We start from the raw sequence: 72089 nt of genomic DNA on the forward strand, positions 1-72089 counted from the left end.
ATGGGAATCAGTATGAGCAAGCACTCGAAGAAGAACCCCTAGATCCCTTTCTGCTGTACTCCTTCCTAGACAGTCTCTTCCCATTCTGTATGTGTGAAACTGATTGTTCCTTCCTAAGTGGAGCACTTTGCATTTGTCTTTATTAATCTTCATCCGGTTTACCTCAGACCATTTCTCCAATTTGTCCAGATCATTTTGAATTATGACCCTGTCCTCCAAAGCAGTTGCAATCCCTCCCACTTTGGTATCATCTGCAAACTTAATAAGCATACTTTCTATGCCTACATCTAAGTCGTTGATGAAGATATTGAACAGAGCCGGTCCCAAAACAGACCCCTGCGGAACCCCACTTGTTATACCTTTCCAGCAGGATTGGGAACCATTAACAACTACTCTCTGAATACAGTTATCCAGCCAGTTATGCACCCACCTTATAGTGGCCCCAGTACCCAGGCTAGCAACACGCGGACAGCTTCACAACGCCAGCAGCAGCTGTGCTCTCTCTACCTTTGTTACCTCAGGAGTGAGATATCACCTATAAATCACCACCACCTGTAGAAAACGGTGCCAGTATCCAATAGCATCGCCATAAACTCAGTTTCACGCAACCGAGCAATTCCCTCACCCCTAGCAGGCTATCCTCACCAGGGCTGTTGCTCTGAGTGGCGCTGTGCACAAGCACTCTGAAGAAGAGTCAGTAAGTCCGTCTTGTTTAAACCTTTAGGGAGCAAGGGAAGGGAGTTCTGAATTTTAACTTGCACTTTCAATGTGACTACAGTGAAACCTCAGCGTTATGGACAGCCTCCATTCCCAAGGTGCTCGTAACTCCAAAATGTTTGTAACGCTGAACAAAACGTTATGGTTGTTCTTTCAAAAGTTTACAGCTGAATATTGACTTAATACAGCTTTGAAACTTTACTATGTGGAAAAAAAAATGCTGCTTTCCATTTTGGGGGGGGGGAGTTTATGTACGCTTAAGTAGTTTATGTTTATCACAGTGCTGTATTGTATTTGCCATTTTTTGTGGTCTCTGCTGCTGCTGGATTGTGTACTTCCGGTTGCTTGGTCAGTTCATAACTCTGGTGTTCATAACTCTGAGGTTCTGATGTATATCAACCATGGTAACTGTCTGTGTTAGCTGAATCCGCTGCTGTTGCAGCACCCATAGAACACCTGAGTTACCTATTTGTTACTGTACAGCCTGACAACTAATAGGATCGGTGACTGTGTAATATTTATAGATGTACACCAAGCACCACACAATTCCCAACGGGCCCCAGAACAGCAGGACCAGGTAGAGCACAGTATTACTATGGCTCACTGTGATCTTTCAAAGCCTCCTGTACAGCTCTGGGGCCAGAAGCAGGGCCAGGGGCAGAGGCTGGGGACGGGAGAGGAGCCACAGCCGAGCTGCAGTGGGGGCCGGCAGCCGAGCCCAAAGGACCCATACCCCTGAGGTGAGAAGCCACTCCAAGAAACAAGCAACAGAGAGAAGGGAAGGGAGATAGCGGGGAGGGCCTGGGCTCGCCTCCCGGCCAGAAGCTCACACAGGCCAGATGGGACGTGGGCAAACTATGGCCCACGGGATCGTCCTGTCAATCCTCCTCCCCCCGCCCAGCTGTCTACCCTCTCTGGCCCCCTGGAGTATTCACATAGACTAATCAGAACTGAAGAAGAAATGCTATGTAAAAATAGTATTAAGAATCAGACACACTCAGAACAGCCAGGTTATTTTCTTCAGTAATTTACTATCTGTTCAAAGGTGCCATCTTGATAGCAGTGGGGACGAAGTCTTCCATTTACCCTAACATGTGCATAGCATTAGCTGCCCACGACTTTTAGGCCAAACATACCTGAGCTGTGTTCTGGAAGGACTCTCTCTAGCTATGAGTGACAGTTCAGCACCAAGACACTTCACAACAAGAGCTTGCTCTAAAGTAAAAAAGTATTTTAGGGTGCAGGGAGAAAGGAATAGCTTCAATAAGTTTAAAAGGTCACCATTTTTTAGTCAACCCAACTTGACTAAAAAATAAAATTCCCAAACTATAAAAACTTTCCATGTTTTACCAATTTAACTTAAAAAAATAACACACTCTGAAAACAACTTTGGTAAATCAGACCTCCGCCTTAAAGATTTGCAGTAAAACAAGTGTCTCATAGACTTTAAAGCCAAAAGGGACCATCATGATCATCTAGTCTGACCTCCAGTACATCACAGGTCACAAAATATCACCCATCCGCTCCTCCCATAAACCCATAACCTTTGGCTGAGTTACTGAATGAAGTCATGATTTAAAGACTTCTTGTTACAGAGCATCCATCATGTATTCTAGTTTGAATCAGCAGATGAACCAGGCCCCATGCTGCAGAGGAAGGAAAAAAAAAACCCAGGGGCTCTGCCAATCTGATACAGGGGAAAATTCCTTTCCAAGCCCAAATATAGTGATTGGTTAGGCCCTGAGCATGTGGACAAGACTTACCAGTTAGACCGGGGGTGGGCAAACTACGGCCCATGGGACCATCCTGTCCAATCCCTGCTCCCCCCCGCTGTCTCCCCTCCCCCGCAGCCACGTCCCTAGCGCTCCGGCCCGCTGCTCCTGTCGGGGAGCATTGCAGCAGCGTGACTGGCTGTGGCGAGCGGGGGGGCATGGGATTAGATAAGGGGCAGGGGGTCAGTCAGGGAACAGGGAGCAGGGGGAGTTGGATTGGGCGGAGATTCCAGGGAAAATGGGGGGCAGTTGGGGCAGGGGTGTGGATGTGGGTCAGGGCAGTCAGAGGACAGGGAGTGGTTGGATAGGGCGTGGGAGTCCCGGGGGGCTTGTCAGGGGCAGGAGTGTGGATAGGGGGCAGGGGAAAGGAAGTAGGGGTTAGATGGGGATGGAGTCCTGGGGGCAGTTAGGGTGGGGAGGTCACTAGAGGGGAGGTCGGGGACAAGGAGCGGGGTGGGGGTGGATGGGTCGGGGATTCTGAGGGCAGTAGACAGGGGTGGGATGTGGGAGGAGTGGATGGGGCAGGGGCCATGCTATTTGGGAGGCATAGCCTTCCCTACCCGACCCTCCATACAATTTTGAACCCCAATGTGGCCCTTGGGCCAAAAAGTTTGCCCACCCCTGAGCTAGACACCTGGGAAAGAATTCTCTCTAGTAACTCATAGCCCTCCCCATCTAGTGCTGTTGGAGATATTTGCTAATAGCCGTTGCGGAGGGGCCATATGCCATTGTAGGCAATCGCATCATCCCATCTCCTCCATGAATTCAGCAAGCTCAGTCTTGAAACAAATTAGGATTTTGTCCCCCACTACTCCCCTTGGGAAAGATGTTCCAAAACTTCACTCATCTGATGTAAAGCCCTATGTGGGACTATTTTTTTAAACCCACTCCCATCCTGCCCTGCAATATCTTCTCCCACCTACTCCTGCATTGTTTCTTTTATATTTATCCCACTCCCATTCGCAAACAAAGTAGATTCTGCAAATCCCACAAGAGGGACAGATTCCCTGGGCTACCAAAAAACCCAACAACCACCACCCACCACAGTTGGTTAATATGTTATATACATAAATAGAATTCAGACACAATTTTACCACCCAAAGAATAAAACAAATCTTGCTTTAACCATGTAAAAAAAACATTTTAACTCCTCTTATAACAGACATTAATCTCTTTCAGTCCCTACGGGATCCCAGTCCCACTGCAGGGCTCTACTATGATGGTTATAAACCTTCATCTAATTTCAAGCCTAAACTTATTGATGGCCAGTTTATACTCATTTGTTCTTGTGCCAATATTGCCCTTAACTTAAATAACAGCTCTTCTCCCAGGTGTTTATCCCTGTCATTTATTAATAGAGAGCAATCGGATCTCCTCGGCCTTCATTTGGTTCGGTTACACAAGCCAAGCTCCTTAAGTCTCTTCTTGTAAGGTAGCTTCTCCAGGCCTCTGGTCATCCTAGTAACTCTTCTCTGCACCTGTGCCACTTTGATTTCATCTTTCTTAAACATGGGAGACCAAAACCGCACACAGGATTCCAGATGTGGTCTCATCTGTGCCTTGTAGAACAGTACTAACACTTCCCTAACTCTACTGGAAATACCTCTCCTGATGCAGCGCAGAATTGCATTAGCCTTTTTTACAGCTGCATCATATTGACAGCACAGAGTCACCACTGTCTTTCTCCTCTTCTCTTGGTTCCAACTGATACGTCCCCAATTTTGAACAAAAATTCTAGCTGTTAGTCCCTAAGTGCATGACCTTACACTTTCTACTATTACATTTCACCCCATGTCTATTACTCCAATTTGCAAAGTCATCCAGATTTTCTTGTATGACATTCCAGTCCCCTCTGTATTGGCAATACATCCCAATTTTGTGTCATCCACAAATTTTACTAGCTCATTCCCACTTTTTGTGCCAAGGTCATTAACGAAAATGTTAAATAAGATTGGTTCCAAGAATGATTCCTGAGGAACTCAACTAGTAACCTCCTCCAGCCTGACAGTTCACCTTTCAATATGACCAGTTGTAGTCTCCCTTTTACCCGGTTCCTTACCCACTTTTCGATTCTTGTATTAATCCCCATCTTCTCATATTTAACTATAAGAACCTAAGAACAGCCGTACTGGGTCAGACTAAAGGTCCATCTAGCCCAGTATCCTGTCTACCGACAGTGACCAATGCCAGGTGCCCCAGAGGGAGTGAACCTAACAGGTAGTGATCAAGTGCTCTCTCTCCTGCCATCCATCTCCACCCTCTGACAAACAGAGACTAGGGACACCATTCCTTACCCATCCTAGCTAATAGCCATTAATGGACTTAACCTCCATGAATTCATCCAGTTCTCTTTTAAACGCTGTTATAGTCCTAGCCTTCACAACCTCCACAGGTAAGGAGTTCCACAAGTTGACAGTGCACTGGGTGAAGAACTTCCTTTTATTTGTTTTAAACTTGCTGCCTATTAATTTCATTTGGTGACCCCTAGTTCTTGTATTATGGGAATAAGTAAATAATTTTTCCTTGTCTACTTTCTCAACATCACTCATGATTTTATATACCTCTATCATATCCTCCCTTAGTCTCCTCGTTTCCAAGCTGAAAAGTCCTAGCCTCTTTAATCTCTCCTCATATGGGACTGTATCAGGGTGGACCCCTGCTCTGGCCCTGAAGGGGTTAAAAACAGCCCTGGGAAGGGGCCAAGGCTCAAGAAAACAGCCTTTAGGCTGTGCTGATTGGGGAAGTGGCTGCAGCTGGGGGCCACGCCCCAAACTGAGCAACAGGGCCTTATAAGAAGGCCAGGGAAGCCAGAAGCCAAGACAGTCTCTCTCTGCCTTCAGAGAGAGAAGGGCCTGGCTGCAGGGAGCTAGAGATTGGATACCTGAGTGAAGCAGGGCTGGGGAAAGGCTGAGGAGCTGGGAACTCCAGCCTGGAAAGCCCCGGGCTGCGGCCTAGCAGAGGGCTAACAGGTACTAGGGGTTGCAGAGGGCAGCCCAGAGGTAGGCCAAGGCAGCAGGTCCAAACCCAACCTTGCCAGTGATGAGTAGGCTGATACTGCAGTCTGCCCCAGGACGTGGGGCTAGACAATGACTGACAGTAGCCATCTACTGAGGCAAGGTGGGGATAGAGGGTGGGGGTTCCCTGAGGAGGGGAGACCCAGAGAGAAAGGGGTTACTGCTCGGGGGCAGCACCCCATGTAAAGGGCACCGGGTCCAGGGAGGGACATGGGGGCCAAAGGACAGGCGGATCACCAGCCTGCAGAGGGCGCTCCAGCGCTGGAATAGAGCTAATTCCCGGAGTCACCAGCAGGAGGCGCCGCGGGGGTGAGTGCGGCCCGTTCACAGGACCCATTCCAAACCCCTAATCCTTTTAGTTGCCCTTCTCTGAACCTTTTCTAGTACCAGTATATCTTTTGTGAGGTGAGGAGACCACATCTGTACGCAGTAGTCAAGAAGTGGGCGTACCATCGATTTATATAAGGGCAATAATATATTCTCAGTCTGATTCTCTATCTCCTTTTCTATGATTCCTAACATCCTGTTTGCTTTTTTTAACCACCTCTGCACACTGCGTGGACATCTTCAGAGAACTATCCACGATGACTCCAAGATCTTTTTCCAGAGAAACTAATCATTTCTCCTGTGGAACTGGATCAAATGCCTTACTGAAATCCAGGTAGATTACGTCTAACGCATTTCCTTTGTCTAGAAAATCAGTTATCTTCTCAGCGATCTACTTTTTGTAAAAACATGTATTTTATCCTAATTGCCTTTTTTACCTCTATGTCCTTAACTACTTTCAAAATTTGTTCTAAGACCTTGCATACAACTGAGGCCAAACTAACGGGCCTGTACTTTCCCAGATCACGTTTTTTTTCCCCCTTTCTAAAAGAGAAGTATTAAATTTGCAATTCTCCAGTCATAAGGTACAGCCCCTGAGTTCACGGTGCCATTTGAAACACCTGAGGATATGATGAGCCAGATCATCAGGTGCTGTAAGCTGACTTCAGAGTGACGCTGATTTATACCAGCTGAGGATTTAACCTTTTGAGGTTGAGTTAAAAAAAAACCCTCTTTTCCCCCCCCCCAAATACAACAAAACAAGATTTGTAATGGAGATAGCTAGCTAATATTATTTTGCTGTATTTAAAACAAACTGTGGAAATAAATGTCCAGATAAGAGAGAATTGTTTGCCAAAGTAATGATAAATCTCAACTTTCTTAAGGTAATGGTTGGCCATGCTCTGCTTTCCCAATATTGACAAAGCAAGTAAGGCTCAACCAATACACCCATTCCTTTGTGAACTATTAAATTATACATATTGCTAATCAATAGTCATTTAATTGGCACAGGAGCATTCAATTTAAAAGTTGTCTATAATGCACACTGAACATAAAAAAATTAGCAATGACTTGTCAGCTGAAGCCTCATTTAAAAGCTATTGCCAACCTTTCTGTCTTAAGTTAGCCATCTTGCTACATTTGCAGCTCAAAGGCTAATACGGTGGTGTCCCAATTATCACAGAAGTATTGCTATAGAAGAATTCATTCTTCTAAAACATAGGAACAAGTTACTTTTTTGCATGAATGACCTGAATTACTTCATCGAGCTCCGATGCATTCACACAGGAACCCTCAGATACAAACGTCTGCTTCTGAATCACAATGGTGGCTCTTTGAGAAGTTTCATGTGGCTGCTCCAGGGTTTGAAGACAGTATTATTAAATATACAACAACCACCAGAAAAATTGTCAAGACTGTCTTCCATTTCATAACATTAATAGCCGAATCACATTCCTCTCGTGACAAGAGCACTGTGGGTTTTGTAGAAAATGATAGCCGTGGTTTGGAGTTCTGAGTGGCAGATTTGGGATCCAGCAAGTCAGGTGAATAAAACAGAAAAGAATGTTAACCTCCACAGTGTTGGATAGAGGTGTATTTAGCTGTACATCCTTCTTGCCAGAAGGTTACAGAGATCCTACTAATTCAAAATAGAGTTCATAGATAGTTGTGTTATAAATGCATTTCACTTGTAATATAACATGGTGTACTACAGAATGACTGGTTTCAGTTACTGCTAGGACTATTAACATGCTATTTATATGTACACACATGCATGCACACACTTGCATTGTTTACTAATTATATATCTCCTCTATAAATACTCTGCAAGTGTAGTTCTAACATGCAATGTTTTCCCTATTCTTGTGTTCCTTTAAATCAGTATAAAAAGGTATTTTTCTGTAGAGCGTCCTCACATCTTGAACAATCTTAGGCATTGCTAATATGCTTCTCAGACTACATTTTAGTTCAGCATTAAAAAAGTATCAGGAAAACAGGACTCTTTCCTTAAATCTTACATACCCTCAACTCTGCATTCAGACACTCAGAATATTTGCAGTTCACTTTCAAATTCCCCACACAGGTAACTATAAAAATGATTCATTCTTAATCCTAACAGTTTGAAAGTGTTGGCTAAACCCTTTTAGGAAATACCAGGAACACATGCGCATGCGTGTTGGAAAAGTCAATCATTTTGTTATAGGATATTTGATTTTTTTACTGCTACAAGAAACCCGCTGGGACAGTAATGAGCACCTGCGTGTGTTATCAAGTAGCCCCATAACGCATGTGATTACAAGTAACTACACTAGTAATTATATAAGAATAATCCACATCAAGTACACTTCAAGGTCCCCTGAGGGAAGATAACAACAATACAATATGTAAAATTATTAATGTATTTTGAATGGCTGCAACACCACTTTCAACTGTTGTGGGGAAGGCCTACTTCTAAATGTAGATTCAAACAAGTCTCTTGCCCAGCTCTCTGGAAGCTGGACATGCCCCGAGAATGGAGGGAGTGTCATTTTCCACAGGGATAGGATCTTCTCTCGAGTACCGGCTGGAGGTTAACCTACAGGGTTAGAGAGTTCACATTTGAAAAGAATCATGCAATACAGGTCAGAAGAAAGGCAGACCTAGGAAATTAATACACTAGACCTGAACTCGGGGGCATGGGTTAGAGGATGAAAAGGCAGCCCCCAAATGAAAAAGCTCGGCTCGTGTCTCGGTGCACAGCTGTGATATAGTTACTGTTCAGCTACTAGAAAACTAGAATGTGGTTCTAACTGACCGGGATCACCAGACCAACGTGCAAATACCCTTCGAGTGTAGTGGGCATGGAACACACTATGAGGCTAGTGATGTGCCCCTGGACAAAAAAAATCGGTGTGTGTGGCTAAGTTTGGGAAGGACACCTGATTTAATAACTGCTCCTTCCAGCTGCGCTCTCTCCTCGGGATGACGTGATTTGTGATGGGGGGGGCTATCACATTTTCCTTTCAGTCAGAGCTCCCCTTGCCAGTCGGAATTTTTCCTATTATATTATCACAACCTTCTGTCTCCAAACCCAAAACTGGGAGCACCTCAAGCTACACCAAGCCTCATGCTGTAGACTAGGAAACTGCTCCTCTTTCTGCCTGGCTTCGACACTTGCAGACAGACACACGCATCCTAGCACCATGAAGGGCAGACCTGCCCCCCCCCCCCAGTTGTCCTGCTACACTCCCCCTGCAGCCCACTGAATGCAGCTAGCAAAGGAGAACAGGATGGCTGCGAGGCGTGCTAAACTGATCCACCCAGTGGATGCTCCAGCCAGAATGAGCCCTGGCCCCTTTCCTCTACCCCTCTCCCCAGCAGCCAGCTCGCAAAGATGCCCTGGGTTTAAAGCGCTTGCAAAAGGCATCCTTGCAGAGCGGGGTTTGGCTGGAGAAATGGTCCGGGTGGGAGCCCGGAGCCCAGCCTCACCCTCCTGGACAGGGGGAGCTACACCCACCTTAGACAAAGGAGAAGTGATAGAAACAAAAGCCAGGCGGGTGTTTACTGGCACAATGGCGTCTGTCTGAATGCTGCATGCTCCCTTGCTTTCCCAATGCCTCCTCGCAGGAGGGACCCAGGGCTGCTCAGTCCCCCTCTTTGCCCCCTTCTTTCCTGCGCCTCTGTCCCGGATTTTGCAGGCTCGGGATGGGGTTCTGTGGTCCAAAACACTCACTATTCCCTCCCTTCTTGCTGCCTGTATAATTTGCCTTATACACAGGGACACAAATACAGAGAAGTGTTTTTCCAATTTTAAAAACTTTATTGTAATCCGGTATATAAATAAAAGGTTAGCTTTTTGTTCAAAGCCATTTTTAACAACAACTATTTACAGATAATGTCATTTTTCTGATAAAGAACTGAACTATGCACTTTTTTGCACTCGTATTCTTCTTCCTCATCAGTGAGGATTTCATGATTTGTTCCTTCTGGAATGCAGGGCATATGTACCCACCTCTTGCAAGAATCACACTGGACCTTTGATAAGTAACAATTGAGAAAATGAAATCAGAGAAGTTGTAACGTTACAAATACTTTCCATTCGCTCATGCTATTCCATCCACGTCAGCATTACCTAAGATATGCCTATCACAGGGGTGGGCAAACTTTTTGGCCTGAAGGCCACATCGGGGTTCCGAAACTGTATGGAGGGCTGCGTTGGGGAGGCACAGCCTTCCCTAACAGCCTGGGCCCTGTCCCCATCTGCCCCTTTCCGCCCCCTGACTGCCCCCCTCAGAACTCTGACCCATCCAACCTCCCCTGCTCCATGGCCTCTGCGCACCTCCTCCCCGGACTCCCCCCCCCCCCCACCCGGCCGGGAACCCGACCTCTGATCTTACCCCCCACACCCCCGCGCCCTTTCCTGACTCCTATCCACATCCCGCCCCGACATGCCCGCCCAACCTGGGACTCCCACACCTATTCAACCACCCACTGCTGCTCCCTGTCTGCCCACCGGGACCCTCTGCCACTTATTCAACCCCCCCGCTCCACATCCCCTTTCCATACCACACAGAGCACCAGGACTGGCAGCAGCACTGAATGGCTGGAGCCAGCCATCCCACCGTGCAATCCCGCTGCCTAGAGTGCTGGCGGCACGGCGAGTTGAGGCTGCGGGAGAGGAGGGACAGAACGGGAGGGGCCTCCACGGCCAGGAGCTCAAGGGCCGGGCAGGACGGCCCGCAGTTTGCTCACCTCTGGCCTATCACCATGATGGAATGTTTACTGTTGTGGAATTTTTACAAGAATCCTGATTCTTAAGCAGCTTATGGCATATGTTTCTGATACAATCCTATGTTTCTTACCATCGTGCAATCCTCACTTTCCTTTTCACAACTGACAAGGTTGCAGTATATGCAGTAGTCCTCCACGCTTTCTGAAAAAAAAAAAATCAATATAGCGCAATGAAATGCTGATCATGTCACGACCAACACTCTAAATGCAAATCCCGAGTTAGTAATTACTGGCGCTATTTTAATCCAGTCACTGGTTGCAACATTTTTTTCTTTTTTGTGAGTCTTATTTTTTCAAAGTTTTACTTTACTGCACCTGAATATAAAAATATCCAATTTTATTTAACTGGTCTATCAATAGCAACCATTCACCCCAATCTAATTTTTTGGTACTTGAAGATATTATTGATGAATAGCCACAATTACAGAACCAGACCCGTGAGTTACCCCACTTTAGGGGTATTAAGATAACGGTCTGTTCCGTAACATAATTCCACTTTTTCGGTTACCTTCACATGTGCCTAATGAGTCTATAGTACATGGGAGAAAGTTATTACCTGACTCTTTCACTAGAACAATTGCTACTTGTCTTCTAAACTCAGCATTATCAATTCAATAGAAACATCACAAGAGGCTGTCTTTCTGCATAAATACGTTTCTGCAAACTAATAACACTTCTATTTAGAAAAATATCACAATTCTCAGAGGTGAAAGTGGGCTGAGCCAGCATGCTGGTAAGAACTGGCCACCGGTTCCGGCCCGTACACGGACGACGTTACAGTGCTGCTGTGGCAGTGCTTTATGCTTTCAGGTCCCTGTCCCCGTTACCTCTCCTCACATCTGTGGCCCTGCCATAGGGTCTGACAGCGCTGCTGGATGATACCGGCAGGGCCACCAACAGTGGGGGAGGAAAAGGGGCAGTTGCCTGAGGTCAGTGATTCAAAAGGGCCTGGGGCTCCTTCCCACCACAACAGCAGCTGTCAGGAAGGGCTGGCTGAGGGAATCTGGCCCCCCAGCCCACATCTTCCACCCAAGACCCATCCCTTCTGAGGGCCCAGAGCATACCCCACACGCCATGGCAAGGACGCTGGTGCAGTGGACACCAGTAATCTTCCACATTTACTTTCACCCCTGATAATTTCACATACATAAATGATAATGGCAATTTTGTATTCAAAACCTTTAAGATAAGTGGTCTGCAGTTGTGGCCATCACTTTTTGTTTATTATGCTGAAGAATTTTATTCTTCCAATCAGATGGGGAGTTGCTCGTTAATCGTTTGATGAAGTATCTGAAACTTTGAGAGAGTACATTAGTGGACTGTATAAATGAGCTTTTCTTTCCCTTTTTTTTTAAAAATAAAAAAACAGTTTCTGTACAGAGATAGAAATCCTTTCTATCGCTATTTACTTAATGATTGCCATGACTTATTGCGCATTAGATATCTATCTATCAGTGGTCCCCAACGCGGTGCCCGCGGGCACGGGGGCATCTAAATGCGCCCGCATTCTGGCTGGTGGTCGAGCATCTGCCAAAATGCCTCCAAATTTCGGTGGCGACGCCTCTGGATGACATCGCTTGTTGGCGGCAAGCAGCGTCATCAAGAGGCGTCGCCCGCCGAAATTCAAAGGCATTTTGGCGGATGCTCGAGCACCATCACGGTCCTTCATTTGGCACTCGCCAGACGAAAAGGTTGGGGACCACTGGTATATATATTAACATACTTACACACACACACACGCTTTCATATTACTGTCACACTCTTATACAATGTATCACCTGCTTTGCTGTGCCCCATGTTGATAACACCTTCACACTCATGCAACATGCTACCGTTTCGGGTCCACATTCTGTGAAGTAGTTACACAAATCCACTCAAAGTACATTAGTAAGCACATGCTGTTTCAATTTTTCTTTGTAGCTAACAGGAAGATTTTAGTCTCATTGTGTAAATATTTTCACATTAACAGTTCATATACACTGTAAAAGTAAGTATCTTAAAAATCACCTCAATTCCTTAGACATGTTCTTTCATATCTCATCTCATCACACAAGGGGTCAATTGTTAATAATTATTTTGTTTGCATCAATGCTATCTGTAAGTTTAAATATACATTACAAGTTATATTGGCAAAGTGATAAATTCTGCTATTTTATAATGACTTCTCAAAAAAACAATCCATTAACATATTCTCATTTGTGATGTCTAACACACAGGAGAAAAGCATATTGTGGATTCATTGATCAAATCATTACAAACTGCATTCTTTCAAGTAACATTAACAACAGAATTTCACAGTATCATTTTATTTTTAAAAGCTCAGTTCTTGGAATGTCAAGAGTTATATTTACATTCCACTTTCCTTTGCATGCACTGAACTCACTGAAAACCCGCAATATGGGAAATGAGACCACTGCTACCCAGCTGTGTTACAAATCTCTTATATAATACCACATTTAGTGACCATAATCCTGAAGTACAATAGAAAACATCTTACATAAGAACCCAATGATCTGGTGTGTGATAAGGAAGCAAATAATATATCATATTGAAGAAATCCACTCTGTATTCATTTAAAAAAAAAAAAGAAAAAGAAAAGAGAACAATTACAGTTTCCAGTGAAGCAAACTATGAAATGTAGCTTATACGGTATTTCCCAATTTCATTACATGGCTTACTACTACAGTACTCATTCCACATCAAACATAGCATTGTATTTGCTGTTTCGCACTGTGTTTCACTGACTGAAAGAAAATGTGCTTTGCTCATGCTGTGTATGAAAGCTTGTTAGCATTTACTTTCATTTGTGCTGTTCTGCCTGAGAGAATGGCCCTAGAAACTACTGCTGAGATGGGTTGTACCTGCTGACAGTCAACCAAGTTATTAATGCATTAATCATTCTGGCACATAAAGAATAGAATGACAGGTTTCAGAGTGGTGTGCCAAGTTGACTGTAATTTAAGGCTTCCTGTGCCAGTAATACATTTTAACATTTGTAGAAGGTCTCTCTCTATGTCTATATTATATAAATAAACGATTGTATTTCAAGTAAATAATGTTTTTAAAATATTTAGGAAGCTGCATTTAAAATAAAATTAAAATGCAGCTCTTATCAATGTAGCGTGATCCTTGCCTGGGATCCTGGTCTGGGGTTCCAGCCACCAGCACTGCTCAGCCCACTGCCAGTCTGGAGTTCCATTCACTCAGCCTGCAGCGAGCTGAGCGGGGCCGGCAGGGGGCTGAGTGGCTCAGTCCACTGCCGGTCTGGGGTGCCGGCAGCACTCAGTCCGCTGCCAGTCTGGGGTTCCAGCTGCCAGCCCGCTCAGCCTCCTGGCGGCCTGGGGTCCTGCCCACCGGCCCGCTCAGCCCACTGCCAGCTGAGTGAGTGGAACCCCAGACAAGGATCCCAGGCCCTGCTCAGCCCGCTGCGGTCTGGGCTTAGCGGCTCAGTCTGCTGCTGGTCTGAGGTCCTGGCCTCTGGTACCACTCAGTCCGCTGCCAGCCTGGGGTTCCATTCACCCAGACTGGCAGCACGCTGGCGCGTCCGGGGCTGGGACCCCAGACCGGCAGCAGGCTGAGCACTCAGCCGCTGTCGGTCTGGGGTTCTGGCCGCCAGCTCCTGCCAGCAGGGATCCCAGCCGCTGCCACCACTCAACCCGCTACACCAGCCTGGGGTTCTGCTCACCCAGGCCGGCGTGAGGCTGGCGGGGCCAGCGGCTGGGACCCCGACTGGCAAGGGCGGCAACCAGAACCCCAGACCGAAAGCAGGCTGAGACACTCAGACCCCTGCCAGCCTCGCTCAGCCTGCTGCCACTCTGGCGTTCCAGCTGCCGGCTCCTGCCAGCGGGGTCTCAGCTGCTGGCCTGCTCAGCCGCTGCCAGCCTGGAGTTCCTTGGGGTCCCCAGGCCAGCAGTAGGTGCTGAGTGGAGCCGGCAGTCAAGACCCGACTGGCAGCGGGCAACAGCCGGAACCCGGGGTGGCAGTGGGTTGAGCGCTCAGCCCGCCGCGCGTGTCATCAAAAATTGGCTCGCGTGTCACCTTTTGCATGCGTGCTGTAGGTTGCCGACCCGGTATAGAGCACAGCTGCTGCTGGCGTTCTGAAGCTGCCAGCGTGTTGCTAGCCTGGGTACTGCAATGATGCCTGCCAAAGTTATCACGGTCTGGTATGGGAAAGCATCCTACTACGGAAGAAGAAATAAGGCTTCCATCCCAAACCTTTGGCAGAGGATTAAAACTTTCACTGAGATACTCTTCAGTAGACAAAGCAGGCAGCTGCCAAACGACATTAGAAGGAGCATTGCACAACTTTATATGAGCATGTTCCTAAATGATCAACAATGTTAACCGGGATGACTTTAAGTGAGGAGTTACTGTACATGTTAAGGTAACACAAATCTTTAACTCAAGACTGGGCAAGAATTAGCATAAGGCCCCAAATCTTACTACAGTTCATTCTTCCATTTTGTCCTTTTCCAGATTTTCCTCTTGAGATCTGTGTCTCAGACATGAGCAAAAACAGCAGATGCATGATAGACTTACTCCCACAGGGCTACCGATGTGTAAGTTCTCAAAGGGCCTCTAGAAAGGCATTTGTGACAGGTGGGATCACAGAAACCCTCTGGGAGCTGCCACCTGATGTGCCCAGACTACTTCTACCCCTGCTTTCCCTGCCAACTCAGGACTCCAGCACCCTGTCTTGCTGAGCCAGACACTCCTGTCTGCTCCAACACAGACCCAGGGTCTGAATTACTTGCCCCAAAACTGCAGGTTTACCTGAAAGAGGCTAACAGAAGTGTTCCTGTCTTTAATACTCAGATGCCCAACTCCCAATGGGGTCTAAACCCAAATAAATCCATTTTACCCTATAAAAAGCTTAAAATGCACAAATCTATATCTAATCAAACTGAATATAGATAAGATCCCCACCAGTTCCAGAATGCTCCCTTTTACAGACTAATCTCCTTTTAGCCTGGGTCCAGCAATCACTCACACCCCCTGCAATCACTGTCCTTTGTTCCAATTTCTTTCAGGTATCCTGGGGTGGGGGTGGGGATGGAGAGACTCTCTCTTCAGCCAGCTGAAGACAAAATGGAGGGGTCTCCCAGGGGTTCTCCTATGCAAAGTCCAGCTCCAAGATGGAGTTTTGGAGTCACCTGGGCAAGTCACATGTCCATGCATGACTCAGTTTTTACAGGGAGCATCCACTGTTTACATAGTACCTTGAACTTCCTCAAGTAGACTTCTAATGAGGATTGGAGTATTCCAAGATCCATTGTCCTTTCAGTGTTTCTTGATTAGGTACTTAATTTCAACACTCCTTTCTCCAGGAACTGACCAAATGCTCTACTAAGGTTATTTAGAAATCAAGCCAGTACACAGCCAACATTCATAACTTTGAATACAAAAATGATACATGCATATAAATAGGTTTAATACATTCAGTAGATCATAACCTTTACGGTGATGTGTTACATGGCCTATGTAGCAGAAAACACATTTTAAGCATATTTCCATAAAGCCTTATGGGAGGTACTCAAAGCAAGCTGTTGAGAAATTTTCAGAAAACAAACAGTGTAAGAACCCCATTGCTTGTTTTTAATTAATGCAATCCCTGGTTCTTCGCCACATTACACCCCATTCTTGACCATCGCTTTTTAATCATTCATTTACCTGGCGACATCTTTTCCGCTCACCTTGGTACGCCATGATCGCTTTCCACCTCTAAGGAGGTGAACAATGAGAGGCCGTCACACTCATCGGGGTGCCTAACAAGGGTTTTGGGGTCGGATTCCAACGTCTCCATCAACGGTTGAGTCAAAGGGTCCTCCTTGGAACTGTCACTGAGGTAGCGCTTTCTCCACACAAGTCCAAAGGTGCTAGGGGTTAAAACAAAGTCTGAAGTTCTCATGGGGGTGGTAACAGAGTCCACGTTTCCTCTTAGTAGCCTTTCCACAATTTCTAAAACACGTGTCCTTGGTAAGATGGCCTCCTCTGCCCGGAGCTGGGACTTATGGGGTAATGGTGCTGCTCTCTGATTGGCAGAGGGCATTGGGAGGAGTTCTTAGAGGGGTCACACGACCCACTTCCTGACAGGTCACTCCGCCCTGGAACTCACCCTGACTGGTCAAATTTCCTCTCAGGGCAGTACTATCAGGGAAAACCCAACCTCATTGGTACTGGGCACTGGGAGCAGTCCTTAGAGGGTCACGTGACACACACCTTGCTTCCGGTCATCTGTACCCCAGAAGTAATACCCCCTGGGGCGGGACTTCTGGAGACAGGTGGGAGGAGTGTAAGGGGTCAAGAGGCAGGGTTAGGGTTTGATTCATGGTACGGCCCATATACTACTAGGTTTACTGTATCATACGGTTTGTCTTGTTCATTTTGACCAGGTAGTTTGTGTGCTCAAGGAACATCTGCCTTTGGGGAGAATCTCAACACACACAGAGTTCTCAGCAACAGCTTTTGTGAGTTGATTATTTATGAAAAGAGGAGATCTTGAACTAGATTCCATGGGTTCAATAGCTGTTTCTGCTTGGCACTGTTGAGTATCATCTACCTGCAATACAAACAAAAAAATTCTCATGCTTTACTGGTATGGGAGAACCTTGCTAATTACCAGCAGGAAGTGCAAGACCCATTCCAAGCGACTGAATAATATGAATTAGCAGACACATGCGAAAAGCAAGAATCTTCAGTGTTTATAGTTATCACTTTGAAATACAACAGCGCTATGCAGAATGCTTTACAGCAACTACCTACTCCTCACCACGTTCAAGTTTAGAATGGGCATTATCATCCATGCTTTACAAATGCAAGTCACATAATTTAACAAGGTATAGGCAAAGCTAAGGAGTAGTACACAGTAATTCCTTGTCTGGTCTCTTCTTGCTCAATCACTAATCTGCAGAACTGTATTTTGAGATATGTAATTTAAGTTTAATTACTGATATTTCATAATGAATTTGTACATGTCCTATAGTTTATTCTGTAAATATGATAACACTTGAAAAAGTTGTTTAGTCCTGAAGTATTTACATTGGCCTGCAGAGGATATCCTGTCAGGCGTATTATGAAATATTCAGGAGAATGTCATGTCATTCTAAATGTTTAACGTAATCTTCACAATATGTTTGTTTGATGGTCAACACTAGCTTTGTAAAACTGTTGAAAAATTTCACAATATTTATACCTTTAGGGTTCTCTCAAATTCCAGCCCCCACCGCTATTACAATCTTCCTTGTCTCCCCTGCACTCCCCACCAAATTCTGACATGATTTTAGCATCAGTTAGCTAAAATTTCAGTAGTTATAAATGTGTGCTTAACAACAATTGAAATCCCAAATGCCAAAACTTCTGATAGTCTAGGTAATTGGTCTCAATTCTCATCCCACTTACACTGATGTGGGTCCTGTGTGAGAGATGAGCATCAGGGCTTATCCTTCTAGCGCCAATACTTATCAAAATAAAAGCTGTTAAAATTTTGATGTCGAGTGGAAAAAGGGAAGACAGTCCTTACACTTCTGTCATTGTAATAGTAGCTTGAGAAATAGAAGGCTAAATCTAAAACTAAATGATTTTTACCACTGAAAGCAGAGAATGTGGAAGCATTCCTTGTTAGACCCAAGAGTTGTGGGGATAGTGTGCCACCTCTCTAATTGCTCCTTCACTCTAACAGTGTTTTTCTAGCAATGGGCAAAAGCTCAGATTGCAGACATGCAGTGACCAGTGTCTGGTTGAGGCTATCACAATACAAGCATTAAGACAAAGTTCAGTACCAGAACGTCTAAAGAAAGAAATCAATTTTCATTCCAGTGGCCTCAATAATAAAAAGCAAAGGAAAAAAAATAGATCAAGTTTGCATAAGAACTGAGAAGACTTCAGGGTCTGGCCCTAAAAATGAAAACTCTGGGAACAGAATCTCTTTTTATAAACAATTTGTTCAAGTCTGATTGTTATTTAAAGAATGCTTTTGTGTGTTGTCCAAAAGTCAACAAAATTTATCTAGACTAATGTTCAAAACTACAACCTGATATTAGGATTCTGGATTTCAGAATTTTTGGCTATTTTGCTTTTGTCATCAAATACTACAAAACAGCACAGATGGGAAGACATCACACAGACCAAAAACCAAAACCACGAGAAATTACATACATCTACAACAAAAGATATTAGCCCCCCATAGCCTTAATTGTATACTAGGGCTTTTTTTTTTTTTTTTTTTAAGCACATGGGGCTAAACTCAGCTCTGGCAAGCAGTTGAGCTAAATGGACTCATGCAATCTATACGAGGGCTGAATTTGGCCAATGATGTTAAAGTTTTTACAATGCTTCCAAGTCACACCTATGACAACACGATTATTTAGATAGCGTGCGCGCCTACTCCCCCAATGTGGACAGTTCTCCCCTAAAGTAACAATTACCTTTTTTGACCACCTCTGGGAGTCCGTCTGGCTCATTGTCCTGGGTCAGTGAATGTACGTAGATGGCAACCTCATCAGCACCTGACCAAAGGAAAGAGCCATTACCTGTACAAATGACTAAGGAAACTCTGGAAAGATGTGTTTAGAATGCAATGATCTCATTCATTCATTCGTTAATTAAGTACATAAGACGTGTGCTTGTGCAACTACAGTCAAGTATAGCAGAGCTTCAGAAACTATACTGATTTATGAGGATCTGGCCCCTCATCTGAATCAAATGTAATAATGGATGTTTTGAAAACATGTGTTAGTCTGTTAGTCTATAAGGTGCCACAGGATTCTTTGTTGCTTGAAAACATGTGTTCTAAATAAATGCATTAAGGTTAGAAACAGGATCATGATTAAGGCTATGTTTTAGTCATGGGTATTTTTAGTAAAAGTCATGGACAGGTCACGGGCTATAAACAAAAAGTCACGGCCTCGTGATCCCTCCATGACTTTTACTAAAAATACCTGGGACTAAATCTTACCGACTGGGAGAGGGGACGCTCCTGAAGACTGCTGGGGAGTGGAGAGAGAGCAGAGCAACGCTGGTGCTGGGGGGAAAGAGGTGGCTCAGGGCCCCACCACCACTAGTCCCAGACTGCTGCTGCAGGCCAGCGTCAGGGACCATGCCTGGGACTGCCAGAGCAACGGCCAGCGCGGCTGGCTCCTGAGCTTCCTCAGCTGCTGGGATCCTGGGATCAGCTGCACCAGCACTGCAAAATTCACAGAGGTCACAGAAACTGTGACTTCCATGAATGATTTGCAGCCTTACAGTCACATTCTAGTATAGCATTTCCTTCTTCAACTACCCCATGTGCATTGGGGGGGCAAAATAAATGGATGGTGGATATCTGGCAGCCTTATAAAACGCACTTCAGGATAATGTAAATATCAAGCACAGTGCTCCATCAGCTGGGCATGGGTGAGTACTGTAACTCAGTGCCTGCTTGCCATAATACCGGCTCCACACTGTGCTACATGAGTGCTTTTGATGTGTTTATTTCTGAGCGAGAGCATAGAACTACAGTCCCTCATTCACAGTAAATGGAAGTAGAAAAGACTGTAGGCTAGAAAATGCAGAGGGAATTGATAAGAAAAAATTCACCTAGATGGACAGGTTTAAAAACTTTTCCCCTCTGCTTGGCAGTAAACACCCAACCTATGCGTGTTACAAATAAAACTTCATATAGTCATCACCAGAATTTCTCTTTGCAGCGGCACGTGGAATTGTTCACACGCCTATCTAAATTATTAGCAAGAACAGTGCTGTCATATAAAGAATCACTTCATTAATAATTTAAATGGAAATTCTGCATACATCAGAACTGATATGCTCTCCCAAGTCGAGTGTGACATAATGAGGTAGAAGAAGCAGTTTAAAGACAATAGGGGCATGTCTGCCTGGGAAGTTTCAGAAGATATTAATTAATGTGTTCATTAAAGCAGCGTTACTACATGCAGTGTAGACACTGCCCTGTTATGTTTAATATCACATCAGTCAGTTACGGTTAACCTTAGGGGCAGAGTGAAAAGACATGTTTAAACACGGTCTCATTTTGAAGTACAGACCCTGACAAGTAAGGTGTTGTCTCCTTTGCACCATAAGTGAAACTTTACCAGAACAATGAATGAAAGTTCCTGATTGAATTCTGCCTGGATACCAAAAATGTATCAGTCAGGCTAAAAAAGTGTTTTTAATTTATTAATGGGTGCACTCAGAGACTTGCTATGTGAAAGGGGTCAACAGCACAACAGTTTGAGAATCACTGGGCTAAAGGATAATCTCTGCTGAACTACACTTTCCTTTTGATATCCAGGCTGTCAAACTGTAGGCAGCTCAGGTACAGATGAAATAAGGGCCCATGCTTCAGGAGATCTGTTTTTCTGCTGGTATAGTGGAGATTCCTTAGCTATCAATCAATCATGTCCAAAAATTCCCAGGACTTCTGGCTAGTGACGAACTAGAAGGATGAGTTCAGCTCTTTCCTCTTCCCTTTATGCAAACTGTCTTGTAAAGCAGCGGATTCTTCTCGACATCTGACATTATTTCCATGGCCTCTGAGAGAAGTTCTGACCTCTGGTTACTCACTTATGTTGAAAGGGACATAAACATTCATACTTCAGAGCACAAGCCAACCTCTAACAGGAGATAGGAAGAAATTTCCCTTGTGGGTTAGTTATTCCATAACTGCCCTCTACAGGTTTCTTCAACCTTCCTCTGAAGCAACTGCTACTGGCCACCGTCAGATGACATACAGGAGACTCAATGGACCACTGGTTTGAACCCATCTGTCCATTCCTATGTTTTTGTTCCAACACTACTGAATTCCATAAAAGTAAACTAAAAGGAAGGGTACCCTGACATACTGAAAAACTGTAGAGCACAAGGTGTGCGGTTCAGAAAGCTGGGCGCTCTTTTTTCTGAGTGACCCACCATAACCCTGGGGGCATCTTGTCTTCCAGGTATGCTCTTCACCAAGTAAGGTGTGTTCCTGTAGCAATCATACAAGGGCCAAAGTGAAAACTGGGTTGGCTTAAAGTATGTTCCTTGTACTTACCTGCCCCAAAGAGACATTTGGACAGGATCTGAGAATGACGTGTCCACAAATGGAATTTCTGGAGACACATTGTGAAATCCCACTCAGAGGACAGTACCAATGCATGGCATCAGCAAACATGGTCACTGGGGAAGACTAGCTACGGAGTGACTGCTGCCAGGATACAATTGATGAGATGAAGTTTTGGGTCTTTGTAAATCTTTACCAGAGTGGTAAATTTAGAGTCAAAGCCATGCCTATTTTAACCTGGTTGAACAATGTCCTGCATTGGATTCAGAATATTCTGATTTTGAACTCCAGGGGGGTTGGAATCCTTTCTAGCAGCCGGCAAGTTGGGAATGGATCTGTTTCGCTGGTCAGGGCACAAACAGTGATGTTGTCTGTAAATGGACAGAGTTGTGTAACTTGAGACCTCAGCCTTGCTGTGATACTACCAGCCATTTAAACCTCTCAACACAGAGGGTAGGTCAAAACAGAAGAGTCTTGTATAGGAATTGTAAACTCTTCACACACAAATGCTCATTTTGTCTTTGTGATGCTGAAGATTTAATTGTTTGGGAAGAAAAAGGTTTAGGTCTTCCATGTGAGCTTCTGCTTCATACTTTCCCCTCTGCTAGGCAAACATTCCCTTCATGAATACCTTTGGTGTTGGCAGTGACCAATGGATTACTATGCCGGCTTTGACAAGGAGGGTTCAGGCTTCTGTTGTCTCAGCTACTAATTTCACTGGTTTCCCAAATAGCCTTGCACTTGTGAAAGTGGATGCACGGGGTATGGATGATTTTTTTCACGTTCATGAGTGTAAACAGTTTCCTTATAGCCAGAGAGTAAGAATGCTTTGCTACAAATCATATCAAGACCGAGGAAAAATTGCCATGAAAGAATATCTTACACACCTCTTCAAGGATTTGACAAGAATGTAACCCTGAGAACTCTCACGCTCAAATTGAGGATCATACCCTAGAGACGATGGCCCACTTGCTTGCCACCAACTAGATTTTCCTTACTAAGTAAAAGAAATGGTCACAGTTGGAGTTTTGAAATTTGCAGTAGTGTCCTCACTCTTTTAGTCAATGGAATCTTTTGGAAGGAACTCCTTCTGGAGGCATGGCCATGTCTCTCTCTGGTAGGACTACTGCTGCACTTAGGTTCCCCAAACTTACACATTTTCCTTATCTTTTTATATAACATTTTAGTTTAACATCTAGATTTAACCGGGAATGAATGGAATTCTTATGTGCCTCTGTTCTGGGCACACACTGTCTAAAGTGCTCTTTAATCCTTCAATGCTGTGCAAACCTAAGGAGAGGGGGAGTGTAGGATCCGCCGTTAGGGAGGGCTCTTCGTCCTCCGGGGCAGCTGGGTACCAGGCCACCTCACCACACAGGGGTGACACCACCGGCTCAGGACTCAGGCCCTCCAGCAAGGGCAGAGCAAGCAGTTCAGTCTATAAAGCCCAGGCCCTGGATCAGGGTGGGGCAACAAACACTGGTGCAGGGCTCAGGCCCTCAGGTAGGGCTGAGCAAGCAGTTCAGTCTATAAAGCCCAGGGTCAGGGTGTCGGGGCGAGGGGGAGACTGCCACCCGTGAGTGGGGTGGCAGGGGGGACGCAGGCCCACCCACTCCTCTGCGTCCCAGCCCGGGGCCCTAACAGTGGTAGGCAGGCTGCTGCTGTGTCAGTGGGGATCCTGGCCGCAACACACTGACATTGGCTCTGGGTCTGCTGCAGTCAGACTAGGGTCTGCTGCCCCCGGGCCACTTCCAAACTCCCCCTCGGGGCCTACCTGGATCCTGGGGTCATCCTCCACCGGGTCCAGGTGCATGGGTTCGTCTCGGACGGGGCTGGGTGGCAGGTCCGGCAACTCCTCCGGAACGGCGGTCCAGGGGAGCTCCGGCAGCTCCTCGGGGTAGCGAGCACGGGGGAGGGTAGAAGCCTCCTGGCGCCAAGCTCCCGGAAGGACGTCCGCTCGCTCTGGTCGCTGACCTCCCACTGAGCTCGGAAGGCCCGCCTTTATACTTCCGGGTCGGCGCTTGACCCTTTGCGGGGTAGGCTCAGAGCTCTTTAGCTCCCCCCAGTCCAGCCTCTTCCTCCTCCGGGGCGGCTGGGTACCTGATAAACAGACAGGCACAATTCCCACTCCATTGTGACCTAAATTTTGGGTCCCATTCCCTGGTTGAAAGAGGCTTCCAGGCTGAAAAACAGAGATGAACAAATTACATTACTCTGCCACCTGAGAATGGGCTTCACAGAAGTAACACGTCTCTCTGCACACCCAGATATACTCGTGGGGAGAGAAGGGAGGCAGTGCGTCTAATACAGAGCACTCCAGCAGACCCGTATATAGGAGAAAACCACAGCATGGCCTCATGGATTGGAGAGTGCAAAATACTGATTAAAATGGGAGCAGGACTGGGTCCATACATTTAATTTTGAAATCTCATTAAGTAAGGTTAGACTTCTACAGGGATAAGCGGGAGCAGTCTCCTTCTTTACAATGGCTATTTAGCAGAATTACCTGTTCTCTTAAACCTCAATCTGCAAATTGCATTTTCCCAACCAAATAGACAAATGTAGGGAAAAGTCAAATTACGGCTCGGCAGGTAACATTTCATCACGTTTAAGCTTAATGGAGTCCATATACAAGCTAAAGGATAATAGTTTGAGGTATATTTGTTTGCTTGGGATTTTAAAACACAGGAGCACATTGTAGTATTTAATGTGCTGATCATATAGTTCTCTTTGGGACATATTTATTCCTCATTTTAAATTGCTTTAAAACCATATAATTTTATGAGTTAGTACTATATATTTGTATAAAGAAGTTCCATCTCAGTTTGGAAAGAGAATTGCGTGTATTAGCTGAAAGTTAATTTAACTATATCACACAATGGGAACTTTTTTTTCTTGGGTATTCTTCAAATCACCATTGATAATGAGGTTTAAAGAACCTCCACATTGAAGTTATAGTTTGTAACAGGATTTAAATAGGTAGAAATGTGTATCTCACTTTTCATCTCTTCCGCATAATTCTGGGTCTCCTTCAGAAACTGTTTAGCTGTTTTCAGTTCTTCTTGCAGCTGATGGATTTCTTGAGATTTTTGATCAGACTGGCAGCGAAGAAGGTTTTTTTCCTCCATTTCCTACAACAAAACATTAGTTACAAAACAGTTGATTAAGTCAATAGAGAGTAGTGTGATGTGGTATACTACCCATCTGAGTGCCATGAAGACTCTGGAAAGTTGAACCTTGGTTTCTAAACACATACATGAGTTAGGAACACAAACGGCACTCTTGGCAGTCCTCAGAGGGCAGACAATCCTTTTGGGACGTCTCCCAGCTGGCACAGATCACAGCAGTACCTAGGTGGCTCAGGATATGGAACCAGGGAGCTGCAACCAGTTCTCTGGTGCCTGCCCATAGCAGATCTTGACACAGGATAGAATCCAGCCCACAAAAACTGAGCGTCAGTGAAGTTAAGTGATTTGCCCATAGCCACAGAGGGGAGTCAGTATCAGAACACGGGAGAACTTTCCAGTTCTAGCTGCTGTTCTCAGACCATCCATCCCTCAGTGTGGATGAGTCAAATATATGAAGTTGCTCTTGGGAGCAAGATAGCATTAGATGTGAAGTCTTATTAGTCAGTAATACCTGGGGGCTCGGGATAGTACATTTTCTAAGCATCTTTTTTTCCAAAAAAGTTAAGAAAAGTTAAAATACCCCATACAACTATGTCCTACCTGGGAACTGAAATAAAAGTTATTTCTAAGAAACTAACTCCTTCCACCCATCTGTTCCTGCATTGCTGGGTAACAGATGGCATGGCACTGGTGGGACTCTACTGGAAGCAAGCCATCATTTCTTCATCTACTTACTACGAGCAGATGGGCACCAGTGCACAGAGGCCAAATTCAAGAAAAGGGAGGGTCTGGATGGAAAACAAATTAAAACCTTGCCGACACAGCAAGTCTGTATTTTCAGCTATTTAAACAAGTCACCCAAAGAACATAACTAGAAGCATCAACGGTTTTAGTTATTTTCCTTTTGTCTCACAACCTCCTAGTCCAAAATATCCAACTGCTATACCAGAACAAACACACACACACACACACACTCTCTGCTATCAATCATTCTAAAAGACACAGGTGTCAAGAGACAACATTTACAGACAATGCTGATGTGTAACAAATGTTTCAAAGCTGTATGAATTATCAGCTTCCTGTGTTCTAAATATCAACAAAATTCAAGGGGTTCAAACGGCTGAAACGCCCACCCCTCTTGCTGTGACTCAGCACAAGTGGCTCTGATTAAGAAGCATTCAACAAAAAGCTGGAACCAACAACCCAACATAGCTGCAAAAAAAAAATAAAAAAAATCCCATGCTCTGATGCTGAACGTTCACAAAACCATTTACAAGAAATGCATTCTCCTACCTTAATCTGGTAAGGCTACAGCCCATCATTTGTATTTACAATTTGGCCTCAACCACATAGGCCATCATTAACTCTTGCTCGAATCATCGCAATCCAACGTATTTAGACTTGAATGCTTCTGCCCTGCAAAATCTGCAAGAGTTACAGAACACAGCAGCACACCTCCTCAGTAATACAGGTTCACTTGAGTACATCAGTCCTATGTTTCACTCACTCCGCTCATTCCTCAACAGAACACTGAATCAAATCTCGGTCTTTATTTTCAAAGCTGTAAAGGAAATGGGCCCAATATACCATCTTACTCTCTCAGACTTCAGTAGCTGTGTTCCTCAGGAACAACTGTCTACACATCAGAAGTAAAACTAGCAGATGCAGCAGACAGGGCTTTTTCAGGAGCTGGCCCAATACTATGAAATTCACTCCAGCAAAAACTGAGAATGACAACTAACATCACCATTTTTCGTATTTAACCCCCTCCCCCCGCCCCCGCCAACACACACACACTCTTTGCCCTCTGGGACAGTGATTTTCAACCTCTTTGCCATTTGCAGACCCTAGAAAATTTCAAATGGAAGTGCAGACCTCTTTGGAAATCTTAGACATGGTCTGTGGACCCCCACAGGCCACGGCTTGAAAACCACTGTTCCGTTGTAACAACAACCTTTCGAGAACCCCTTAGACAGGGGTCTGTGCACCACAGGTTGAAAACCACTGCTCTGGGGATATGGGAGAAATAGGAACCTCAAATAACCTCAAATAAAAGATGCTAGTCACCTTAATTATTCTTAATTATTCTGGAAAGCATTCAGATACAACAGCAATTGGCACAATAGAAGAACTTAAAAAAAACCCAATCGCTGATGTTGCTTCTATGACTATTCTGAGTTCTCTTCCCTTTCATTTTCCTTCTAACGCCAAATTAAAGGAAAAATCTTTTAATCTACAATCAAGGTTTTTTAAAAATCAAAAGTTACAGCCAGATGCTTTTTGTGTAAATTGGAATAACTTTACTGATTTCAATGGAGCTATGCTGATATATGCCAGAGCAGGATCTGGCTTCATAGTTAGAATTTTGTTGATAATGCTAGTCTATAGTGCTTGAAAAAGTTAAAATGTACAAATCATTTGGGGGATTTTCCCACTCCTCCATGAAATCTTAGAATTAAGCAAAACACACTTATACTTAGGAAGCAGCTAATGTTTCTAGAAGTTCCAAATCAACTCAAACAGATATTTAATATATTTTATTTTTTAAGACTAAACAAAGAGTCTACATAATTAGATTAGACAAATAATTCCATATGAACTGTAACCCTATCTGAGATATGCTGGTGCAAAATCATTTTTAAACCCTGACCATACAACCAATTTTTGGCCTGGAGTCAGTCCATATGGAATCAATTGCAAAAACTGCAAGATCGGGGCCTTATTTTGTATCACAGCTATAGGTCTTGTGACAGGGTCGGGCCAGAGGGCTACAGGAGAGTGAGCCTATTGGGATCCAGGAAGTGGGAGCCCACTGCTAAAAGATCACCCCAGCCTTAAGGGGATCCACAGGACCTGGAAAGCAAGTGGTTTCAGGAGACAACTAATGAAATAACAAGGACAGGCGTGCTGTCAAAGGGTCAGTCGAAGGGAACCTGATGGGGACACCGAGCAGAGAACCCCAGACAGCTCCCTCTGCTCCTCGAAGGCATCACGGGAGTCAGTGAACGCCACCCAGAGGAACTCTGCCCAGATGCGTGAATGGATGGAGGACCGGAAAGAGGCCCCACAGTTACAGGAGACTCCATTGGCCAACCTCCTCTCCCTGGTTTTATAGACAGCCATTTCAGCCAGGGCCAGGAGGAGGTTGACCAAGAGGTCCCATGACTTTGTGGGGCCACCAATAGCCAGTGCATAAATAAGGAGGTGAGGGGAAAAGTGCAGCCAAAGACGCAATTGGATATCTGTGAGGAGCCAGAATAGAGGCTGCAGCTTGGCGTACTCCAGGTAAGCGTGCACCAGAGTCTCCCTCACGCCGAGGAAAGGGCAGGTGTCAGGACAGGGGTGAACTGCGCCAATTACATGCTCGTGCTCACATCCCTAAAGGAGCCACCAACTGACATCCCGGCGAGCTTTGGGAGCAGGGTGGAGTATAGACTGGCCCACGGGGCTCCCCACCCTCTAGAGGAGGCAGGAAGTCCCTCCACTTTGTGTCAGGGTGGGGCGAAGGTGAGGAAGTGCAAGGTGTGGAGCACGAGCACATACAGATGTTTCCTTGGCACAGTCTGGAAACAAACTGGCGTCAAGTCGTGCAGCCGGCTTACAGTGAAGGGGCAGGGAAACCGGTTGGGTCCACACGCAGGGGCCCGCTACAGGAGAGCGAGAGAAGGCAGAAATATTAGCCCCAGATTAAGCAGGTCCTTTTCCCCTGGGTAAGATAACAGGGCAGTTCCAGAAAAATCAGGAATTTGCTGGAACCAATTAAGGCAGGTAGGCTAATTATGACACCTGGAGCCAATTAAGAAGATCCTAGAATCAATTAAGATAGGCAGGCTAATCAGGGCACCTGGTTTAAAAGGACCTCACTTCAGTCAGTGAAGGTGCGCAAGGCGCTAAGAGTGAGAGGGCCTGCGGCTGGAGGACTGAGGAGTACAAACGCTATCTGGCATCAGGAGGAAGGTCCTGTAGTGAGGATAAAGAAGATGTTGGGAGGAGGCTATGGGGAAGTAGCCCAGGGAGTTGTACCTGTCACACGGGTGTTACGTGTAACACTGTAGACAGCTGCGATCCACAGGGCCCTGGGCTGAAACCCAGAGTAGAGGGCGGGCCTGGGTTCCCCCCATTCTCCTCCCCCCTATTGGATATAAAGAGGAGTTGACTTGGACTGTGGGTCCCACCAGAGGGGAAGGTCCCTGGCCTGTCCCCCTGACCCACTAGGTAGGTCAGCAGAGACTGTGGGGATTGTTCTCCTTCCTTTTCCTCATGCTGGCCAGTGATGGGGTTAGCTGAGTGAATGGCAGGTTTGAGCCACAAAACTGGCCAAACTGAAGGCTGCCCTGAATCTCTGAGGTAAGCAAATCCGCCAATAAGTGCAGGACCCACCAAGGCAGAGGAGGAACTTTGTCACAGTCTTTTAAGATGGTCCAAAAGAGGACAGCCAGAATAAGACAGTATCGAAACACAACTTCTGGTGGAAATACACTATTCTCAACACAGAGCTTGCAGAGTTCCCCTGGGAGTCAGTAAGGCATAAATGGCACCAGTTCTTACTGATTTCCAGTTTAAATTATTAATTATTCCAGTTCCTTTGACTGGTTTGCTAGTAAAGCCTGTTTTGCTCTGCACAGCTTCTGTGTTAAGCTCACTGGAGTCCTTTTTCCAAACGGTGTTTCACTGCTATTGCCTATGAGGAAAACACATCACATTTTATTTGTAGTCATATTTAATCTATTTTAAAAAATTAAAAATTCCTGATGTCCCCGTAAACGATGAGCTCCAAAGATAGTTAGAAAACAAAGCAAAAAGAATAAGCCATGTTCTGCTTCCTCCTACAGAAAGAGAAGTTTGGAGTAACTGTTGACTTCTGTGTTGTATAACTAAGAGCAGAATTTGGCCCTAAACCTTGAAACTCAGCACGATGGCTTCAAAAAAAAGTACAATTAAAAATAGCTCAGATATCTGAAAAATCCATCCTCCTTTCACTCTCTAATCCTGGGTTCTAGATTCTGTATCATACCAAAAACAGTACAGGTTAAGGTAACACAAATCTTTAACTCAAGACTGGGCAAGGTTATGAACAATATTTTCAGGCACATTTTCAAGTATATAGTTGTAATGTATAAATATAGTCATAATTTAAGCAATAGTTATAGTACAGTCTGGTAATCATTGGGAATCCTAACCAGTGCTTTCTTTTAAGCTCAATCATAAGGGCAGCAGATTCAACACTTGCTCTCCATTTTTTTTTAACATAACATATTTTGTCAAAGCGAGCACCTATTGGGATTAGAAGATCCTTCCCCATTCCCACTCAGTCCTCAACTGTTCACTTGAGAGGTAACATTTAGGTGTTGGACTGATGATCTGCTATCACCAAATATGCCATTGAACAGCCAACAAACAGAAAGCATCAATACCAAACTGGACTCAATTCTGTACAATTGAAATACCAAGAAATTGACAAATTACCTTTTCCACTTACCATATATTCAAGGAATAGGTTACATGTTCGGAAAAACCAGTATTAGTACACCTTATTTCCCCGTTTTTATGGACCAACAAAGACATTCAGCTTGCACCTCTGTCTCCATAACCACATTCTTCGGGGGTAAGGGAAATTAGTGTCGTGCTATCCTCAATCTTAAATTGATCACCTGACTTTATATCGCTATGTAAACCAGGAAGTTAACAAGAGCATAACTGTAACACCATCAAATTCTAACTGGTTTTCAACCTTTTTAATCCGTTTTATATCCGTCATAATAGCTCTATAGTACTCCAAATTAAAAAGGAAGTAAATTTATTACCAACGTCAAGAGAGAAAAAAATGAGAATGACCTAGTTCCAGTCTAGAAAGGAGTAGGCTTTTCTGGATAAAAACCTATAGACGTCCAAGTTTCAGTATGAATCAAGTGTTTCAAGAGTAAACCTGGAAAGAAGAGTATGTGTAGAGAAAATACTAACCACCTCTGTAGAAAAGGTTTGATTAACGTGCTCACACAGCTAGGATGACACATAGCTATGGCGGACAGCTATCGTGGACAAATTTACAACCTCTGTATTAAGTCAGTGTAGACCATGTCTATCATAAATAAAAAAGCAGTTTTCTATTAGAGAGTGGGGGTAGAAAAGAAGCAGTGCTCGTATCAGAACAAGGCTAAAGGGAACGGTTGTAGGGCATTACCCCCAGACTGCCTTTGGGCCCATCTGCTACCTCAGTTTACCTTCACTCTTGCATCAAACCAGATATCACATGTGGCGATTTTACAGTAGTGCTCTCTTCCAGGTTGGTTTATTATCATAACACAAGTTTTTCCAGGTCTTGATCAGAGCATGCCCATCCTTGTAGTCCAACCCCTCTCCTAGCTGGGACTTCTGCATCCTGCAGGCCCATCAATGGAGGCTTATCCTGCACCGCTTCCAGTTCCTTGTAAATCTCTACCCCCAAAGGCTTCTGCCTCGGAGTTCTAGAAAATTGCCACCTGTCCTCTTCACAGGCCCTCTGCCTGGGCACTAAGGAGAGAGAGTCTCTCTCTGGCCTCTCTCACACATTTTGTGTCTCTCTCTCTTTAATGACCACAGGCTGCCCTTTTACCTGTCAGCAGGCCCGGTTTAGATGCATGCTTCTGTCACATGACCCTTGTATTTATTCCCATCATACAGGGAGATGGGCTAAACCTGACAAAAGGTGCTGCTGTGCCCCAGTCTTTTAATGGACCAGCTCACCCTGTGACAGGAACATACCACAGCTTGCTCTGACCTGTGATATGTTTAGTTGCACTTAAATATTAGTCACATATAGATCTTCACACTAGTGCTAGTGCTTCCCCTCTGCTTTCTCCTAAGCACCCTCCTATCCTCCAGCAAGACACTTGCTCCATCCCATGTCCTCAAGTACACTGGGGTGGCCTTTGGGTGGATGGCCAGGGACCAAATGACAGGCCTACTGCTGAAGCCTCTGGGATGAGGAGGGCTCACTCTCAGACCCCGTGGAAGATTCTTCCCTAGGAAGAGACTAGAGTGGAGCTGAGGTGGCCTCATGCTGGTAGCCATGGCTTGTTGGGGATCACCCTTACACCAGGGAGCAGCACCACGGGGAAAGTGACCCGTGTCTCAGAGCTGGAGATGCGCTTCACGGTACCGAGGACTGCTGCCGGGAAGGTGGAGGCCAGCGACATGATGATGGGGAGCGTCAGGCTGGGGAGCGGTGCCACATCGAAATCCCAGAAGGTAGCCTCATCACAGATTTCCCTTTAGAGAAACCGCCTTTGAAAGGTCTCCCAAAGATGGGCCTAGGTCCCCATGCATGGGTGGCACAGGGAGAGACATCAAGTCTCTTGCTGCTCGCAATGCCTCCAATGTTGAAGGTGCCATGAAATGTCGTGGGCCCTGACGGCTCCCAAGAGTAGGTGCTAACTACTAACACTACAGTAACGAGATACAAGAAAAAACTCAGAGTCCAAAGTTAAAGAAACCACTATCGGACTTGTGAAAACAAGGAGCGTTCCAATAACCGTAACTGGTGCAAAGAAGGAACTGAGCGGGCTTGGGGCCAGCAGGGCCCAATGTACCGGCGCATAAGCACAGGGCTCCAGAGGTTGCCAAAGCCGGCCCTAGGGGTACCATTAGGGGAAAAAAATACTGACAGCGTGCACGTGGGCACGCACACATCAAATATGGAATCGACATGAGCAAGCACTCAAAAAAGAAGAATCCAGTCTTGCGTGCCTGAAGCACATATGCACCTAGAGTGGGATCTACACGGACAAATACTCAATGAATAACTTGTTCACTCTGGTAATAGTGGTCTGGAGGCAACTTTAAACTTGTGAAAAAAAATGGGTCTTGTCTTACCTTTTCCTTCTCTTTTATTTTCTATTCTAAGGAGTGACGATTGCGTTCTACAATTCGTCTTTGATGATTCAGTAGTTTCCCCATTTTTTGCACCACCATTTCATGCTATAAAGAAGTTTAATCATAAATCACAGTGATGCAAGGGGAATATTTATTATTTCTACTACAATAGCAATCCCACCCCTGCAATCAGGATTGAAAGCCCACTTTAGTAGGCACTTAAAAAAAATGAAATACATACGAGGAAGTCATGGTCTCTGCCCCAAAACTGCTTACAGTCTTCCATGACGGAGTGAACGCCCACAACACAGGCATTCCATACCAAACTGATAACAGATTACACTTGGCTATAATACAAGTGTGTGCTAAGTTTCCATAAGTAAGCAGCAAAAACTAAAAAAAACTAGAAGTGTTTAGGCACAGGATAAATTCAATGCAACTTTCAATTTACAATGAATCAGCACATTGATTCAACAGAAAACAATTACTGAACTATTTTGAACAGCAAGAACAGAACAATTTTCATTGTTTGAAGTAGGTTAGACTGAAATTTTAAACTGAAAGTCAATATGCTAAGAATTTCCTTTTAGAGGAAATTCTCCTATTAGAAGTGTTTCAGTTTATCTGTCATTTTATTAAAATAATATACTGCTTGTAATTTTGGTGGTTGATAGAGAACTAGAGTACACTGAAACTCCATTTAATAAATTCCCAGTGTAATTTCTATTGTGAAAACAATCTGCTGATAAAAGTCTGAAAGTTGCCCAAAGCACACTACTATACATTTTCTCAGAACACAATACTACCGGGTGTAATACTACTGCTCCTTTGCCTCTTACAGTTTCATTGTGTTCACGTTTTATTTTCTGAAATCTTTTCTTTAAGACAGGTAACTATTCTTAAAGGTAATAAAAAGGAACCGCTGATAAGATTTAAATCATCTTTGTGGTTGGATGCTTTTAAACCAAAAGATAATTTACTTGAATATAATTTTAAAGGGATGTGAAAAATGCTACTGGCATATGTGGAGATATATTTCATTTTAAATGTATGCTTTATTGAAGTGAGGTCCTGCTTACACATTAATAAATTAGTGAGAATATTATTGGAATAGAACATTGTGACAAGAGCATCTCCTGTTGCTTCAGCTTCGATGTATTTATGGAATGTAAATATGGTGAAAAGCCAATGATTTTCACAGAAGGAGACAGTGGTGCTGTTAAAATGTCTTTTTATGACACTTTCAAATGGCTTTAGTATATATAAGATATCTGTGTTTCTTAGATATTTGTTATCGTTGTTCAGTCTACCACAATAACAATATGGCATTGCTGGCTGCCTCATTAGGGAGCTGGCATACTCTTTGTTCAGTCTATCAGAGCAACTTCTGCACCTTGAAAACTTTTTCTTTGTGGATATCTTCCCCACAGCACACACCCATGTAACTGGTTAAAAAAAAAAGGGGGGGGGAGAAAGGAACTGATCACTAATCCCAAAAGGCACAGGACAGCAGATGATCCCACTAGTTTCCATGGTTCTCCTGCTATGCTGTCCAGTATATCAATGCAGTGGGAGATCTACTAAACCAAACCACTTCATGCAGTGGCAAGGAAGCTCCTGCAGAGAAAGGAAGTGCTGTGCAGGCTGCTGAAATCTTGCCCACCCTATCCCATATAGCAAAGTGTAGGTCCCATTACAGGTATGGGAAGGTAGGGGCCAACTAAGGATTTGCCTCTATGGGCTGGTCTACACTGGGGAGAAGGGGAAATTGATCTAAGATACACAACTTCAGCTACGCTATTCACATAGCTGAGCTCGAAGTATCTTAGTTCGACTTACCTAGCTGTCCTCACGGCTGCAAATCGCCCGCCACGGCTCCCCTGTCAACTCCGCTTACTGCTTCTGCTGAGGTGGAGGCGGTGCCCGACTCCTCGCCCCGCCCCACACTCACCGGAGCGCCCGGGGCTGCCGGGTCCCCGCTCCCTTCCCCAGCGCTCAGGTTCGAACAACCGGCGCCGCACGGTCAGTCACACCCACCCACCCCCAGGATAGCGCTGATTGGCCATTAGCGCAGCCACTCACGAACCAGCAGCCACCATGGCCCAATGAGCTGTTTATTAGGGAGGTTCGGCAGCAACACGTCACCCAGTGTGGCCAATGGGAAGGTAGATCGCTCAGCGAGCCAGGGCTGCGTTCTGTGGGGCGGGGGAAAGGCAGCGTGGAAATGTTCTGGTGCCGGATAGTGAGCGGCGCGTCTGTTCTAACTGTGCACATCTGCCCCCCTCCCCCACCCACCAGGGCTGACCCTGCAGCTGGGCTCCTACTTACCTCAGTGGGACTCTTGCCTAGAGATCAGCTGCCTGGCATGGTGCCTACAAAGCCCGCTGGTCTTGGCTAGACAGGCGAGAAGCTGCGCCTGTTCCTTTCCTTACGCCTTTCTTTCCTTCCTCTAATGCCTAGTTCAAGGCATCCCCACAATACAAGTTGCTCAGAAAGCTCTGCCAGCTCTTCACCCTACTTCACCTCAGGGCAGTGCCCGGCCGAGGGGAGTGAGGCACTTGCCTCAGGTGCAGAAACTGGCGGAGAAAGAAAAAAAAAGCCGCTGGCCCGGAGATATTTATAACCCAGGTGATCCCCTCCTGGCCCCACCTGCTGCCCCCACGCCTCCCATGAGTGCCCCCGGCCCCAACTTCCTCCCACCCCCTCCTTCTGGACAGAGCAGCTCCATGCTGCCTCCCTGCAACAATTGCTGCCGCAGGGTCCTAGCGCCCCCATTTCCTGACCCTGAGCCTGCCCTTCCACCTCAGACTTTTTCATTTTCCAACGAGACCCTCCAGCAGCACAGAGCCCCTCTCCCTCCGCCCGCAGTCACTGCTCCTGCCCCATGCTGGGCAAGAAGGTAGCCCCATCCCTCGCCCTCAGTGAGGTTACAGTCAGGGGCAACAGCAGGGGCAGAGCCGCATGCAGCACCTCCTGGCACCCACCACAGGGGAAGTGAGGAGATTCCTGGACCTGAGAGGGTCCCTAGGAGCCAATGCAGTGACAGTGGTGGAGGTGAATGTGCTGCTGGGGGCAGGAAGGGGCTCCTCCCCCAGAGCTTGCTGCTGCCAGCAGGGAAAGGGCTGGGGGAAGTCCTCCTCTCTGGCCCCTGTCCCGGAGCAGCCTGCCTGCACCCCAAACTCAGCCCCAGCCCTGCCCCACCCCAGAGCCCACACCCCCAGTCAGAGCTTTCACCCTCCACTGCACCCTCTGCCCCCACCACAAACCCTTCATCTACAGTCCCAACCAGAGCCCTCAACCCCCTGCATGCTGCCCCTCTCCCCAGCCCTGAGCCCTTCCCATTCCCAGCCCCAGTCAGGCCCTCACCCCTACACTCGCCTGAGCCTCCCATTCCCCAGACCTCCCATTCCCAGCCCCAGACAGAGCCCTCACCCTGAGCCCCTCCCACACTCCAAACCTCTCACCTTCAGCCACAGTCCTCACCCCTGCACCCCTTCCATCCCCAAACTCCCGCCGAGAACCTGCACCCCCTCCCTCCATGCCCCTCCCACCCCCAAACTCTCTTCCAGAGCCTGCACCCCATTCCCCTGCCCCAGCCTAGGGCCTGCACCCCAGACTGCCTCCCTCACCCAAACTCCCTCCCAGAGCCGTGGGCAGAGTTTGGGCAGAGCGGGTTCTGGGCACCACCAAAATTTCTACAAACCTGCCACCCTTGATCCTGGCTGCAAACCTGAACTCCCAGCATTCTCAGGACACATGCTGATCCCTAGTGGCCACTGCTGATATCCAGCACCTCCCTCCTCTCTTAACCTGTGAGTCCCTCTCTGCATTGGAACTAGACTGGAACCAAAGACCATCTTGGAAGCAACATTACCAGCCCAAGCAGTCAAAAATCATGAGTTGACCCCCCCAAAATCACAGGTTTTACTGCCGCCACTTCATTCATTCTTGGCGGCAGGCCCTTCCCTCCGAGAGGACTGAGGACCTGCCGCCGGTGCTGCAGAAGAGCCAGCCCTGGGGAGGCGCAATTTTATATTCTTGCCTGGGGCTCAAAAATACCTAGTAACGGTTCTGCATCAGGGGTCTCAAACTCAAATGACCATGAGGACTAGTACATTGTCCTGAGGACTGCATTTACTGACACACACACCCCCCATGCCTCCTGTGGCCCCACCCCATTCCAACCCCTTCCCCAAAATCCCCCAACTCTGCCCCTCCCTGTCCCCAGGGGTGCAGGAGGGTGAGGGTGTGACAGGGGCTGAGGGCAGGGTGTGGGGTGAAGGAGGATGCGGGGTGCAGGGTGAAGCAGGGGCTCAGGGAAGGGGGTCAGGACAGAGGATGCAGGGTGCGGCACGGGTCTCAGGGCAGGGGGTCGGGGTGCAGCAGGGGTTTCAGGGCAGGGGATCGGGCCAGGAGGGGTGCGGGGTGTGGCAGGAGGTCGGGGTGCAGCAGGGGGGTCAGGGCAGGGGGTTGGGGTGCAGGAGGGGTGTGGAGTGCAGCAGGGGGTCGGGCCAGGAAGGGTGTGGGGTGCGGCAGGGGGTCGGGATGCAGGAGGGGTGCGGCAGGGGGTTGCAGGGTGTGGCAGGGGTTTCAGGGAAGGGGGTCAGGCCAGGAGGGGTTCGGACAGACTGCGATCTAGAAACACATGCCATTGTGCCAGTACTCACTTCTTATTTACAGACCCGGCGCCCTCTCCTCGCTTCACAGGCAGGCATTTTTTCAGGGCTTGGGGAGGTGTTGTTTGACTAAATGGAAAAAGAGAGAGAAGAAAGGCCCAGACCCAGGATGGGTTTGCTGCTGCTGTGCTCAGATTCCGCGCGGAGCGGAGCCTGGCGTTCTCCCTGTCCCTGGAGAGGTGTGTACGATCGTGTGTGTGTGTGATCACCCTGTAAGAGAGAGATCGCTCTGTGTGTGTGTGATTGCCGTGTGTGCGATCAGCCTGTCTCTTGTGTGTGATCATGACCTTGGCTGCGTGTGTAAAATCACCCTATCTGTGTGAGATCAGTGTGTGTGTGTGTGTGTGTGTGTGTGTGTGTGAGAGAGAGAGATCACCATCTGTGTATAATCATCCTGTGTGAGATCTCTGTCTGTGTGTGTGAGAGATCACCGTGTGTGTGTAACCCCGTGAGATCGCCATGTGTGGGATCACTGGGTGTCTGTTATCACGCTGTGTGTGTGATTCGCCCAGGCACCAGGTGTGTGTATCAGCCTCTTTCGGTGTGTGGCTGCAAGTCCCTGAAGTGTCTCTGTCACAATCTCAGTGTGTTTCTCTTTTGGTCTGTGTGTGTGTGTGTGTGTGTGTATCTGCGTCCCGCTCTCGGTCAGTGTGGGCGGGGGCCTGTCTTCTCTCGGCCCCTCTGTCTTTCTCTCATGTGCATCTCAGCCCCAGTGCCTGCTTCTCACACGGTGTCTGTGCCCCCTGCTCTGTCACTTTGTCTCAGGCACTGGGCATGGGGTGCCTGACTCTGGGTGCAACTGTGTGTGTGTCCTTGCTCTCCCTCTCTGTGTGTGTGTGGGCACCCCTCCTCTCCTCATTCTCTTTCCCCCCCCCCCCCCAGCCCGCTGGCGCTCCCCCCCTCCATCCTGCTCCGCCTCTCTCTGGCAGGGATGAAGCGGGGAGAAGGAGGTTAAGGGAAGAGGTCCGCCTAGGAAAGATAAATCCCAAACTGGTGGGCGCTGACTTGGGAGCCCCCGGGGGAGCGCAATGGGGTGGAGGAAAAGCCAACAGCCACCCCCACCACCGAGACACAAGACCTGCTCCTGGTCTTCGCCACGGCCCCTAGGGGATCTTCCTCCCACAGCTTCCCCAAGGGAACTTTTGAAGGGGATGAAATATCACTGTAGCGAGCAGAGAGCCCTCAGGCCAGGCTTGGGAAAGTTTGAGTGTAGTGAGCTCCCACATCCCGGGGACCCCGTCTATTTCTTCCTCCTCCACAGCTCTGCGTTGTAGTCTCCGAGTCGGTACTTTGCTGGGAGGAGTTTATCACCTGGGATCAGAGAGTCACCGCTTGGTACCTCTCCCATACCATGAACAAGCTTCAGCTTGCTTCCCCTTTAAATCGGCACTATAAAGGAGAGACTCCGCTTCCACTGAGCTTTTAGCCCTTGAGACGCACGAGATTATTGTTATGTTTGTCACAGACTGATCTGAGGTCTCCTGGTTATCTGTCACCTGTGACATTACCCTTGGGTCCCTTTCACAAGTGGTTAATTGGTGGATTCCCATGCAGTTTAAAATGTATGGCTACAGTACCATCCATCTGCGACCCTTCCTCCCCTGGCCAAAAAAAACAAAAAAAAGAACAAATACAAATATTCAAGAAGCAGGAATAATAAATTGGTTTGGGTCACAAACATTTGAAGCCAAAGACTGTCTCCTTAAAACTGCAGAAGTACGGCATTCCTCCCATAGTTCATAGGCCATAATCCTCCTTGAATCAGAAACACTGTCCCTGAACTGACTTATTTTAATGCCTCTCCCTATTAAAGTGACATCATACAATTGGACAACTGGATACATTGCTGAGTTCCCCAGAACTCTGATTGCAGCAGTATCCATCATGCCAGTCTTCTCTAGGGCATTTGTGTCTCTACAAGACTCAGTGTATAACTGTAAATCTCATCTGCTGTTTCAGTCTGAGCTTTGCAGCTCACTGGCCACCACTGTGGCCTAGCAAAACAGTTGTTGAGTAATAAGAGACATTGGGCCAAATCCTAAAATCCAGTTGCAAGTTGTGCTTAAATCACACAGTACCGTTTCCTTGCCTTAAGAGCCCAATCCTGAAACAATACAAAACAGGAAGTAACTTCATTCATGCAAGTATTTTACTCAGACTTGTCACCTCGTAAACTGACTCATTAGCTTAAACAATTGCAGGATTGGGCTCTAATACTACTGAGGAAAGCAAGGGTTTGCAGGGTCAGGTCCCCTTTTAGTAGAGAATCCAGAGAGCCTGGGGGGTCACTGCTTATTTACATGACCCAGCTCTCTTCCTTTAGCGCGTGGAACATTTCATACATAAAACAGCACCATCTTTTCCCCACTCCCCTAAGCCTGTACAAATGCTTTCTGTTCTTCTCATGTGGCAAATAATCATTTCATAGGATTCCTTCCAATCCCTGTGGGATAAAGAGCATGAACACTTTCTTCCACACAGTGCTGAGACAGTAAGGAATAATATGGAAAATAGTACCACATGCCTTTCTTTAGTTATCTAACTATTTTGAATGGGATTCTTTTTCCTGAGTCCTTACAAAGTGCTCAAATGGGGCCAGATCCACTGCCCATAATTTTAAATCGGTGGGAGCCTTCCAACGACTTCAGTGGGTTTGGATCAGGCCCTAAATCAATACGTTTTGTGAAACAGGTAGAACCTATTTTGATTACCCAAGAAACTCCACTCCAGGAATGACTGTATTGTACCCACAAATCTGATACCTGAGAAGCAGTCTCTAGGAAATTAATATCAATCTGTCAACTGCATACACTTTTTAGCTATCACTTTCCACCTGAGGCAATCGCTGGTAACATTCTTGATTGATGTCTATTGCTTTCTTAGAAAGGAGTCTAGCTGTGCCGTGGCACCCACTTTCTCTGCACTCAGCGCTAATGCTACCAGATGTGGCATTTTTATGAGAGGCTTTTTATGTAACCCTTCTGCCCCTCTGAGTTGGCAGCAACAAGGAGTTCAGTATCCAGGGGTTCCGTTTCAATAACACAATGCAAAACCGGCTCGAGCCCCACCCAGTGACCTGGGACAATTACCTACCACCCCCCCGGGCGCCTCTAGGAGGCAATACTTCCCCACTCGCAAGCACAGAGTCCGAGTGTAGCAAAATCCTTTTAATAAAGGAGGGAAACAATGCGGCATCATGTTGGAGAGACACCACAAACAGGACTATACACAAACCATAAGCAAAAAAAAAACCCACCTCCAAGTACATTTGGCACTGTCCTCTCCCCCTTAGGGTCTTAAGTCCAATCACCCCAAAGTCCAACAATCCAAGAGTCTCTGTCTCTGGTCAGTGCCACCCCAGAGTTCAAAAGTTTATCTGCAGAGTTTTAACCCCCCCAGCCTGGGTGGAAATGGGGGGGGCACACACAGGGTGTTAAGGGACACCTTACGTGGGCCAGGGCCGACTGCCCCACTTCTCCGTGGAGTTCTGCTGCAGCCTTCACCACGACTGGCTCCACTCCATCAGCTGTGCCGCTCCTCCAGCCAACCCGTGAACCGCATCAGCCATCCACGCGAACTGCTCCACACTGCTCACTGTTCCATGGGCTGCACCAACGTGCTGCAGACTGCTCCGCTCTGCCAGCTGCTTAGCGATCAATCTTCAGGCTCCCCCACTCAGTGATCTCAGCTCAGTAAGCTTAGCTCTTTTAGTGATTTCAGCTTGTAGTAGAGGAGCCCCAGTGCCACCTTGGGCCAACGTGAATTCAGGTCAGCAGCCTCCAGATGGACTCCTAAAGGATTCAAAATTAGCTCTGCTCTTTAACAGTGGAGAGAAGAGGATGTGCAATTGGTGTTCCAGGCCCTCAAAAGGGCCCATACCATCTGGTACACACCAGTCCCCAGCCTCTCTTCCTTCACTGGGTTTTGGAACCCATGTCCCTTGTCTAGCAAGTACTATTTAATGTAGGTTGAGTCATTTCTGTCATAAAGCAGTCTCATAGTTCCTCATTCACATAATTAAGGTAACAGCCCTTTTTTTCCCTTCCTGCCCCAATAACAAAGAAATTGGGGATTCCACAGTGTGAAAATAACTATCCCATGCTGCTGTGTGTTATGCTAAGTGGAGTGGGTTTACCAATGCAAATGCACATTCCTAAAATTCCTTTGCCCACTCCTCATAATGTACCACCAGATGTCAGGGTAGATCTCTTCCTGACTCTGCTTACATTTAAAATCCAGAAAGAACAACGTTTCCGTTGGTGGGGTACAACAAAAATTGTTGTGTAGAGGAACTCCTTTTCTTGAGGCCTTCTAGAGCTCCTGCATCTATTCTGTAGAGTCATGACCTCCTATGCATTTGTTGTAACCTGCACCGCACACTGTTTGAATATTGTGTGTGATCATTTTTCCCTCAGAATTGAAGCTGACATTTGAACAGTTTGAAGTGTCAGGATTGTAGCAGTTCTGAACTTTACTGAACAAACACACTCGAATGCAGCTCACTTCTGACAAAACATACCACCACCCAGCATGGACAGGATTAAATAATAGGAGGGGTTACAACAGGAGAATCTAAAAGGAGAATCTGCACAAACTCAGAAGTTCTAAAGTGTGCAACACAGGAAGTAAAACAGTACAGGAAAGTGTTGTCAAAACTTGTCTATTACATGTTAATTACAGAGAGAGTGAGGGGACATATTACTGGCAGAATGGCAAAATCAATCATATACAGTGTCTGCTGAAAGCTGCTCAAAAGGTGGGATATGCTAAAAGTAGGTTCAGCAGAGATGGATGGTTGGGAAGAGTGCAGGTGAAGGAGTCAAAGTTACATGATAAACAAACAACATATTCCTACTACAAAGAGCTTTAGCCAATCTAAATATAGATATGACAAGAACATACCTGTGGGGAAATTTGGTTGTTTCACAAAAATACATCACCATCGACAGAGTTGTTTCAGTGTAACAGGAAAAGGCCTGACTGCCAAAATAGCCCCATCTCTTGGGGCACTTCCTTTATTCCCCTTCAAGTGCAGGGCACTTCCTGTCTGAAAGGCTAGTCCTTCACCCTTAATGAAAAGCAGTTGCATGAAGTCTGGAGTTAGTGACTCCCCCTTAGTCCTCTCATGGCTCACTTGTGGCAACTTCTCCTCCCTTTCTGTCTCTGCTCAGCCTGATAACAGGCTTGCAGTGCAGTTTTAATACTTATTTGGTCATTTGGTGATAATTTCTGTTCCCAAAGGATTACCACAGTGGGATTTCACTATGGGGGAAAATTCTACTGCCCTCCCCGTGCAAGATAGTTTGGGGACCCCTGTCAGAAACACAGCATCCCAGACCTAACCACACAGGAGGCGGGATGCTTGGCAAGCAAGGCAGGACAAGAAGCTGGGCATCTTTTCCTACCTGCAGTCATATCTATGCACCATCTTCCTGCCAGTGAACAGGAGTGCAGCTCTGGTACTGAAGTAGTGGTTGTGAAGTGGGTTTTGCAACTTGGAAGAGGATTTGCACTTGAAGTGCCATGTTTTCCTTACAAATTCCTTGACTTTGATGGGACTATTCACACACTTAGAGCTCCACATATGCTTAAATGCGTTATGGTATAGGATTCAGGCTGTGTGTTGGGGGGTATGCCATCTGGCCCTATAAACATAGAGTAGCTTCTGTGTAGCAGGAGTGCAAATTCACTGAAATGCATAGAGGCAATTTGAGACTTTGGAAGAAGGTCAGACCCTAGATCCTTTTGACGTCAATGGCAAAACTTACATGAAGTTTCATTACAGCTGAGTTCAATATAAGCAAGTTCTACTGTATTTGGTTTACAAAGTTAATTTTAAACCTCATTTTATTCATTCAGCGGGTCTTTTTTAAAATAGTCTGTCTCTAAGTTTCTTTGGAGACATTAAGGCGTACCTGTCAGGTCTAAGGATGGCTAATGAGAATGTTGGGGCCATATTCTGCCATTAAAGTATTAGTCATATCCTTCCATGGAAATCTGCATTAATAACAAATTAATGACCTAGGGCCAAGGTTATCTTTTGTTTATTCTGCTTTCGTAGCTGATCACTGTTGCTAGGCCTCTGGCCTCTTGACCAGACTCTGGACTTTGGGCCTCTAAGCGGGCGCAATCCATATACACCTCTACCCGATATAATGCTGTCCTCGAGTCAAAAAATCTCACCGCGTTAGAGGTGAAACCGCGTTCTATCGAACTTGCTTTGATCCGCCGGGCGCGCAGCCCCGCCCCAGGCGCTGCTTCACCACGTTCTAACCGAATTCGTTTTATATCGGGTCGTGTTATATCGGGGTAGAGGTGTACCAAGTTGTTATGCAAACAGCACGTGGATTTTAACCCTTCAGGCTGAAGCTGCAGACTCAAAGGATCCAGTGAGTGGGGTGGGCCCAGAACACTGAGGGCTGTGGGCTTTGCAGTGCACAGATCAATCTCAGAAGCATTCGCATAAAGATCTGACAGCTTGTCAGGCATGCAAAGAAGACAAAACAATGCAAACACATTTGAGGACACTGAATTGTTTTAAAGTTACCACGCTAGCTTTTCAAAATGCTGTTCAGTTTCTGAGCACATTATACATTGAAAAGTTTTATATAGAACTGTACCATCTTTGGAACCGCAGTCTTACCAGTTCCATTATGCTGCAAATCCAGGAATTTACCTAGGGTTTATAAAATCAATTTCAGTACTATCATGGTTGAGATTATAATATAATCCACATTTTATAGAAGACAACCAAATACTCATCAGCATCACCAGAAAATTTAAAAACTTGTTTTGAACAACTGAACTCTCCACAGAGGATTGAAAGCCTCAGCAGATCTTGCTTAATAAGGCTGTTGCTAGGTAGGCCATGTTTTCCTTCATAGTAGTGAAGGGAATTAAAGCCATTACAAGGGTCAAGTTGGCCTAAGTCCTAATGAGCAGGAACACGAAGCAGGCAGGCAAAACCAGTCACAGAGGCAAATCTATAGAGCTGGTGCCAAGAAGGGCTGTAATCTACACCGAGAGGCAATAAGAAGTTTTCTTCAGGACAGGGCACATTTACCTTGTTCTGACAAGTTTTCATTTGTAAAATGAGCACATTTGTAATTCCTAAGGCAAAGAAAATCCAGTTTAGTACATGTTCTACTTCCCTCTCAGATCGTCTTCTAAGGATTGTAGGACTATGTGGAATTATATATACATGTGACACAGGTGCGTGCAATCAATATCAGCAGCAGACAATAGAGCGAAGCAGAAAAATCAGCAAGATGGACGGCGTTAAAGCATTTCTTCGCCTTCTCAAGAAAAATCCTTACAGGACTAGTAAATTCTTGTGAACAGTGCGATGTATAGTTAGCATTAACTGCTGCAGTGGTGTACACAACAGGGCAGCCCAGTGTTCCCTTTGAATAGTGGCGCTTCAAAACGCAGCATAGGATGAGGTTTGGTAAATGCATTTAATTCATTTGAGAGCTAGATATGTGTACTGTTGGGCATGAATGAACTAAGTTACTAGGTGGGCTGTAGTTGTCATGGCAAATGTTGAGAAATCATGATAAGTGGAGAAAGTGAATAAGGAAGAGTTATTGCTTCCTTCATGTAACACAAGAACCAGGGTCACATAATGAAATTAATAGGCAGCTGGTTTATAACAAATTTAATGATATGCTTCTTCACACAGTCACTTTATGGACTGTCACTTTATGGAACTCATTGGCAAGGGGTGTTGAACAGTCACTTTATGGAACTCATTGGCAAGGGTGTTGAAGTCCAAAACTATAAAAGGCGTTCAAAAAAGAATGAGATAAGGTCATGCAGGATGGGTCCATCAATGGCTATTATCCAAGATGGTCATGTTACCAGATGTGCCCGTTACTTTGGGCTATGCCCATTTATTAGGGTCACTCTTCTGGGTGGGAAGGAGGGTGCTGTAAATCTGTTAATATGCTGCTTATGTCATTTGTGTGTTCATATGGAGCTCTACTTTTCCCTTCTGCAAGGCCCCTCCCAATGGAGCTACCCTGCAGGACCTAGGTTCCCCAGGGCTGGGTTCCTCCAGCCTAAATTAGATGAACACACACACACACTCCCCACCCCCTAAGTCTGAGTGGACCGGGTCAATCAGCACCCTCCAGCTGATCCCCTCATGTGTCTCTGTACTCAATGGGCTGGGTTGAGCAGCACTTTCAGCTGCCCCTCCCCCTTATGTGCCCCAAGTTTAACATGTCCTATCACTTTCACGTCACAACACGACTCGTAGTAACCCACTCCATGAGCAACGCCGACTGTATTATTGGCCGCTACAGGTATCTTTAGCTTATGTAAAGGAAGTGTTGCTGCTTAATCAATGGGGGAAGCTGTAAACACAAAGTAAAATTCAGAGAGAGAGAGAGAAGCAACCAGCTGAACCATAAAAGTAATTTATTGAATAATAGTGATAACTGCACAAGGAGGGCTAAATAAATATAACAGTTACATTTTAAAGGTTAATACCTGTGGTAGAAAAGAAAACAGAGAGAGAGAGAAATCTCACCCACTCCATGAGGCTTGAACTGGTCGGGGTTCCCACGTGATGGTGGTAGCTCTGGGTCCTGAGTGCTGGAGACTGGCAGAGCCCTCAACATGATCAGTCAGGAGATGGTGTCCAAGTGGAACTGATGCAGAGTTTGAGTCTATACATCAGAACACTGACTTGGGCACAGGTAGGGGTTTTTGTAGAGAAAATACAGTAGTTCAAGGGAGAACACTAGATTTCTTTGTGGGTAAACTGATGACTCGAGGGTTTTTTTAAGCTAGACAATAGGAACTGATCACTCTTGGCTATGGGTAGTGTTTTCTTCCAGGGAGCTCACAATGCAACTAGGCTCCTTCAGTATTTTGGGATATCAATTGAAGATTTATTACTAGAATTGGTCTGATAATTGCTAAGCTGAGTGTGTGCAGGCGTAGGTTCATTAGCACCTGGAGCAGGGATTCCCAAGATGGTCATGTTACCAGATGTGCCCGTTACTTTGGGCTATGCCCATTTATTAGGGTCACTCTTCTGGGTGGGGAAGAGGGTGCTGTAAATCTGTTAATATGCTGCTTATGTCATTTGTGTGTTCATATGGAGCTCTACTTTTCCCTTCTGCAAGGCCCCTCCCAATGGAGCTACCCTGCAGGACCTAGGTTCCCCAGGGCTGGGTTCCTCCAGCCCTAGAATTAGATGAACACACACACACACACTCCCCACCCCCTAAGTCTGAGTGGACCGGGTCAATCAGCACCCTCCAGCTGATCCCCTCATGTGTCTCTGTACTCAATGGGCTGGGTTGAGCAGCACTTTCAGCTGCCCCTCCCCCTTATGTGCCCCAAGTTTAACACGTCCCTATCCCACTTTCACATTACAATAGTACTGGTAGTAACCCACTTAATGAGCAAAGCCCACAGTATTTTTGGGCGCTACAGGGATCTTTAGCTTAGGTAAAGGAAGTGTTGCTGCAGAATTAATGGGGGAAGCTGAAAACACAAAAGAGTAAAATTCAGAGAGAGAGAGAGAAGCAACCAGCTGAACCATAAAAGTAATTTATTGAATAATAGTGATAACTGCACAAGGAGGGCTAAATAAATATAACAGTTACATTTTAAAGGTTAATACCTGTGGTAGAAAAGAAAACAGAGAGAGAGAGAAATCTCACCCACTCCATGAGGCTTGAACTGGTCGGGGTTCCCACGTGATGGTGGTAGCTCTGGGTCCTGAGTGCTGGAGACTGGCAGAGCCCTCAACATGATCAGTCAGGAGATGGTGTCCAAGTGGAACTGATGCAGAGTTTGAGTCTATACATCAGAACACTGACTTGGGCACAGGTAGGGGTTTTTGTAGAGAAAATACAGTAGTTCAAGGGAGAACACTAGATTTCTTTGTGGGTAAACTGATGACTCGAGGGTTTTTTTTTTTTTAAGCTAGACAATAGGAACTGATCACTCTTGGCTATGGGTAGTGTTTTCTTCCAGGGAGCTCACAATGCAACTAGGCTCCTTCAGTATTTTGGGATATCAATTGAAGATTTATTACTAGAATTGGTCTGATAATTGCTAAGCTGAGTGTGTGCAGGCGTAGGTTCATTAGCACCTGGAGCAGGGATTCCCATGATGCACTGTGTCCCTGTTTTTCTGGTCTCAAAGTTTAGTGAGGTTCTCTGTTCCTCATTCATTATGCTAATCCCTGTCCCATCTTTCATGCAGATGAGGCTAGAGGAGTTGTCTCTGTTCTTCATTCTGTATGCGAATAGAGATGTCTTAATCTTGTCACCCTTGTTAGGAGGGGTCTAGGTGTGTCTCCCAATGCCCTTCATTGTTCTCTGCAAGCCTTTTCTCTGATTGGTTTTGGCTCAAACAGAGACTGGAGGGGGGTGTCTTTCATGAGTCAGACAGGCTAGATACTGTGCCCTGGTTCCCCAAAACACAGAGCTGGCTGGTATCAAGTCCCCCCGTTGATGGGGTACTTGCACTGAGTGAGTATCCCCATCGCATCCTTAACGCCGTGGTACCGGGTCTGATCTTCCATCCATTGCAGCCGCTGCATCAGTCGTTGTATCCAACAAACCAGCAGAATCAGACCAATTGCTAGTATAATTTGGAAACCAGTGATCACCAAATGGGGTGAAGCATGAGATTTAAAAGACCTGTTGCACTGGGGCTACTCCAAAGCAAAGTCTCCCACCAAGAGTGATGGCCTGTGTTTTTACCTTAATGGCAATGAGACCCATTCCCAGTGAAATGGGAGAAACCTCCTTGTAGAGCTCAGGATAGGCATTTAACTGTTGTACAGTCCATATAGGCACAGTAAATGTAATATCACAACCAACAATGATGGTTATATTATAGAAACAGCGATTAGCATAAGGCCCCATGGGTTGGACCCAGTGCCCATTAATCAACACAATATTACATCATGTCCTTACACACATACCTGCTTTGCCAACATAGACAATAACAGACCCTTCTGCGTGGATAACATTGAAGGAAGAGTGAGAATATTCCCAGGTTACCCATTCATCCCAATCCTTATGGCTAGTTTCAATCAGGAGAGCACATGCAGGTGCAATGTGAGAGCTATTCATGCCCTTTAAGTGGATTTGACCCTCCTTCAGAGAAGTCTGAGGTGGAAGAACCAAATGTTCTTGTTGATCCAATTTTAACACCTGGGGTCCTGAAACTGGGGCTCTTAAATGTCAGAAGGGAGCACAGTTTGTGATCAGAGGGTTGGAATTTAAAGCTGTTTTTTGTTGTTGGCCCAAATCCACTCTGTACAAACCGGGCTCATGAAATCTCTCTGAAATGGCAATGTGCCTATAGAATTTACACCAAATTGCTGGCATGAGCTTGTCACAATGTGTGTCCTTTAATGGAACTGTCCAGTCTGGGGGACCTTGCTGAATCAAGTCATGTGCAGCTAAAGTCCAGTTCAGCAGTTTACGAGGAACCATGTGATATTCTTGCCTGCTGGTGTGATCAGAGACAGCTGCAGTTCCTCTCCAGGTAACGGAGGTGTCTGAGTTCCAATGGCAATGATGACACGTAGGGGCATGGTTGTTCCCCAAACAGCAGAGGAAACCAGGGCTACCCTGCACCTTTCACCACCCAGGAGGCTGTCACTGAGTGTGTTTGTCTCCTTCGAACTGATAGTGACGCTGCAGGGCCAGGGGGTTGCTCCCATTCCCACAGAATCCATGCATGTGGCACAGCAATTTAGCTTCCTGGGCTCCAGCTGGCAAGCACCTCCAGAGGCTCAGAGGGGTCACAGGTACAGCATAGAGCCTGGACAGCATCAGACTCCAGACACTTATGAACAGCAGGGTGCTGGCACACCAGTGGGATGTCATGGCTCATGGACGGGCCCTGTGAGGGGGCAGAGAAGAGAGAAAAACTTCCCACACTCCCCCCGTATATATTGGGAGAATCTGGGATCAATATTACAGAGTGATCATGAAGCGGTGACCTACGTGAGGGTGGGCATAATAAGTCAAGGATTTTTCTGGCCTTTTCCTGTCTTAACATCAGGGTAGGCACTGACCAGCCCACTTGATGCTTATTTTCCAATGGCCCAAAGTCGTTTCCTTCTTGCTGGCCAAGATGGGTGGCCAACAGGATGGAGAAGACAGGGTCAGGTGGTTTATCCTTCCATACTTTGAGCTGTGAAGAATGAAACCATTTTCGCCAGGGTTTCCCATTTTTTTCATTCAGGATTTCTACCTGACACACACTGGGGCTGGCCCAATTCACCAAAGAGCAGCGGCCATCCCAGGTGCATGTAAAGAACTGCTTAGCAGTGACAGAGGCGGTGTGGGTTTTAATAGGGATGGCTTCCACCCTGGATCTTTCTCAAACAAAGTCAGTGGATTTATACACAGTTGAGGAACTGTGACAGCTAGAAACAGGGCCGCCCAGAGGATTCAGGGAGCCTGGGGCAGGGCTGGTCTTCGGCGGCAATTCAGCAGCGGGTCTCTCTCGGAGGGAAGGACCTGCCGCCAAATGCAGACGAAGAATGAAGTGGTGGCAGTAGAGCAGCCTGGCACAGCCGATCGCGGCTTTTTCTTTTCTTTTTTTTTTTTTGGCTCCCGCCGCTTGTGGCGCTCAGACTACCGGCTGGCGCCCGAGGCTTTGGCAGCACTTCAGCAGCAGGTTCTTCACTCGCCCCGAGTCTCCGTCACTGAAGGACCCGCTGCCAAGACCCGAGCGAGTAAAGGGCCCACTGCCAAAAACCCAGAGCAGCTCGCGGGCCCTGCAGGGCCCGGGCCTGGGGCAAATTGCCCACTTGCCCCCACTCTGGGTGGCCGTGGCTAGAAACTGAACCAAATTTCTCAGCACCTACACTCTTGCTTGCTACAGGCAATGATTCATTCTGAGCTAACTCAGTCAACTCACTTCCACACCCTTCAGTTGCAGCAAACTGCTTGCAAAAGCTACATGAGGTTTTAGTCCTTCAGGAGCAATTTTAGGCAACAATTCATTTCCCCCAGAAATGTTGTCCTTTCCTTTTCAGCTAGGGGTTGCTCTAGAGAAACATCTTCCTGAGCATCTTTCTGGGTTTCAGCTGAATCCAGAACAACTTCTGAGACAACAGACATATCCTCCATCAGCATAAGCTGAGAGCATGGGTGGCAAGTTTGTAGAAATTTTGGTGGTGCCTAGAACCCGCCGCCTTCTTGCCCCAAACTCTGCCTCCCACCTGCCTAAGGCTTTGGGAGGAGGTTTGGGGGGAAGTGTGGGGTGCAGATCCAGGGCTGGGGATTAGGGTACAGAAGGGGTGCAGGGTGCAGGCTTTGGGATGGAGTTTGGGTGCTGGGTGCAGGCTCTGGGCTGGGGCAGGGAGTGGGTGTGCAGGAGGGGGTGAGAGGTGCAGGCTTTGGGATGCAGTTTGGGTGCAGGCTGGGGGTGGGGGCGTAGGAAGGGGTGAGGGATGCAGGCTCTGGGAGGGAGTTTGGGGGTGGGAAGAGGTGTGTGGGAAGGGGGAGGGGGTGCACCCTCTGGGAGGGAGTTTGGGGATAGGAGGGAGTGCAGGGGTGAGGGCTGTGGGGCTGAGGATGAGGATTCATGATGCAGGAGGGCTCAGGCTGAGGCTGAGGATTAGGTGCGGGGGCTGTGGGCTGGGGCTGCGGTGTCGGGTGCGGGGGGATGAGGGTTCTGGCTGGGGATGAGAATTAGGGTGTTGGGGGCTGAGGGCTCTGGCTGGGGATGAGGATTTGGGTGTGTGTGTGTGTGTGTGTGTATCTATCTATCTATCTAGTTTCTTGTCTGGTGAAAAAAAATTCCCTGGAAACTAACCCCACCCATTTATATTAAATCTTCTGGGGAAATTGGATTTGCTTAACAACGTTTCACTTCAAGTCATATTTTTCAGGAATGTAACTACAATGTTAAGCGAGGAATTACTGTACTGCAATGTTGCACGGTAGCGAAACATGGGTGCTGACAGAGGAGCAGGAACTGTCTGGAGAGGGTGATGGAAAGAAGAATTCTGGGAATTTCAATCCACAACAAAGTCCCCAATGAAGAGATCAGACAGCAGAGTGGAGTGCTGGGCATTGTTGTTGAGAGCATGCATAGTAGAATGCGATAGGCCTGGCATATAGTGAGGCTCACTGACAATCGATGGACTGCAGCTGCACTCGGCCAAACTCCAAAGAGATGGGAAGATGTTATCATGAAAAGACATGGCCGCACATGGGGAAGGAAGGCCATGATACGAGAAGAATGGAAGATGTGTTGTGATCGGTGCAAATGAGACGACGGCTGAAGGACTGATCGATCAAGGTGAATTTCTAGTAATAAATAGTCTCAAAAATGTGTTTTGGAAATTTAATGAAACATTGATATACAGAAGGAATACTGCTAATGTAATGTGTGGTTTGGTACTTAACTGAATTTCTATTAAATTTTATTTCAAACAAGTTTCTACACAATTATTTACAGAACATTGTACAACAATCACCTATATTAACAACATGTTGAGAAATAACCCTGGATCTGTCCATTCATTCAACACAGCTTTACTGACATAGTTATCAGTAAATGTTTAACAACAAGATGTGTAAAAATGATTTCGTGTTGAAAGTATTATACAAATTATTTTGACAAAAAATAGTGAGCATATAGTTTTCATACCACTCTAAGAATTCCTTCTACTGCCCTCTACCCATCAAGATGGGTTTTGTCCCATTAGCAGTGCCCTGTGAGGAGATTTGACCAATCAGGGTGAGTTGTGGGGTGGGGTGAGCCGTCCATAAGTGGGTCGTGTGACCCCTTAAGAACTTCTCCCACCATCCTCTACCAATCAGGAAGGGTTTCAGCTGCTGGGGACCACCCCAAGAGGAGATTAGACCAATCAAGGCAAGTTCTGGGGTGGAGTGAGCCATCTGGAAGTGGGTTGTGTGACCTCTAAGAACTCCACCTACTTCCTCTACCAATCAGGATGGGGTTCGCCCGATAGGACCACCCTGAGAGGAGATTTGACCAATCAGAGTGAGTGCTGGGGCGGGTGACCTGTTCGAAGTGGGTTGTGTGACCCTCTAAGAACTCCTCCCAACGCCCTCTGCCAATCAGAGAGCAGCATCATTGCCCCATAAGTCCCAGCTTTGGGCAGAGGAGGCCATCTCTGACCAAGGACACGTGTTTTAGAAGTTGTGGAAAGGCTGCTGAGAGGAAACATGGACTCCTTTACCATCCCTTTGAGAACTTTGGACTTTGTTTTAGCTCCGAGCACCTTTGGAATTGTGTGGAGAAAGCGCTACTCGGTGACAGTTCCAAGGAGGACCCTTTGACTCAACGTTGATGGATACGTTGAATCCGACTCAAAACTTTGTTAGGCATCCCAATTAGTGTGAAGGCCTCTCATTGTCCACCCCTCGAGGTGGAAGGCGATCATGGCTTGGGGAGTCACCGCAGACAAGGTGAATGGAAAAGACGCCGCCGTTAAATGAATGATTAAGAAGCGACGGTCGAGGATGGGCTGTAATGGGGCTAGGAAAAGACGGTTACTCACCATTGTAACTGTTGTTATGCGAGATGTGTTGCTCATATCCATTCCATGTAGGTGTGTGCGTGTCGCGTGCATGTTCGCCGGAAGACTTTTACCCTAGCAACTCAGTGGGTCGGCTGGGCGCCTCTGGAGTGGCGCCACCATGGCGCCGGATATATACACCAGCCGACCCACCCACTCCTCAGTTCCTTCTGCCGCCACCCAACAGTGGGGAAGGAGGGTAGGTGGAATGGATATGAGCAACACATCTCGAAGAACAACAGTTACAACGGTGAGTAACCGCTTTTCTTCTTTGAGTGATTGCTCATATCCATTCCATGTAGGTGATTCCCAAGCCTTACGAGGCGGTGGGGTCGGAGTGAGATGTTGCAGAATGCAAACTGCTGAGCCAAAGGCTGCATGATCTCTGGACAGTTAGACCAAAGAGGCAAAGGTCCGGTTCGAGGACCAGGTAGTAGCACAACATAGCCCCTGGAAGGGTATGTGAGTCAGGAAGGCAGCAGAAGAAGCCTGAGCCCTTTCCAAACGAGCAGTAAGGTGGCTCGATGGAACATGGGCCAAGTCACAGGAGGTGCAAATGCATGACGTCATCCAAGATGAAAACCTCTGGGAGGAGACAGGTAGGCCCTTCATCCGGTCTGCCAAGACAACGAAGAGTTGGGGCGTACGAAAGGGCTTGTCCGCTTGACATAAAAAGCGAGCACCCTACGGCGTCTAGGGAGGGCAAATGTGCTCCCTTCGCGATGAATGTGGCTTCGGAAAGAAGACCGGAAGGAAGATATCCTGGATGATAGGAAAGGTCAACAGCACCTTAGGGAGGAAGGCCGGACGTGGTCACAACCGCACCTTGTCCTTGCGAAACATAGTGCACCGTGGGTCCACTGTGAGAGCCTGAAGCTTGGAGACTTGTCTGGCCGATGCAAAGGCTACAAGGAAAAAACTCTCTCTCAGGACAGGTATCTCAGCGAGCATGTTGTCAGTGGCTCGAATGGGGGCAGGCATAAGACTGCTTATAACCAGGTTGAAGATCCAGGTTTGGCGGGGCGGCAAAACTGGGGGTATAAATGCCCCAAGCCCTTGAGGCCCTTAATGATGAATCGCGCCAGCTGCTGATGTTTGAAAGATCAGAGGTAATCCAAGATGAAATGTATCGGAACCTCGGTGGGAGAAACATTGTGTTTCGTAGCAGCAAGAGAAACACTTCCAGTTGGCCAGATACGTTAACCAAGTGGAAGGCTTCCTACCACCCAGGAGAATCCTGTAGAACCGAGGCAGAGCAATGTGACTCCGATCGGTTTAGACCTGCAGCAGTCATGCTGTGATATTCAGGGATTGCTAGTCTGGGTGGTGAAGTTTGCCGTGATCCTGCGTTATGAGGTCTGGGCAAAGAGGCAGGGGAATAGGGTTGGCTATCGACAAGTCTAGTAACATGGTGTACCAGTGCTGCCTAGGCCACGCCGGAGCGATCACGATAGCGTGCGCTCTGTCCCTGCAGAGTTTTAGCAGGACCCTGTGAACTAGCGGGCACGGTGGGAAAGCGTACAGCAGAGGGCTCGCCCACGGCATCAGAAAAGCAGCCAAGATCGAGCCCCGGGAGAGGTCTTGGAATGAGCAGAACTTCCCTCTTGTTCCGTTCTCGCAAGAGCGAAGAGGACTATGCGGGGAAAACCCCACTTCCGGAAACGGAATGGATAAGATCCGGAGGAATCAACCACTTGAGAGACAGGAAGGATCTGCTGAGGCGATCAGCCAGAGTGCTCCGGACCACTGGGAGAAAGGACGGTACTAGGTCCATCAATTGGGCTGTGCAGGCATCCCGGAGCTGGATAGCTCCCTGCAAAGAGGGGAGGACCGTGCTCCTCCGTGCTTGTTTATGCAACGCGTGTCCGTTGTGTTGTTTGTGAACACCGAGACACAACAGCCTTGCAGGTGCTGCTGAAGCGTCTGTTACACAAGGCAGACTGCTCTCAACTCCCGGACATTGATGTGCAAGGCCAGCTGGTGAGCCAATCGAAGGCCTTAAGTGTGAAACTGACCCAAGTAAGCACCCCAGCCGAGAGATGGGGCGTCCATCATGAGGGACACCGAGGGGTGAGGTGGATGGAACAGCATCCCTGCACACATCAGGGAGGGCGTCGACCCCCAGTCGAGGGAGCCTAGGACGCTTGGGGGGATCGAGGCGACCATGACCATGTCACCTTTGGCCGGGTGGTACACTGAGGTGAGTCACGATTAAAGTGTACGGAGGCGCAGCCTGGCATGTTTGGTTACGAACGTGCAGGCAGCCATGTGACCCAGGAAACCTAGGCAAGTTCAAGCCACAGTTGTCAGGAAGGTCCATAGACCTTGTACAATGGTTACCATCGCGTGAAACCAAGGCGTAGGTAAGCAGGCTGTGCGATACTGGAGTCCAGGGTGGCCCCCAGTTAAGTCTATTCCCTGTGTGGGAATCAGGTGGATTCCTCTTTATGGATCATCAGGCCTGAACGCAGGAATAGGACCTTGTCGATGCCCACATGAGTGGTAACTTGGGCCCCGGTGGTCCCTGGAATGAGCCAATCGTCTAGATATAGAGAACGTGTATCCGACGGTGGCGGAGAGGTGGCGACTACAGCCAGACACTGTGGATACACATGGGCTGTATAGAGGCCAGCCGGGAGGACCGTAAACTGGAAATGACGGTTGGCCACAAACCAGAGGTACCTTCTGTGTGGAGGATAAGTGGCGACGTGAAAATATGCGCCTGTTATATCGAGGGCGGAATACCCGTCTCCGGGATGCAAGGATGAGATGACGGTCCCATGGACACCATGCGGAACTCCAGGTCTATCATGAACTTGGTGAGCTCCCGCAGGTCTAGGGTAGGTCTGAGACCTCCCTTCGCCTTGGGGATCAGGAATCGGAGGGACTAGAACCCTTTGCCCCATTCGTCCTTAGGACCTCCTCTATAGCTCCGATGGTGAGGAGCGTCCGCACGTCTTGCAAAAGGAATTGCTTGTGAGAGGAGTGCCTAAGATGGATGAGGAGGGATAGGCTTTTGCCCGATTGGTGGTTAGGAGGACCTTGATTTTGGCCCCTTTGGGGTCCCGACCAACGCCTACGATTGCCTCAGCGACGCCTGCTGGCAAAGCCCTGTCTTTGTCTAGGCGCAGGGTAAGGGCAGTGAGGCTGGGCGGAAAGGTCGGCGGTGAGACATCGGTATGCATATGCCGAGAGGGAGTGCATAGTGACCTTGCTGTCCTTTGGCCTTGCAGCCTAGGGTCAGCTGTGAGAACAGGCCTTTGTCATTGAAGGACAAGTCCTGTATAGTGTGCAGCAGCTGCGAGGGGAGGCTCGATAACTGGAGCCATGAAATGTGCCTCGTGGCCACACCCGAGGCCAGAGTCATGGCTGCGGAGTCAGCTACATCCAACAAGGCCTGGAGGGAAGCTCTCACCACTTTCGTTCCATTTTTCCAGGAGGGCATCAAACCCCTGACAGAAGTTCAGAGAAACCGACTCTGTAAAGTCTCCCAGCGCCCATAGTAACGGCTGAGCAGGGCTTGCTGGTTTGCAAGGCGAAGTTGTAGGGCGCCTGCCGAGTACATCTTATGGCCCAGGGAGTCCATTTGCCTAGCCTCCTTGAATTTAGGGGCTGGTACCTGTCGGCCATGGCGTTGCATGTTATTGATGGACTAAGTGGCAAGGGAGCAGGGGAAAGACGTACCTATAGGTACCCGTCACCCCTGGAGGATACCATGCACACGCATTCGACTCCCGAGCCCATGGGCGGGATAGTGACCACTTGGAGATTCATAGTGAACACCACTGCCTCGGGAGGTCCTGATGGGCCCCTGCCGATTAGGAGGAGGCCGAAGGAGTACGCTGCTGCCAGCGCCTCACGTGGGGAGGAGGTAGAAGAAAGGCCAGTGACTAGTGGGTCCTGTGTGGTCTCACGCCCTGGACGACCTCCTGATCCGTGGGATGTGGGAACCGTGGCTGAACTGGGCTGCCTCCATACCGGTCGGAGGGGGACGGCCAACCGTCGCCTCTGGCACCCAGTGCTCTGACAGAACAGAGCGAGATCGGATCACAGGTAGGCCCTTGGCCTGACGGCACGCCCGAGACATACAGGATAGCCACTGATGGGGGTTAGGGTCCTGGCCCTGGGGCACGTGGGAGACTCTGGTGTGCACACCGAATGGATGGCCATGGAGGAGCTAAAAGCCCTGGGCATAGTCTACCTCTAGCTGATGTCGTTTCAACGCGTACCGGGATCGTACCGGAGGCATACTGGTATCGAGCGAAATGGGACCTGCGACCGAGCGTGCCAGGAGGTCGACCAAATCTCGAGGCTGGATGCCGGGAGTGGCTACGGAGTCCAGAGCCTGGAGCGTGCCAGGAGCTGGATCGGCACCGAGTGTGCCAGGTCGGCGAACGGACGCTGATCGGTGCCACGAGTACGACCAGTACTGAAATGGAGAACGGTGCCAGGACCGTGAGCGTGCCGCACCTGGCTTGGCGACGGACCGAGAACATCTGCGGACCGCGATCGTGAACGCTGCTGCTCTGAGGTGCCGACGCAGGGTGGTCTGAGCAAGGCAGGCTTGCCGATCGACAATATAACCCGCACCGGCGGTGCTGGACTCGACGGCTCTTGCGTACGGAGTCGACGGTGTCGATAATGTTGGTGCAGGTATCAGAACTGGGCAGACCGAGTTGGTATAGCGTTCAGGCTGCGGAGCAGGCGGCTCTGACGCAGCTGGAGAGTAAGCTCAACCACAGCTTGTACCGGGGAGCTTTCCGGTACCAGACTCGACAGCTCTTGCATGGCCGGAGTGAACGGTGCCGATACCGTCGGTGCCGCAGCAGGTATAGGTGCCGGGCAGTGCAACTTAGGAGAGCGCTCGGGCGGCGGAGCAGGCGGCTCGGACGCAGCAAGAATCTTGTGCCTCTTCATACAACAGGAGAGGGATCCATGCCGAGTGGACGTCGGAGCCAGCGACGGCCGGTGCCGAGAGGCCTCGGTGGTACCGGCGATCCGGTGCCGAGGGAGCGCCTTGAAGACTAACCAGCGCCGTGCCGAGAGCGGAGGGGCAAGAGCTGCCTCCTCAGGAGCTGCTTGAGACGAAAGTCCCGCCTCCTTTCGCTTCGGATTAAAGGCCTTACAAAAGCGGCACTTATCTGTTAGGTGAGATTCTCAAGGTACTTAGGAGAGGATCTCTTGTCGGCATCGGCTTGTGGCCGCCGAGCATTGTAAAACCCTGTGGACTGGGCATCGCATCCGCACCGGTGTCGGGAAGGGTAATCCCCGAACCCTCTGAATTAAATACTCTAACTATACTACTATAGAAATCTGAACTATAATTAACGAGAGAAACTATGAGTAGCTAGGGAAGTGGAGGTCAGCTAAGCCGCGCTCCACTGTTCCAACGACCGACACGGGCGGTAAGAAGGAACTGAGGAGTGGGTGGGTCGGCTGGTGTATATATCCGGCGCCATGGTGGCGCCACTCCAGGGGCGCCAGCCAACCCACTGAGTTGCTAGTGTAAAAGTCTTCCGACGAACGTGCACGCGCGCACACACCTACATGGAATGGATATGAGCAATCACTGAAGAAGAACCAGGGATTGCATAAATTAACAACAAGCAGTAGGGTGCTTACACTGTTTCTTTACTGAAAATCTCTCAACAGCTTGACGATGCCTTTCTAGAGGCCTCTGAGAACTTACACATCGGTAGCCCTGTGGGAAAAAATATATCGTGCCTCAGCTGTTTTTGCTCATGCCTGAGACACAGATCTCAAGAGGAAAATCTGGAAAAGGACAAAATGGAAGAATGAATTGTAGTGAGATGAGGCCTGATCTGAAGTAAGGGTCAAGATGTTGCTAAGCAAATTTAGGCTGTGAGCCAGAGGCAGGCCCTGCTCACAGAAATTGGCAAAAAGAGGGCTGCTAGAAGAGGAAGGGTTTCAGCTGCTGTGTACAGATGTGGTCCCTCACCTCAAAAAAGATATTCTAGCACTAGAAAAGGTTCAGTAAAGGGCAACTTAAATGCTAATGGGTTTTGAGAGGGTCCCATAGGAGGAGAGATTAAAGAGGCTAGGACTCTTCAGCTTGGAAAAGAGGAGACTAAGGTGGGATATGATAGAGGTATATAAAATCATGAGTGATGTTGAGAAAGTGGAAAAGGAAAAGTTATTTACTTAGTCCCATAATACAAGAACTAGGGGGTCACCAAATGAAATTAATAGGCAGCAGGTTTAAAACAAATAAAAGGAAGTTCTTCTTCACGCAGCGCACAGTCAACTTGTGGAACTCCTTACTTGGGGAGGTTGTGAAGGCTAAGACTATAACAGCGTTTAAAAGAGAACTGGATGAATTCATGGAGGTTAAGTCCAGTAATGGCTATTAGCCAGGATGGAGTAAGGAATGGTGTCCCTAGCCTCTGTTCATCAGAGGATGGAGATGGATGGCAGGAGAGAGATCACTTGATCATTGCCTGTTAGGTTCACTCCTCTGGGGCACCTGGCATTGGCCACTGTTGGTAGACAGATACTGGGCTAGATGGACCTTTGGTCTGACCTGCACGGCCGTTCTTATGTTCTTAGGAACGTATGCCAAAACAGCACCAGAACAGCTGGGTACGAACACATCCCACACAGATAACAAGGAACAGGCAGACCCAGCCTAATGACAGTATAAAAGCACAATATGATGAATAGACAATAGGAAAGGATAATATGATGGACAGACTGTATGATGGACAGATTTGTTCGAAACGACCTGTGCCAGGAGAAAGGCAGTAATGCGCAAAGGGGCTGCACCTCAATGCGTCAGGAGTGATGAGTAATCTGTTCTGCACCTGTGTATAAGAATACGCACTGAGAGCACATCTTTGTCCGGCCTAGGGTGCAGTGGAAAGCCCCACCACTGACTGAGCTGTGTCCATTGCAGGGAGCACCACACCAGTAGCTACTGACAACAGGAACCAGCTCAGACTCCCTTATGGTAGGGGTCATGGCATCCATTTTTACAGGCGGCGCCAAAAGGTTGTGTTAAAGCAGGCGATTAATAAAACTTATTTAAATGTGTCAATACGAATGTGTCCCCCGCTCCATACTTGTGTGAGTAAAACATGGTACATGACATGGATATAAATTGGCAGTCGGGAAGTTTAGGCTTGAAATTAGACGAAGGTTTCTAACCATCAGGGGAGTGAAATTCTGGAACAGCCTACCGAGGGAAACAGTGGGGGCGAAGGACCTCTCTGGCTTTAAGTTTAAGCTTGATAAGTTTATGGAGGGAATGGTTTGATAGGATAACACTATTTAGTCAATAGGTCAATAACGTGCCGCCACTGGTAATTAGTACCGAGGGTCAATGTTGGGATATTGAAAGTCTTTTTCCCGAGTGTCTGGCTGGAGAGTCTTGCCCGCATGCTCGGGGTTCAGCTGATCGCCATATTTGGGGTCGGGAAGGAATTTTCCTCCAGGGTAGATTGGCAGTGGCCCTGGAGGTTTTTCACCTTCCTCCGCAGCATGGGGCAGGGGTCGCTTGCTGGAGGATTACCTGCTACTTGAAGTCTTTAAACCAGGATTTGGGGACTGCAACAGCTGAGTCAAGGGAGAGAATTATTTCAAGAGTGGGTGGGTCAGCTTTTGTGGCCTGCATTTTGCGGGAGGTCAGACTAGATGATCATAATGGTCCCTTCTGATCTTAAGTTCTATGATTCTATGTCTCCACAGACGGCTCTGTTAAATAACTATATTACACCCCCCCCCGGAAGTTGGGAGCTTTAGTGGGGTGACCCTACCATAAGGAAGTCCATTTTGTCCTTTCCAGATTTCCTCTTGAGATCTGTGTCTCAGACATGAGCAAAAACAGCTGATGCATGATAGACTTACTCCCACAGGGCTACCGACGTGTAAGTTCTCAAAGGCCTCTAGAAAGGCATCTGTGACAGGTGGGATCACAGAAACCCCCTGGGAGCTGCCACCTGATGTGCCCAGACTACTGCTACCCCTGCTTTCCCTGCCAGCTCAGGACCCCAGCACCCTGTCTTGCTGAGCCAGACACTCCTGCCTGCTCCAACACAGACCCAGGGTCTGAATTACTTGCCCCAAGCTGCAGGTTTACCTGAAAGCAGCTAACAGAAGTGTTCCTGTCTTTAACACTCAGATGCCCAGCTCCCAATGGGGTCTAAATCCAAATAAATCCATTTTACCCTGTATACAGCTTAAAATGCGCAAATCTATATCTAATCAAACTGAATACAGATAAGATCCCCACCAGTTCCACAATGCTCCTTTGACAGACTAATCTCCTTTAGCCTGGGTCCAGCAATCACTCACACCTCCTGCAGTCACTGTCCTTTGTTCCCATTTCTTTCGGGTATCCTGGGGTGGGGTGGAGGCTCTCTTTAGCCAGCTGAAGACAAAATGGAGGGCTCTCCCAGGGGTTTAAATAGACTTTCTCTTGGGGGTGGAGATCCACCTCACTCCTGTGCCGAGTCCAGCTCCAAGATGGAGATTTGGAGTCACCTGGGCAAGTCACATGTCCATGCATGACTCACAGTTTTTACAGGGAGCATCCATTGTTTACATGCTACCTTGAACTTCCTCAAGTAGACTTCTTATGTGGATTGGAGCATTCCAAGATCCATTGTCCTTTCAGTGTTTCTTGATTAGGTACTTAATTTCCCCAGGAACTGACCAAATGCTCTACTAAGGTTATTTAGAAATCAAGCCGGTACACAGCCAACATTCATAACTTTGAATACAAAAATGATACATGCATACGAATAGGATTAATACATTCAGTAGATCATAACCTTTATGGAGATATGTTACATGGCATATGTAGCAGAAAACACATTCTAAGCATATTTCCATAGAGCCTTATGGGAGGTACCACACACCCTCCTGAGCTTACTGCCAGAGACTTGGACACTGTCCATGGCGGAGGCAGTACATGTAAAATCCCTGTTTGTTTTTGGTTACACTCCTTTCAAGTACCTTTAAACCATATGATGTCATTCCTAAGGGTCCTAGCCAGTTTTGGGGGTCCTGGTCCTCAGATGCCAGAAAACAGGTTGGGGTGTAGTATTGTTAACAGAACGCAGACAGCGATATCTGTTACAGCGGAGGCGTTTTGGCAATTAGCCACCAATGCCATGAGGCAGTGTGCCTCAGTTTCCCCTTCTACACAGCAGCATGGGGCTGTTATGCTTTGCTGCTGTTCCAAGCTTCCAGACTGTTTACAGGCGTAGGCTGAAAAGTAACTTGCTTGTGGGGCTCTCCTGTCACCATCCCTAGCATGTACAACAGTTTCTTCCACAAAGCAGGTATGTCCCACATCTTTAAAGGGTTTAACACTAGTACACATTCCTTTGTTTTATCCCATAGGTGAATTAGCAAAAGACACAAGGTTAACAGCAAATCTTCGTGGACAGGCTTGCTCACTCAGTTTGACTCCTTTAGTGTCTATTGCATTTTCCCAGCTCTCTGTAGCCTCTGGTAGGCACTCTGCCTCTTTGGAGAAGGCTTTTAATTCAGGCATGTGGTTGAGCATTTGGCAAGGAGAGGGTGCACTGCCACCATGCCTGCCCTCGGCCCTCCTCTGGAATGTCTCTGGGCTGGACCGCACTCCTTGTGAAGTGCCACCCATGCAGAGATTCCCACCAGTGCCACCCCATCTTGGAGAGAGAGTTTTATCTCTTACAGGTGCAGCAAGAACACCACCTTTCAATGGGGGCTCTGGACCCTTGGGCACCCCACTTTCTGTTCCCAACAGGCCAGCTGGATGGACTCTGTTCAGGAGATCTGACCTCAGGTTTCCCTTACAACATGAACCATAGGAGAAGGGGCTGGCATTTTAAATGCAAACTTTTCACCCTCCTCCTGGGAAAGTCCTTCCCACAAAAGGTGGGCGGACTCTCTGCCCCCTTCCATCTGGGCTTCCTCTCTGGGCTCCTCTGGGTCAGACACTCCTGTGTCCCCTGAAAGGGAAGGTGACCCTGGTCCAACTGTGGGCTCACAGCTACCAGCTATGGCAGACTTTGCACTGGCCAGCAAAATTCCCCCCATTTCACTCAGGTTGGGGTTGCTTCCAGCTACAGTGATCTTGGGGTCTGTTTCACCCACTGTGGTCACCAGGACCCCAATTTCCACCTTTGGGACACACGTCTCTATGCACCCCAGGGCAGGCCCTGCCCTCTGCTGACCTGCAATTTCCTGGCAGTCAGCAGCTGTGGTGGCCCCCCGTTACAAGGTGGTTCCTCCTCCCTGGGGAGATGATTACAGGACAGGAGCTGCCTTCATCCAGCCCCTCCCTCTGGAACTTTCCTTGAGCCCCGGGACTACAGAAACTGGCCACAACCATCCCTGCCCCCAAAGCTGCATTCTTTACTGCTGCAGAGGAATCTATGAGACACCCTCCTATTCCCCCAGCAGTCCATGTGACTTCACCCCGCACCGACCCGACTGCTAACCAGCCCTGGGACAGATTCTGCCACACTAAAGAAATCGTTTCCCAATAGAAACGGTGCAAAATTGTGTGCCACCGTTGCAACAGTCGGTTCAGCCTGCAAATCCTTAGTTTGCATGTGTACTTTAGCTAAAGGTGCAAAGACTTTGTAACCCGCTAACAGCTCTAATTCTGCCATTTTACCTGGCAACAGATCCTTCTTCTGGATAAGGTCCCTCCTGACCACAGAAATCTCAGCACCTGTGTCCCTCAGTCCAAGAAGCACTGCACCATTCATTTTAACAGCATGCATATGCTCATTGCTTGGTTGTGTGGAAGCAAGCTTTACAAATCCTGTGTGGAAAGAGGCCACAGCCTGGCTCTGAGAAGCCACAGCTTCATGTGTTACTTGTTGCTTGTTTCTACTCAGAAAGGGACACTTAGTCCTCAGGTGCTCAGTTGACTTACAATCATAGCACCTCTTGGGCTCCTCTGCTTGCACAGGAAATTTGGGACGAGTTCCAGGGGAATTGGGAGGTTCCCCAGCCTCCTTTTTCCCAGGGGTAAAACGGTGATTCTGCTTTCCCCCAACCCTGTACCCTCTCCCAGTGGTTTATGTTTGATTGCAGCTTGTGCTTGCTCATAAGAGTCTGCATACCCAGCTAATTCACCCACTGCATTTACCTTTTTGTCCCACAAATACTGTTTTACATCTTCCCTGCCCATATTCAGGAAGTGTTCCTGAGTAACCAGATCACACATCCCTTGGAAGCTTGTAATGCCCTTCCCCCACACCCACTTGTCTACCAAATCTCTCATTTCATTGGCATAAGCCACATTACTCAATCCAGATCCACTCTTAAGACTCCTGAATTTCACCCTGTAGGTTTCAGGTGTAATCTGAAACTCTTTCAAAACCAGATCCTTAAATTTACTGTAGTTTGAAGCATCATCAATAGGCATCTTACTGAATATGTCCAGAGCTCTACCAGTCCATTTTGCTATCAATGTGGTCATCTTTTGATCTTCAGGGATGGCATGCAGGGTGCCCAGGCTCTTGAAGGTGATGAAATATTCGCTGATCTCGCTGGATTCCTCATACTGTGGACACAGTTGCTCCCATTTATGAATTTTTGGGGAAGTGGAGCCAGCAGGTGGAGGGTTTTGTCTCTTTGACTCCGTTACAGCCAGTTCATGCTTATGGGCCTTTCTCTGGGTCTGCATAGCTCTCTCGTGGGCAGCCTCTTCCCTGGCTTTTTCTACCTCCATCCTTGCTGTCTCTGCCTCCATAGCTCTCTTGTGGGAAGCTGCTTCTGCCTCCACCCTTGCTGTCTCTGCCTCCATAGCTCTCTCGTGGGCAGCCTCCTCCTCTCCATTAGTCTTTTATGTTCATTTTCTTTCTTTGCTTCCAGTCTAGCCAACTCTAGTTTGTTAGCTGCTTCACTGCTAGTCATTTTCCTGCTTTTTTCTTCTGGGCCACATCCCCTCTGCAGTTCACTGAAAGTGGGATGCACTCAGCTCAGGGGATTCTTCGTTAACAGAGACTTCACAGTGCCCAGTGTTCAGCCTTTCTGGGCAATTTGCACCCTGTGCAGTTTTAGCATCTTCAGATCTTGTCTCTTACTTATTTTGCTTCCTTTTCTGTCCCTACTTCCTTACCCAAAATAAGCAAATAGAAAATAACAAACCAGTAGCCACTTGGTCTGTTCTTCAGCCACCGACCACACTCAAAACTCACTTAAAATCACTACCAGTACCTCAAAGCAATCAGATGTGCACAGATTCTGCTGACTACGCCACTGTGACAGGCTGGATCACAGAAACCTCCTGGGAGCTGCCACCTGATGTTCCCAAACTACTTCAAGCCCTGCTTTCCCTGCCAGCTCCCTGTCTTGCTGAGCCAGACACTCCCGGTTGCTCCAACACAGACCCAGGGTCTGAATTACTTGCCCCAAAGCTGCAGGTTTACCTGAAAGCAGCTAACAGAAGTGTTCCTATCTTTAAACTCAGATGCCCAACTCCCAATGGGGTCTAAACCCAAATAAATCCCTTTACCCTGTATAAAGCTTATACAGGATAAACTCATCAATTGTTTGCCCTCTATAACTCTGATAGAGACATAGGCACAGTTGTTTGCTCCCCCAGGTATTAATACATACTCTGAGTTAATTAATAAGTAAATAGTGATTTTATTAAAGACAGAAAGTAGGATTTAAGTGGATGCATGTAGTAAAAGACAGAACAAAGTAAGTCACCAAGCAAAATAAAAGAAAATGTGCAAATCTATATCTAATCAAACTGAATACAGATAAGATCCTCACCAGTTCCACAATGCTCCCTTTACAGACTAATCTCCTTTAGCCTGGGTCCAGCAATCACTCACACCCCTGCAGTCACTGTCTTTGTTCCAATTTCTTTCAAGTATCCCAGGGAGGGGGAGATGGGGCTGTCTCTTTAGCCAGCTGAAGCCAAAATGGAGGGCTCTCCTAGGGGTTTAAATAGACTTTCTCTTGGGGTGGAGACCCTCCTCACTCCTGTGCCAAGTCCAGCTCCAAGATGGAGTTTTGGAGTCACTTGGGCAAGCCACATATCCATGCATGACTCACAGTTTTTACAGGGAGCATCCATTGTTTACATGCTACCTTGAACTTCCTCAAGTAGACTTCTTATGTGGATTGGAGCATTCCAAGATCCATTGTCCTTTCAGTGTTTCTTGATTAGGTACTTAATTTCAACATTCCTTTCCCCAGGAACTGACCAAATGCTCTACTAAGGTTATTTAGAAATCAAGCCGGTACACAGCCAACATTCATAACTTTGAATACAAAAATGATACATGCATACGAATAGGATTAATACATTCATTAGATCATAACCTTTACGGAGATGTGTTACATGGCATATGTAGCATAAAACACATTCTAAGCATAGTTCCATAAAACACATTCTAAGCATTATTTCCATAAAGCCTTATGGGAGGTACTGTCAAAAGCCATATAGGAGGTACTGTCACAGCATCGTTAAGCTGTTGAGAGATTTTCAGAAAACAAACAGTGTAAGAACCCAACGGTTGAGTCAAAGGGTCCTCCTTGGAACTGTCATTGAGGTAGCGCTATCTCCACACAAGTCTAAAGGTGCTTGGGGTTAAAACAAAGTCCAAGTTCTCATGGGGGTGGTAAAGGAGTCCACGTTTCCTCTCAGTAGCCTTTCCACAATTTCTAACACACGTGTCCTTGGTCAGAGATGGCCTCCTCTGCCCGGAGCTGGGACTTATGGGGTAATGGTGCTGCTCTCTGATTGGCAGAGGGCGTTGGGAGGAGTTCTTAGAGGGGGTCACACGACCCACTTCCGAACAGGTCACCCCACCCCAGAACTCACTCTGATTGGTCGAATCTCCTCTGAGGGAGGTCCTATCAGGGTGAACCCCATCCTGATTGGTAGAGGGAAGTAGGAGGAGTTCTTAGAGGGGTCACATGACCCACATCCAGATGGGTCACTCCACCCCAGAACTTGCCTTGATTGGTCAAATCTCCTCTCGGGGTGGTCCCCAGCGGCTGAAACCCTTCCTGAGTGGTAGAGGATGGTCACGTGACACACCTTGCTTCCGGTCATGTGGCATCTTGACCCTGGGATTAATACCTCGAGCGGGACTTCTGGTGACAGGTGAGTGGGGTTCAAGGCAGGGGTGAGCTGCAGCGGGTTCGCACGAACCCGTTGTTAAATTTTAGCAGCCATTTTAGAACCGCTTGTTAAGGGCTGCTAAATTTAACAAAAGTTCCCGCCCACTTCCTCTCCTGCTCGCCCTTCTCCTCCCCCTCCCCTGCTTCCCGCGAATCAGATGTTCGCGGGAAGCCTGAACAAGCAGCATGGAGGCAGCCAGCAGGTAAGCTGGGGCACGGAGGAGGAGAGGAGGTGCGGCTGGCTCAGCAGCTCCCGGTCCCAGACCGCGCCCTCCAGCCCAGCGCCGCCCGGGAGTCGGGCCCCGCAGCTGCCGCCGAGCGGCCGGGCCCAGGTGCCGGCGAAGGGAGTCGGGACGAGCGGCCGGGCCCCGTGCCGCCCGCCCGGGAGTCGGGCCGAGCGGCCGGGCCCGAAGCCGGGCCCGGTGCCGCCCGCCCGGGAGTCGGGCCGAGCGGCTCGGCGAAGTCGGGCCTCGTGCCGCCCGCCCGGGAGTCGGGCCGAGCGGCTCGGCGAAGTCGGGCCCCGTGCCGCCCGCCCGGGAGTCGGGCCGAGCGGCTCGGCGAAGTCGGGCCCCGTGCCGCCCGCCCGGGAGTCGGGCCGAGCGGCCGGGCCCAGTAGGAGGAGTTCTTAGAGGGGTCACATGACCCACATCCAGATGGGTCACTCCACCCCAGAACTTGCCTTGATTGGTCAAATCTCCTCTCGGGGTGGTCCCCAGCGGCTGAAACCCTTCCTGAGTGGTAGAGGATGGTCACGTGACACACCTTGCTTCCGGTCATGTGGCATCTTGACCCTGGGATTAATACCCTCCGGAGCTGGACTTCTGGTGACAGGTGAGTGGGGTTCAAGGCAGGGGTGAGCTGCAGCGGGTTCGCACGGGTTCAAGATTTAACCCGTTGTTAAATTTTAGCAGCCATTTTAGAACCGCTTGTTAAGGGCTGCTAAATTTAACAAAGTTCCCGCCCACTCCTCTCCTGCTCCGCCCCTTCTCCTCCTCTCCTGCTTCCCGCGAATCAGATGTTTGCGGGAAGCCTGAACAAGCAGCATGGAGGCAGCCAGCAGGTAAGCTGGGGCGCGGAGGGGGAGGGGAGGTGCGGCTGGCTCAGCAGCTCCCGGTCCCAGACCGCGGCTCCCTCCAGCCCAGCGCCGGCCCGGGGAGTCGGGCCCCGCAGCTGCCGCCGAGCGGCCGGGCCCCGGTGCCGGCCCGGCCCGGGGAGTCGGGCCGAGCGGCTCGGCGAGTCGGGCCCCGGTGCCGGCCCGGCCCGGGGAGTCGGGCCGGCCCGGCCCGGGGAGTCGGTCGTGGTCCTGGCAGAGTGGACCCGGTCCCCAGGCAGTGTGGTAAGGGGGCAGGGAGGGGGTGGGTTGTGGGGGGGTGGATAGGGGTCAGGGCAGTCAGAGGGCAGGGAACAGGGGGATTGAATGTGGGCAAGGGTCCCGGGGAGCAGTCAGGAAAGAGCAGGGTTGGATGAGGTGGTGGGGGCACTCAGGGACAGAGAGAAGGGGTAGTTGTATGGGGTAGGGGTTCTGGGGGGCCATTGAGAATGAGAGGAGGGGTTGGGTGGGGCGGCAAGGGGCAGTCAGGGACAGGGAAGGGGGAGGGGTCAGGGGTCTCGGAGTGTGTGTGTCAAGGAACATGAGGGGTTGGATGGGGCACGACCTCCCCCGGAGGGGGGGGGGAAGGAGGGAACCCGTTGTTAAAATTTTGGAGGGAGGAGGGAACCCGTTGTTAAAAATTTGGCAGCTCATCACTGGTTCAAGGGGCAGAGTTTAAGGGGTCAAGGGGTGCGGTTAGGGTTTGTTTCATGGTATACTACTTATACTACTCAGGTTTACTGTACCATACAGTTTTTGTCTTGTTCATTTTGATCAGGTAGTTTTTGTGTGCTCAAGGAACATCTGCCTTGGTGTGTGTTGAGATTCTCCATCAAGTTCTCAGCAACAGCTTGTGTGTTTTGCTTCTTCATGCAAAGAGGAGATCTTGAACTAGATTCCATGGGTTCAATAGCTGTTTCTGCTTGGCACTGCTGAGTATCATCTACCTGCAACACAAAGAAAAAAATTCTCATGCTTTAGTGGTATTGGAGAACCTTGTTAATTACCAGCAGGAAGTGAAAGACCCATTCCAAGCGACTGAATAATATGAATTAGCAGACACACGCTAAAAGCAAGAATCTTCAATGTTTATAGTTATCACTCTGAAAATACAACAGCGCTTATGCAGAATGCTTTACAGCAACTACCTACTCCTCACCATGTTCAAGATAGAATGGGCATTATCATCCATGCTTTACAAATCACAAGTCACATAATTTAACAAGGTATAGGCAAAGCTAAGGAGTAGTACACAGGAGTTCCTTGTCTAGTCTCTTCTTGCTCAATCACTAATCTGCAGAACTGTATTTTGAGATATGTAATTTAAGTTTAATTACTGATATTTCATAATGAATTTGTAAATGTCCTATAGTTTATTCTGTAAATATGATAGCACTTGAAAAAGTTGTTTAGTCCTGAAGCATTTACATTGGCCTGCAGAGGATATCCTGTCCAGACGTATTATGAAATATTCAGGAGAATGTCATGTCATTCTAAATATTTAACATAACCTTCACAATATGTTTGTTGTGATGGTCAACACTAGCTTTGTAAAACTGTTGAAAAATTTCACAATGTGTACACCTTTGGGGTTCTCTCAAATTCCAGTCCCCACTGCTATTACAATCGTCCTTGTCTCTGCACTCCCTGCACTCCCACCAAATTCTGACATGATTTTAGCATCAGTTAGCTAAAACTTCAGTAGTTATATATGTGTGCTTCATGACAATTGAAATCCTGAATGCCAAAGCTTCTGATAGTCTAGGTAATTGGCCCCAATTCTCATCCCATTTACACTGATGTGGGTCCTGTGTGAGAGGTGAGCATCAGGGCTTATCCTTCTAGTGCCAGCAAAAACAGAATTGTTACCAACATATATTACTGGCAAAGCTAATAGGACCATTTATTATTAAGGGTACCTGACTCCTCCCATTACAAGAAGACCCTGTTTTCTGCTGCTTCTAACTTTACAAACTTTAATTGCTTGGGCTGAAATTTTCAGGGGTGGGGACAGAGTGGAACCAACCTGATCTCCTTCTTTGAGATGGTAACAGATTTTTAGACAAAGGAAACGCAGTGGATCTAATTTACCTCGATTTCAGTAAGGCACTTGATACGGTTCCACCGGGGAAGTTATTCGTTAAATTGGAAAAGATGGGGATCAAGATGAAAATTGAAAGGTGGATAAGGAACTGGTTAAAGGGGAGACTACAACAGGTCATACTGAAAGGTGAACTGTCAGGCTGGAAGGAGGTTACTAGTGGAGTTCCTCAGGATCGGTTTTGGGACCAATCTTATTTAATCTTTTATTACTGACTTTGGAACAAAAAGTGGGAATGTGCTAATAAAGCTGGGAGGTATTGCTAACACAGAGAAGGACCAGGATATCACACAGGAAGATCTGGATATCACACAGGAAGATCTGGATGACCCTGTAAACTGGAGTAATAGAAATAGGATGAAATTTAACCGTGAAAAGTGCAAGGTCATGCATTTAGGATTAAGAACAAGAATTTTGGTTATAAATTGGGGACGATCATTTGGAAGTAACAGAGGAGGAGAAGGACCTTGAAGTATTGGTTGATCACAAGATGACTATGAGCTGCCAATGTGATATGGCCATGAAAAAGCTAATGCGGTTTTAGGATGCATCAGGTGAGATATTTCCAGTAAAGATAAGGAGGGTTAGTACAGTTATACAAGGCACTGGTGAGACCTCATCTGGAATATTTTGTGCAGTTCTGGTCTCCCATGTTTAAGAAGGATGAATTCAAACTAGAACAGGTACAGAGAAAGGCTACTAGGATGATCCAAGAAATGGAAAACCTGTCTTATGTAAGGAGACTCAAAGAGCTTGGCTTGTTTAGCCTAATCAAAAGAAGGCTGAGGGGAGATCTGATTGCTCTTTATAAATATATCAGAAGGATAAATATCAGGGAGGGAGAGGAATTATTTAAGCTTCGTACCAATGTGGACACAAGAACAAATGGATATAAACTGGACACTAGGACGTTTAGAGTTGAAATTAGACGAAGGTTTCTAACCATTAGAGGAGTGAAATTCTGGAACAGCCTTCCAAGGAGTAGGGGGCAAAAGACATATCTGGCTTCAAGACTAAGCTTGATAAGTTTATGGAGGGAACGGTATGATGGGATAGCCTAATTTTGGCAATTAATTTGGCAATTGATCTTTGATTATTAGCAGGTAAATATGCCCAGTGGTCTGTGATGTGATGTTAGATGGGGTGGGATTTGAGTTACTACAGAGAATTCTTTCCTGGGTGTCTGGCTGGTGAGTCTGGCCCACATGCTCAGGGTTTAACTGATTGCCATATTTGGGGTCGGGAAGGATTTTTCCTCCAGGGCAGATTGGCAGAGGCCCTGGAGGTTTTTCACCTTCCTCTGCAGCATGGGGCACGGGTCACTTGCTGGAGGATTCTCTCACCTGGAGGTCTTTAAACCACGATATGAGGACTTCAGTAACTCAGACACAGGTTAGGGGTTTGTTACAGGAGTGGGTGGGTGACATTCTGTGGTCTGCGTTGTGCAGGAGGTCAGGCTAGACGATCAGAATGGCCCCTTCTGACCTTAAAGTCTATGAGTCTAAGAGAACTGGGGCTGGCTGAGCAGGGAGATTGGGCCAACAAGCCTTAATTCCACCATATACGAATTTTTGAGTGCTTTTGCGTGTAATCCATATATGCACGCGCACACCCCCCCTGCTCTAGGCATCCAGGCCTTTCAAGAAATAATCAAATATTTGGGATGAGCATTAAAGTGGGAAGATTGACCTCATTCCCATTTACCAAGTTAATGAGCACTTGGCATGAGATCACAGATTTGATCATACCAACAATTTTAAGTTTACCATTATGCCCAGATCTTTGTTATGTGCCAAGCTTTATTCATTTTATTTACATTGATGACCTTGTCTTCACTATATTCATGGCAGATATAAAGGAGGCATGAATAACACGGCATATCTTCAAACTCACTTGGAGAGATAAATACATTATGTGGATTTCCCAGGCCCTGCACATTCAGATACATTTTGACGATCAGTTAC

At 47.5% G+C, this 72089-nt stretch overlaps 2 long non-coding RNA genes across 16 annotated transcripts; both read right to left on the reverse strand.

Moving 5' to 3' along the window:
- Nucleotides 1-9606: 9606 nt before the first annotated feature.
- On the reverse strand, nucleotides 9607-12154 carry LOC120400484. 2 transcript variants are annotated; one of them, XR_005595854.1, is made up of 3 exons: nucleotides 11780-12154; nucleotides 10672-10742; nucleotides 9607-9844 (listed from the first exon to the last, which is right to left on the reverse strand). It is a non-coding gene; the product is annotated as an uncharacterized LOC120400484 (long non-coding RNA). The 2 variants fall into 2 exon arrangements; XR_005595855.1 differs by lacking the exon at nucleotides 11780-12154 and adding an exon at nucleotides 11157-11241.
- A 945-nt stretch (nucleotides 12155-13099) lies between these two features.
- On the reverse strand, nucleotides 13100-35182 carry LOC120400482. Of its 14 annotated transcripts, none has more exons than XR_005595841.1 (8): nucleotides 34454-34610; nucleotides 32615-32719; nucleotides 24634-24766; nucleotides 23410-23817; nucleotides 19024-19104; nucleotides 16968-17159; nucleotides 16294-16476; nucleotides 13100-13163 (listed from the first exon to the last, which is right to left on the reverse strand). It is a non-coding gene; the product is annotated as an uncharacterized LOC120400482 (long non-coding RNA). The 14 variants fall into 14 exon arrangements; XR_005595843.1 differs by lacking the exon at nucleotides 13100-13163 and adding an exon at nucleotides 14710-14781; XR_005595839.1 differs by lacking the exon at nucleotides 13100-13163 and adding an exon at nucleotides 14716-14872.
- Between the last annotated feature and the right edge of the window lie 36907 nt (nucleotides 35183-72089).

The sequence above is a fragment of the Mauremys reevesii genome, linkage group 3, assembly GCF_016161935.1.
Source record: "Mauremys reevesii isolate NIE-2019 linkage group 3, ASM1616193v1, whole genome shotgun sequence".
Classification (NCBI taxonomy): domain Eukaryota; kingdom Metazoa; phylum Chordata; order Testudines; family Geoemydidae; genus Mauremys; species Mauremys reevesii.